Below are 72089 nucleotides of genomic sequence, written 5' to 3'. Positions count from 1 at the left end.
CATAATATATCTAATCTATAAATAACTTAATAATAATCTTGATGAACTCGACGACTCGAATGCAACATCTTTTGAAATATGTCATAAATGACTCCAAGTAATATCTCTAAAATGAGCAAATGCACAGCGGAAGATTTCTTTCATACCTGAGAATAAACATGCTTTAAAGTGTCAACCAAAAGGTTGGTGAGTTCATTAGTTTAACATAAATAATCATTTCATAATTTTAATAGACCACAAGATTTCATATTTCCATTTCTCATAAACATACGTCCCATGCATAGAGACAAAAATATCAATTATAAGGATTGAACACCTGGTAACCGACATTCACAATATGCATATAAGAATATCCCCATCATTCCGGGATCCTCCATCGGACATGATATAAATTTCGAAGTACTAAAGCATCCGGTACTTTGGATGGGGCTTGTTGGGCCCGATAGATCTATCTTTAGAGTTCGCGTCAATTAGGGTGTCTGTTCCCTAATTCTTAGATTACCAGACTATATAAAAAGGGGCATATTCGGTTTAATAATCTAACCATAGAATGTAGTTTCGATCACTTGTGTCTATTTCGTAAAGTATTTATAAAAACAGCGCATGTATTCTCAGTCCCAAAAATATATATTGCAAAAGCATTTAAAAAGGGAGCAAATGAAACTCACACATATAAATATTTTAAAACAGTTAATAAAGCATTTGCATGTATTCTCAGCCCAAAAACGTAAAGAGTAAAAAGGGCAAAATGAAACTCACTATACTGTATTTTGTAGTAAAAATACATATGACGGCATTGATCAAGTGTAGGGTTGGCCTCGGATTCACGAATCTATATCATTTGTATATATATTAAAACATATAATGAACATGTAATGGAATTCAGACTAGGTTATATTTATTAATTGATTAAAATAGTAATGTATTTATTATTTCCAATGTTACATATATCTACATATGTTATTTTTATATTAAAATAGTAAATTAGATATACTTATGATATATGTAATAAATATATTTCTATATAAATATCTTTTGTTTCTTAAAAATAATAATTTTAATGATACTAAAATAATTTGTAATAATAATAATAATAATAATAATAATCATAATAATAATAATAATAATAATAATAATAATAATAATAATAATAATAATAATAATAATAATAATAATAATAATAATAATAATAAGAAAAATGGACTACCTTTAAAGAGTGAGTTTTCTAAAAAAAAATATGCCTCAATCCGGGCTCGAACACTTGACCTCTCGCTAACACGGAACTCAACCCAACCATTCCACCATTTCAGTTTTTCTGAAATAATACTAACTTATTATTAATTTAACCAATGTTCCGGTTTCATCACCCCTTCATATTTCTATAATTTGGCCCAACTTTTCTTTTGGCCCAACAGTAATTGTTATGGGATCTCGGCCCAAGAACTAAGCCCGATCCAACATCATTTATGGGTTGTTTGGTACTTTCAAACACACAATAACATAAATAAAGTATGATCTACTTAAGCATCATCCTTTCAACTTGCTATCTCTTTTTTTTTCTTTTTTTTTTCCCTTCGTTCATCATTATCCTGATTCAACTAATTATTATCATCATCATTTATCATTATCAACTTAAACTCGCCAATATCATCTCATCTTAATGCATCATTATTATCATAATCGTCTTCCAAAATCACAACCATAATCATGATCGTTATACTCTATCATCAACCACAATTTCGTCCACTGTTTCGTTATCAATACTAATACTAATCGATATCATCATTTATATCATAGTCATTCGGTTATCATCATAATACATCACTACCATAAACATCACCCTATAAACTTATGATCCTCATTATCTTTATTGATATCTAATCTATATCATCATAACCACTTATCCATGATTATAATCATAAATCATCTTTATCGTCATATTACTATCATCACCATCACGATCATACCTCATTATCCTACTCATCATCATCTACATCTATTATTCTCTTGCCATTGTATTTTAAAAGAAATGAAATATCACGAAAAAGGAAATGAATTCGTGACTTAGTTAAAAGGACCCGGTTCACTTTACCTTTTGCCTTTATTTCATATCATGCTCTATTATTGTATTAAAATTCCTTCTTGTACCCACTAACGAATAATTTATCGAGTGGGGTAATCTTGTGTTGTAAATGGTCGGTCCTATAGAAAGAATATCATGCAAAAGTATTTTAATCCATAACTTTCTTGTAGGTTGCATATTTAAAATTTATGTAGGGTTAGTGGTTTAAACCTTAAGTAGGGAATACCAAGTAGTAATGATCGAGCTGTAAAGCATCAATAACCAATAATAAAATGATTGTGCTTGTGTGTGTTAAGAAATTGGATAGTAGTGTCAAAAACCGTGAGCAATTCTGCAGCAATACTCGGGGATTTTAAGTGTTGTAGTAGTGACGTTTTGGGTTGAAATTTGGGTCTCGGTTATCAACTAGAATAAGAAACAGGTAGTTGTAACATATACAACTAGAATAAGAAACAGGTAGTTGTAACATATAGGGGTGATTTGCATATCGTTGGTGGTTATTGTGGTTGTGAGTTGATGAGGGTTTGAACTAGTGATGGTTAAATGGGTTGGTGATTCAAGAGGAGAGTGGTTGTCGATCAAAGGAGGTGATGACTTATTCAAACTAAGACATCGAGTTGTAGTAGCAAACAATAAACATTCATACAAGAATGAGGTGATGCGTTTAGTGGCGGTTTACCTTGGTGTTTGTGGTTAAGTAGAAACGGAAAAAGAGAAGGCTGCAGCGGATTTGATTTGGCTTTGTTTCTTGGCTTCTTCATTTGATTGTTTAGAACGAGCAACCCATTGTAGCATTTTAATTTACTCGTTCATAAGCAAATGAGTATAGAGATTGATTGATGTATGGATTGAAAGAAGATTTGAGGGTTTGATAGAGAAAGAGAACTTGAATATAAATAACATAAGTGTGTGTTTATGTGTTTGGTTAGTTAATTGGGTTTGATCACCAATAAGTGAGTTTGAAGAAATAGAATATATCACAGTATCAATATGATACTTTACAGAAAGTGTGAGGGATGTGTTTGTGGGGTTGATGATCGACAGAGAATCAATCAGATACGAAAGATGAAGAAAAAGAATTAAAGGTAGATGAGACTGCTAACAACATTTGTCTGTATTGATTTTAATATCAATAATCAAAGATAGTGAATGCAAATCACCCACAGTTTAATAATGTTATAAAACTGAATTTTTGATTCTTATGAATCCATATAGATTAATAATAATATTGATAATTTTAATAATAATAATACAAATACTACTAGTAATAATAGTATTAATAATAATGATAATAATATCAATAATTCTAATAATAATAATAATTATATTAATAATAATAATAAATACTCATGATACTAATCGTCATAAGATGACAATTTTAATAAGTTTAACAATAATCATAATAAAAATGATAATAATAATATTATTAATAATTCTAGTAATAACACTACTTTTAAAAATATTAATACCATTAATTATAATAATAATATTAATGATAATATTATAACAATTTTTACATATTTATTTCTAGCAGCTAAATCATAATTTATTTCAAATTATATTATATATATTTAAATATATATGTATTTATTTACAAATAGTTGTTCGTGAATCCTTGGGAATGGTCAAAGGTCAAATGATCTTATTAAAGTAGTTCAAAAATTTGGAGACTCAACATTACAGACTTTGTTTATCGTGTCAGAATCATATAAAGATTAAGTTTAAATTTGGTCGGAAATTTCTGGGTCGTCACATATATGATGTTCCCCTAATACGAGCCGTCATTTTCCACATTAGTTTAGAAAAACCTGGTGGTTTAGAGGTTCCGGGGTTATTGTCACAAATTAAGAAATACGGGTGTTGACGATACATATAAAGTTCATCGGGTTTGGAATCAAATTTCTCTATTTTTATGCCCTTTCTCTTATTGTTCTCTTTTGCCTTATTAAATTGTGTTGGGGTAATTTCTATAACATCATCGGAATCCTTGTCGGGATCCGATTCATCGGAGAATTGGTAATCCTCCCAATACTTTGCTTCCTTGGCGGAAACACCATTGACCATAATTAACTTTGGTCGGTTGGTTGAGGATTTTCTTCTACTTAACCGCTTTATTATTTCCCCCACTGGTTCTATTTCTTCTTCCAGTTCCGATTCTTCTTCCTGTTCCGACTCTTCTTCCGGTTCCTCTTCGGGAACTTGTGAATCAGTCCACGAATCATTCCAATTTACATTTGACTCTTCATTATTATTAGGTGAGTCAATGGGACTTGTTCTAGAGGTAGACATCTATCACATAATATCAAACACGTTAAGAGATTAATATATCACATAATATTCACATGTTAAAAATATATAGTTTCCAACAAAATTTGTTAAGCAATCATTTTTCAAGTAAACACGGTCGAAGTCCAGACTTACTAATGCATCCTAACAAACTCGATAAGACACACTAATGCAAAATTCTGGTTCTCTAAGACCAACACTCGGATACCAACTGAAATGTCCCATTCTTATTGATTAAAAACATTCCATATTAATTGATTTCGTTGCGAGGTTTTGACCTCTATATGAGACGTTTTTCAAAGACTGCATTCATTTTAAAACAAACCATAACCTTTATTTCATCAATAAAGGTTTAAAAAGCTTTACGTAGATTATCAAATCATGATAATCTAACATATCCTATTTACACGCGACCATTACATAATGGTTTACAATACAAATATGTTACAACGAAATAAGTTTCTTGAATGTAGTTTTTACACAATATCATACAAGCATGGACTCCAAATCTCGTCCTTATTTAAGTATGCGACAGCGGAAGCTCTTAATAATCACCTGAGAATAAACATTCTTAAAACGTCAACAAAAATGTTGGTGAGTTATAGGTTTAACCTATATATTATCAAATCATAATAATAGACCACAAGATTTCATATTTCAATACACATCCCATACATAGAGATAAAAATCATTCCTATGGTGAACACCTGGTAACCGGCATTAACAAGATGCATATTTAAGAATATCTCCATCATTCCAGGACACCCTTCGGATATGATATAAATTTCGAAGTACTAAAGCATCCGGTACTTTGGATGGGGTTTGTTAGGCCCAATAGATCTATCTTTAGGATTCGCGTCAATTAGGGTGTCTGTTCCCTAATTCTTAGATTACCAGACTTAATAAAAAGGGGCATATTCGATTTCGATAATTCAACCATAGAATGTAGTTTCACGTACTTGTGTCTATTTTGTAAATCATTTATAAAACCTGCATGTATTCTCATCCCAAAAATATTAGATTTTAAAAGTGGGACTATAACTCACTTTCACAGATTTTTTACTTCGTCGGGAAGTAAGACTTGGCCACTGGTCAATTCACAAACCTATAACAAATATGTACATATATATCAAAGTATGTTTAAAATATATTTACAACACTTTTAATACATTTTGATGTTTTAAGTTTATTAAGTCAGCTGTCCTCGTTAGTAACCTACAACTAGTTGTCCACAGTTAGATGTACAGAAATAAATCGATATATATATTATCTTGAATCATTCCACGACCCAGTGTATACATATCTCAGTATTGATCACAACTCAAACTATATATATTTTGGAATCAACCTCAACCCTGTATAGCTAACTCCAACATTCACATATAGAGTGTCTATGGTTGTTCCAAAATATATATAGATGTGTCGACATGATAGGTCGAAACATTGTATACGTGTCTATGGTATCTCAAGATTACATAATATACAATACAAGTTGATTAAGTTATGGTTGGAATAGATTTGTTACCAATTTTCACGTAGCTAAAATGAGTAGTTTTTACCAATTTTGTTTTGCTCGCCATTTCTTCGTTTCTAATCCGTTTTGAGTGATTTAAGCTGCCACGGTTTCGTATTGAACTTGACTTTATGAAAATAAATAGAAAAGGTATAGGTTTATAGTCGGAAATACAAGTTACAAGTCGTTTTTGAAAAAGGTAGTCATTTCGGTCGAAAGAACGACATCTTGATGACTGTTTTGAAAAACATACTTTCACTGTGAGTTTAACCATGATTTTTAGATATGGTTTCATGTTCATAAGAAAAATCATTTTTCCAGAAGTATAGCTTTTAAATCAAAGTTTTTCATAGTTTTTAATTATCTAAACCAAAACAGCCCCCGGTTGTAACTACGACGGCGTAAATCCGGTTTTATGGTGTTTATCGTGTTTCCAGGTTTTAAATCATTAAGTTAGCATATAATATAGATATAGATCATGTGTATAGTTGATTTTAAAAGTGTAGTTAGAAGGATTAACTTTATTTGCGAACAAGTTTAGAATTAACAAAACTATGTTCTAGTGATTACTAGTTTACCACTTCAAATATGATAGCTTTTTATGTATGAATCGAATGATGTTATGAACATCATTAATACCTTAAGTTCCTTGGATAAAACTACTGGAAAAGAGAAAAATGGATCTAGCTTCAACGGATCCTTGGATGGCTCGAAGTTCTTGAAGCAGAATCATGACACGAAAACAAGTTCAAGTAAGATCATCACTTGAAATAAGATTGTTATAGTTATAGAAATTGAACCAAAGTTTGAATATGATTATTACCTTGTATTAGAATGATAACCTACTATAAGAAACAAAGATTTCTTGAGGTTGGATGATCACGTTACAAGATTGGAAGTGAGCTTGCAAACTTGAAAGTATTCTTGATTTTATGAAACTAGAACTTGTAGAATTTATGAAGAACACTTAGAACTTGAAGATAGAACTTGAGAGAGATCAATTAGATGAATAAAATTGAAGAATGAAAGTGTTTGTAGGTGTTTTTGGTCGTTGGTGTATGGATTAGATATAAAGGATATGTAATTTTGTTTTCATGTAAATAAGTCATGAATGATTACTCATATTTTTGTAATTTTATGAGATATTTCATGCTAGTTGCCAAATGATGGTTCCCACATGTGTTAGGTGACTCACATGGGCTGCTAAGAGCTGATCATTGGAGTGTATATACTAATAGTACATACATCTAAAAGCTGTGTATTGTACGAGTACGAATACGGGAGCATACGAGTAGAATTGTTGATGAAACTGAACGAGGATGTAATTGTAAGAATTTTTGTTAAGTAGAAGTATTTTGATAAGTGTCTTGAAGTCTTTCAAAAGTGTATGAATACATATTAAAACACTACATGTATATACATTTTAACTGAGTCGTTAAGTCATCGTTAGTCGTTACATGTAAGTGTTGTTTTGAGACCTTTAGGTTAACGATCTTGTTAAATGTTGTTAACCCAAAGTTTATAATATCAAATGAGATTTTAAATTATTATATTATCATGATATTATGATATATTAATATATCTTAATATGATATATACATTTAAATGTCGTTACAACGATAATCGTTACATATATGTCTCGTTTCGAAATCCTTAAGTTAGTAGTCTTGTTTTTACTTATGTAGTTCATTGTTAATACACTTAATGATATATTTAATTATCATATTATCATGTTATATATAATATAACAATGTATTAATATGCTTCATATATATTTAGTAAGACGTGGTTATAACGATAATCGTTATATGTATCGTTTCGAGTTTCATACGTCAATAGTCTCCTTTTTAAGTATATAACTTATTGTTACTATTTTTAATGATATACTTGATGATAATTATATCATGTTAAACATATATATTTATTCATTTATGTATCATCATGTCATATACAACTTATAGCGTTCGTGAATCATTGGTCAAACTGGGTAATCAGACGTTTACAAAATTTTCGTTTCAATTAACCAAGTCTTAACGAGTTTGATTGCTTAACATGTTGGAAACATTTAATCATGTAAATATAGTTTTCATTAAACATATAATCATAGAAAGGTTCGGAAAAGTTCGGGTCACTACAGCTTCTTCATGGATACCCCTATGAATGCTTTGATGAGAACTTCTTCACTTTCAGAGAGTGAGAATGCATTTTTCAGTAAATGCAAGAATAAATGTTCTACTTTAGTTGATTTTTATTCAAGGTTTGAGGCGGCAATGGAAAGGCAAAGACATACTAATCGTCTTCTTGAATATGAAATGGAGAACAAATTGGTTAAACTTGCAACAACTCAGCGCATTGAGAAACATGCTAGGGATACATATACCCCTAGTGTTTTTTTACTTGTTCAAGATGAAATCTGCAGATCTTCCTCTTCATGCTATCAAACAAATTCTAGAGTTGAAGGAGATAAGCTAATTTGTGTAATTCAAGAAAAGTTTCCTGAACCACGTCCTAAGTGGGATTACCATGTAAGTATACAATATTTTCAACTTTTTATGTTTGTTTTAATATAATTATCTGTGATGCATGTTTTGCTGTTTAAATTATTTTTAAATGTTTGCATTCCAATTTTTGTTTTCCAGGTTGAATTTAATGAGAAGACATTTGAATGTGATTGCTCGTGTTTGTTATTTGTACGTGAAGGACGTTTGTGTCGTCATGTTTTCGTTGTTTATTATATAAATGAAGTTCATGCTATTCCTGATCAATATATTCTGAAGAGATGGTCAAAGGGAGCGTCTGAAGTATTCAATTCCATAGCTTCTGAGTTAAATCCGTTTGTTTCATCTTATAGGGTTAAGAAAGAGTTGCTCAATAAATTTAGAAAAGCACTCTTTTTCTTGAAGGATGATACTGAAAAACTTGAGCTATTAAGAGACAAGTTTGATGTGTTTATTAGTGAATTTTTTAATCAGGATGATGATACAGCGCCTTCTAGATTTGCTGCAATTGAGCAGTTGTATGGTTTCCCTATGCCTGCTCTTGCTAATGTTCATGGTCCAAAGGGCGTGCGTAACAAAGGTGAGAGAAGTAACAAAGGTGAGAGTAGTAACAAGAGATACTTACATGCTGTTGAGAGAAATGGTAAGAAGAGAAGGGCATGCAAAAAATGTGGTATTCTTGGTCATAATAGGAGAGGTTGTGACAAAAGAAACGCTGGTAAACAAAAGATGAAGCTTGTTGATGAAGATGATGAATATGATGAAGACTATGACTCGATGTATGAACAACATGAAGAAGTTGGTGAATCTCAAGATTGATTTTTTATTTTTTTTTTATCCTTAATTTTTACATGTTTTAGACTGCGTGTTATTAAAGATCATACTATTACTTACATTGAATGTTTTAAGTTTTTCAGACTCAAATGTGTTTATGTTTTAGATCGAGTATTATTGCATCTCATATGTTTACTTATACCTACAGTTATTATGTCATCATGCTTAATACTTAATGTTCAATTCATGCTTAAAACATAATATTCAATGTATGTAATGTTAGTATGTATTAAGTGTTTACTTAATACATAATATTCAATGTATGTAATGTTATTATGTATTAAGTTTACTTAGTACATAATATTCAATGCATGTAATGTTACTTAGCCTTGGACTCTTTAATCAATATGGTAGTTAGCTTCATTTTATTTAACATCAAATGTGTATACTGTATGCATCAATTAGTGTAATTCAGTCAACGATTACAAAATCGCTAAGTAGAAAACGATTAATGTTTATAATAACCAACTGCTGCAATTTACTTTACATATAACAAAGCGTGTAACTAGTAAAATATTAATGTGAACCATATTAACTAAGTAACATCAACATAATATCTTATAATACGCAGGTTAAACGATTTACAAAATACCGTTAAATCATCATGCTAAATGATTCACACAATACGGTTAACACATAATTCAAAATATAAATTGTTTTACATACTAATGATGAAATAGAATACATTCTATTTTCTCTTATGCCATTTATCAATCTTGTTCAGTGCTTGTGCCTTCGCCTTATCCAAAGTCTCCTTCTTGATTTTATCACTTGTTGTTTCTTCATATCTCTTCATTTTCTGCAAAAACTCTGATTTTAGTTCATTCAAATCATGTGTCAAAATCTTAAGTGCATAATGCGATCTCAGGCTCGTAAGCTGCTTTTTCTGAAAATTTGATTCATCCACTAATCCACAATACCAATTCTCTTCTCCTCTGTAGCATTCCATGTGTCTCATAGCAAAAATACCATAGTCAATTTGATTATCTTTAGTCATTCATTTCATTTCCTTTAACACAACCTCTTTACCGAAAAATCTTTTGTAGTACATACTTCCAACCTTTTTTAAATAACTCGTGAAGTAAAGCACCTATAAGTTGTACAAATCAATATATTAAATTGTTGTAATAATAAAAATTGATTAAAATTTTTGTTATAATAAGAAACTTTATTTACTTTTAATATCATTCAGCATATGTAATATTATTTAAAAATTCTACATACCACATTTTCTGGAACATTTCCATACTGGTCCTTGAATTGAAGGTCAGCTTTTACATTATCGATAAGTTCAATCTTTCCATTCTTCATGTTGAATACTATAATATAGTAATGATCTTCAACACATATCGGAAAGAAGACCTGCAATATCATACATGATTTTATAAAATATTACTGTATATTTAATTTAGCTAGTTAGCAAGATATTAGTTATTTCATACCAGATCATAATTTTCAAATTTCGCTGCCTTGGGCCAATATTTCAGAATATCATCAACACTTGAATTGAATTTATTTTGGTTTTCCTCTGACTGATTCTCAAGCATTCCCTCTACCTATACGTTAACATAAAATTTAATCACAATTTTTACTCAATGCATTTTTATTGTTGTTATAAATTATATAAATGAATATTATTTTTATAAACTTACAAATATTGAAGTTTTCAAATAAAATCTTTGTGGCTTGGTCAGATCAGCTGTCTTTTCTTCCTCATTCAATATTGATGACCAAACATCGACAATGGAGGTAAACAACTTAGCTTGATATGTCAGACTAGCCATACACATGCTGAAGCAATGCTCGTTCACCTTCTTACTTCCAAATACTTGATCCCTGAAACAACATCAGTAGAAGTAAATATTTATATATATTTAAGGTATCTAAAATTCAAATTATTAAAATTTCCCAAGTATTTTTACCATACACTTAGCTTGAAAGACTTGATATATCTTAGAATTTTATACTCTGCCCTAGTAAAACTTGCCCCAACGTCTACTTGTCTTTTTATGTATGGTGATCGGTATACAGCAGCCAAATTTATTTCTCTCTGTCTCTTTGTTAATTTTTCTTCAGTTTTTTTCTGCTCTCGTGTATCTTCCTCACCTGATTCTTCATTATTGCCCATTTTTTCTGTTTCATTCACTACGTTCATTATTACTTCTTCAATTGTTCGTTCCCCTTCATCATTTTCTTCCCTCCCCTTTTCATTGACATCCACAACTTGTTTTTCATTTTCAACTACAATTTGTTTACCTCCTGTTAATTCTACATTTTCTTCCACAGCTTCTTCATTCGCTTCAACGCCTTCAATCGCTTCAACTTCCTTTTCAGCTTTCTTTCCACTTTTATTACTTTCTTTCCTCTGCTTATCAGTTTCACTCACATCTTGCTCCTCATTTTCAATTGCAGCTTTTTTTCCTCCTGTTGATTTCACAATATTTTCCACACTTTCTCCATTCACTTTATTCACATGTTCATTCTCTAAATCCCTCTCTTCATTCGTTTGAGAAACTTCACCATGTAAATGAAATGGAATATGTTGTGTTGAATTAAATTCTTTTCCATCATTATTATGAGAAACACTAGGTGAAAAATCATCATCTGAGATGTCCATCCCTTTAAAATAATCTTTAAGAACTTTTGAAATTTCTTCAATGGTTTTGTTTTCTGGATAAAGTCTCAAACCTTCACTTAGGATTTGACCATAATCCTTTACATCATTTAGATTTTTTACAAGGTAGTTCACATACTCCTGCATATATAAGATATTTAATTGTTAATATCATCATCACCCCATGTATTATTGTTGTTTAAATCCACCATTTTGGCAATAATAATAAATATTCAACACATGTAATAATAATAAATTGCAAATTTCATAAGATGTAAAACACCCATCCATCCATCATAAGTATTATAATAAACATTTTTCTTACCTTCTCAGTTCCAAACTCGAGGTTCTTTGTTTTTTTCACCTCCTTTTCTCATTGAATTACAATAACATCACCAAACACACCTTTTCTAATTTCTGCAGTTTCTCTATCCTTCAATTTTATTGATGGCCATTCGTAAATTGTTGATCTTTCAGGTGGTACATATGTTCCATCAAGAATTGTTGATTGGACATAATGAAGCTGCATTAATTTTATTAATTTCATGTTAATAATTAAGATATAAATTTTTACACACTCATTATGTATAACACATATTACATGTAATAGATAATATATATAATAGTTATTAGACTTACAACAATTGTGGAGATTGATCCATTGAACGCTCCATCGGGATTGTTTATTTCTTTCCATTCTCGAACAGTTTCATTCAAATTTGTAAGCAGGTAATCACACCAATCAAGCTTTGGTATATCACTTTCATTGTTTAAAATGCCCAGGAACTTTGTGTTCACTATACCACACTTTGTCTGCTCGATCATCGATGATGCAAAAAGTACCATGAAATCCAAAACAAACATTAGATCACTTTCAGAGCTGCTCTTTAACTTTTCTAGTATCAATTTTTGATTTACACCCCCTTTGTCGTATCTGCTTCTCCACTTGACATTCATCTCTCCCCCTATTTGTGCCCTTACACGAGCTTCAACTTTCTCTCCTCCTATTGGAATACCATACTTTTTCTTGTTATTTGTATGTTTCTAGCAGGTAGTTCTATGCAGCTTGTCTCACGGTTGTACATAGTAAGACAGAAAAATGCAAGCTTCCTCGGAATTTCATCAAATTACATCTCTAACAATTTACCAAAGACAATTTTTTTATAGCATTGATTCGTTCTCTCGACAGCAACCTTGTTGCTTGGTATAAGTTTTTTGGCGTGTTTATGTGATATAATTTGGTGAACCCATCTGCAACATCTGTTTTATTCCGTTGCTTTTGAACCTTTTTGCCTTTTTTCAATTTTCTTTTCATTGTAACAGGTTCTTCTTCATTGTTTCTTTTCCTTTTCTTACTAGTTGTTTCACCTTCTTCAGGGGATTCATTTGATTCCACAGGTTGTTCTTTCTTGTTACTCTTCTGTTTCTTTATTTCTTTTTTGCTTTGTTTACGTTTTACCTTTGACCCCTGCTTTGCTTTGACTGTTTTCCTTCTAGGAATTAATTTCTTTCGTTTACCCAGTATTTTCTCTTCATATAATCTTCTGCTAAACCTTGTTTTTGTCTTTGCATCAGTTTGAAGATTTTCCCCAATGAAGATCACATCTATAATATATATATTATAACATTGTTAGAAATCAGTTATCATTATAATCAACATAAAGTTTTCATGAATTTTGTATCATATATGTAATGCGAAATGTTTATATACATTTATAAGTACTACCTTCATTTGATTCATGTTCATTATTTTCACATATTGTCACTGTTCTATCACTGTTTACTCCCTCTTCAGTATGAGCATTTGTATTTTCTGCAACTTCATAATATTTAACAAACTTAATGACATTCAACATATATATTTGTGTCGACCCATAACAATAAAATTTATATATATAAATGAATCATGATATTTTTATTAATTATAAACAATAGAAAAATGTACCTGGTTCTTCTTCTTGATTCTCTTGTTGTTCAACTTGTAGAGGTTCTATATTAATATCTTCTACTTGCATCAAGTAATAAACTATGAATGCTCAATATACATGTTATTTTCTACTTTTAACAAACTATAAGTTCATAATAATACTTAATCAAATTAGTTTGAGACATCTATAATGTAAACATTCATGGTTGTTTATCATATCATTCACTATTTTTTGCTTTCAAACTGTTTCGATTCATCTAATAAAAATAAATTTAGACATTTTCCTCTTTTTTGTAAAAGATTACATATAATGAATGTTTTTGCATAAATTTTGTTTGCACCAAACTTTCTTTTGAATCTTTTTTGATTTTCATCATTTCATTATGGTATTTGACTTTTAAAATAAATTATCTTACAAAATAATATAATATTACTTTCAGTGAATGATATAATAACTGATAATGCTAAAAACGAACATATATTTCATAGCATTATCCTTCCAGAAAGACAAGCTTTTAGTTGCAATTGTTCTATTTTCAAGTAATATTCGTTTAAATAATAAAAGGTGAAGACAAAAGACAGATTCGACGATTTGAAGACGCAAACGACCAAAAAGCTAAAAAGTACAAAGTACAATCTAAGTGGTTCAATTTATTGATGAGAAACGTCTCAAAATTACAAAAATACAAGCCGCAAAAAGCAAAGTACAAGATATTAAATTGCACGAAAAGGCGTTCGAAAATTCGGAACCAAGACATGAACCAACTATCAACGTGCGACTCAATGGAGCTGAAATTACAAGTCAACTATGGACAAGAATATAATATAATATATAATTAATTATATATTATATTATATATTATAAATAATCAGCAGCCCACGTTTAATTCATTTGGTGAGCTGGAATCCAAAGCTCCGCGACTGCGGAGCTGTGAAGAAGAAAAATACCGCACTCTCGGAGCTGTACAGTTCAAAGTGGGCCTATAAAAGGTCGCGCATTCTGATCGATTCAACACACCTTTTTCTACTTCAATCTCTCAATCTATATTTATATTTATAATTTTAATTTTAATATTTAAGTTAATAATAATAATAAGGTTATTTTAACGAATGTTTTAAGGTTTGTAAGTCGAAATTCTGTTCGTGTAACACTACGCGATTAATACTCATTGTAAGTTATGTTCAACCTTTTTAAATTAATGTCTCGTAGCTAAATTATTATTATTCTTATTTAAGCCGAAGTAATCGTGATGTTTGACTAAATATTAAGATGGGGTTATTGGGCTTTGGACCATAATTGAGGTTTGGACTAAAGACCGACACTTGTGGAAATTGGACTATGGGCTACTAATGGGCTTTATATTAATTAAATGATATCTCGTTGATTTAATATAGAGATTTATAATTTGACGTGTTTATATATAACCACATACGCTTGACTGGGTACGGTGGGCGGGATATTTATAAATACTAATAATTATTCATTTGACCGGACACGGGAATGGATTAATAGTCACTGGACTCATTAAAACAGGGGTGGATTACATTCAAGGGTAATTGGTGTAATTGTTAACAAAGTATTAAAACCTTGGATTACACGCAGTCGATAACCTGGTGTATTCATTAAACAAAGTATTAAGACTTTGTTACAGTTTAAGTCCCCAATTAGTTGGAATATTTGACTTCGGGTATAAGGTTAATTTGGCGAAGACTCTCGCACTTTATAATTATGACTGATGGACTATTATGGACAAAACCAGATGGACATATCGAATAATCCAAGACAAAGGACAATTAACCCATGGTAATTAATTAAAATTAACACATCAAACATCATGATTACGGAAGTTTAAATAAGACAAAGGACAATACTTTTATTTACCGTCATTTTATTTATCGTCATTTTATTTATCGTACTTTAAATTATTGCACTTTTAATTATCGCATTTTTATTTTATCGCATTTTTATTCATCGTCATTTACTTTACGATTTAAATTAAGTTAATATTTTGCATTAGGACTTAAAATCGACAAACCGGTCATTAAACGGTAAAAACCCTTTTTATAATAATAATAATACTACTTATATATATATATATATATATATATATATATATATATATATATATATATATATATATATATATATATATATATATATATATATATATATATATATATATATATATATATATATATATATATATATATATACAAATATAGTTTAAAATATATAGCGTTAAACTCAGCTAGCTCCATGTGGAACGAACCGGACTTACTAAAAACTACACTACTCTACGATTAGGTACACTGCCTATAAGTGTTGCAGTAAGGTTTAGGTATATCTATTCTATAAATAAATAAATAACTTGTGTAAAATTGTATCGTATTTAATATTATTTCATAATAAAATTAATAGTATTACATACTACACCTCGCACACATCAAGTATTTTTGGCGCCGCTGCCGGGGAAAAATCACGCTGAAGCGAAACGCTATAAAAAATTAGTTTTTAAGTCATTTTTGTAAGAATATAATTTTATTTAAGTTTTAAAACATAAAAAAAAAGTATATATTTCTATATTTATAAGTGTTTAAATTAAAAAGTTTTTATTTTTTTTAGTTAAAAAACACTAATAAGTAATTTATTTATTTTAGTTAAGTAATATTTTTTTTTTAAATTAAAAACAGAAATACAAATCAAAATAAAAAAATAATAATAATAATAAACTGAATCTGCCGAACCAGTTTGAGCCTGCACAGCTTCTGAGTCTACATTAATCCGTACTCGCAGAGCTTTTTGGGCAGAAACCATCCGCACTCGCGGAGCCGCCTGATAGGCTGAACCTCAGACTGCATTAATTACGGGATTAGGGTTAATTTATTTTATTATTATTATTAATTAGGGTTTAATTAAATTAATAATTAGTTTTAGTTTTAATTTAATTATGTATTTCAAGTTTTAAGTAGTTTTATTAATTAATACTTTTATAAAAAAAATATTTTTATAAAAATAAGTAATTTTATCATTTTTTGTTTATTTTTATAAATTTTATATTTTTTTTCTTTATTCGTAATTTGTATATTTTTCGTTCGTAATTAGTTTTAAACTTAGTTCTTACCGTAGTTATTTTATTTCTAGATTTTTAGGCTTTGCCGTAAATTCCCTTAAGTGCTTTTTCTTTAGATTAAGATTTAGGCGCTTTAGAATCTTACGACGTCGCTTATCGCCTTAATTTTAAATAAATTTTAGTACCTTTTTAAGTTATTGCCATTTTGGATATAGAATTCCTTTTAAGCTTTAATTTCTTTAGACGCAACTTTTAATATTTAGTTTTTAGACTTTTAAGTTCCGACGTTCTACTTTCTTATTTTTATTTTTCGGCGTTTGTTTTTCGACTCTTATTTTTTGACTCGCTTTTTTTCTTTCTCATTTCTATGCTCTAGTTTTTAGGACATAGATTTTTAACTTCTTCAAAATTTCGACGAAAAATTATTTTAAGCGGTTAAATTGATAGACATCCAAAATTTTCTAGTTCGTAGTAATAGTTGGATTTGTTAGTGGCGAGTTGTGGGCTTCCGATTTAAAGGGTCCTGGCTACCTGCTGCATCTATTGGCTATTCGAAATGTGGGCAAAATCAGAAAAGTCTATTAATTTGATAACTTATATAATTTTTTTATTTTTATAACTAATAGGATATTCAGTGAATACACCGAGCAAAACGTTCACCACCTTTCATACGTTCACCACCTGTAACTCGATCAAGACATCTAGCCAATATTATTGCCGTTGATTTTTCTTTAGAATTGTCATCTAGTCGACCAAGTACTCCAATTCAAATTTCCGATAATCCATTTTTTGAACCCGACCTCACAATTGAGAACCCAGAGGATACTCAAGGACAATTCAGAGATCCTGAACCACTAATAATTCCTCCTGAACCACAAATCATTCAATCAGAGATTGTTGAGGAAGAAACCATTACATCAGAATCCTCTAGTGATTTAGATTCAACAATTTCAATCATGGAAAATCAGGAACCTCTAAGTATGGAAGACCGAATGAGGGCTACACGCATTGGCCAAGGTCATGCCATTACTCAACCAGACATTAATGCGCCAGATTATGAAATCAAGGGACAAATCCTACACATGGTAACTAATCAATGCCAATTTAGTGGTACGCTGAAGGAAGATCCAAACGAACATCTTCGTACCTTTAATAGGATCTGTACTCTATTCAAAATCAGAGAAGTTGAGGATGAACAGATCTATCTCATATTATTTTCTTGGACTTTAAAGGGAGAAGCCAAAGATTGGTTAGAATCGTTACCTGAAGGGGCGATTGACACATGGGATGTTTTAGTTGAGAAATTTCTTAAAAGATTCTTTCCGGCATCTAAAGCCGTGAGACTTCAAGGAGAAATTGTTACGTTCACACAAAAGCTGAATGAAACTCTATATGAAGCGTGGACAAGATTTGGAAAGTTGTTGAGAGGATGTCCTCAACATGGTTTAGACACATATCAAAGAGTACAAATATTCTACCAAGGATGCGACATTACTACACGAAAAAATATCGACATAGCAGCTGGTGGTTCCATTATGAAGAAAACCGCAACTGAAGCTTACAAAATTATTGATAACATTGCTTCCCACTCACATGAGTGGCATCAAGAAAAAGACATCGTTAGATCATCTAAAGCGGCTAGAGCCGATTCTAGCCATGACTTTGATTCTATTTCCGCAAAGTTAGATGCTTTCGAGAGACGAATGGAAAAGATAACTAAAGATATTCATGCAATACGAATTAATTGTGAGCAGTGTGGAGGACCACATTTGACAAAAGATTGTCTCAGTATTGAACAAACAATAGAACAAAGAGAGAATGTTTCATACATGAATCAAAGGCCTGGAAATAATTATCAAAATAATTATCAACCGCCAAGACCAAACTACAATCAAAATCAGAATTATAACCGAAATGTTCCATACAACAATCGACAAGGTCCTAGCAATCAACAAGTATCTAATAATACTTACAACCAGCAAAGACCTATTTTTCCAAATAAACCACCACAAACCGATGATAAAGCTAAATTTAGAAGATATGATGTCGAAGCTATTTGAATCTCAAACGCAGTTTTTCACATCTCAGAAACAAACTAATGAACAAAATGCTCAAGCATTTAGAAATCAACAAGCTTCAATTCAAAATCTGAAACAAGAAGTGAGCAACCTAGCAAGGTTAATTGGAGAAAGAAAATCGGGGAGTCTACCTAGCGATACAAATGCTAACGCATGAAATGAAACAGCTAAAGCCATTACCACAAGAAGTGGTATTACACTTAAACCGCCTGAAATACCTGTAATTTCTGATGACTCTATTCCTACTACACAGGCACCACAGCCTGAGCAAGAGACGGAAACAGAACCGGTAGTTGAAAAGGTTAATGAAGATAACACAGTTAAGGCGAAACCTTATGTTAAACCATACCAACCACCGCTTCCTTACCCGAGTAAAATGAGAAAAGAAAGACTTGAAGCCGAGCCATCCAAATTCTTGGATATATTTAAACAAATAAATGTCAACCTTCCTTTCATTGATGTGATTTCAGGAATGCCAAGATATGCTAAATTCTTGAAAGATCTAATCACAAATAGAAAGAAAATGGAAGAACTCTCGGCTGTTACTATGAATGCTAATTGTTCTGCAGTGCTGTTGAATAAACTACCAGAAAAATTATCAGATCCAGGAAGTTTCACAATTTCATGTTTTCTGGGTAGGCTTAGTTCAATAGAAGCATTGGCAGACTTAGGTGCTAGTATAAATTTAATGCCGTATTCACTATACGCTAAACTAGACCTTGGAGAATTGAAACCAACAAGAATAAGCAAACAACTAGTTGATAGATCAGTAAAATATCCTAGAGGGATAATGGAGAACATGTTAGTTAAAGTTGGTACTTTAGTATTTCCAGTAGATTTTGTTATTCTGGACATGGAAGAAGATTCTCGAGTTCCTCTCATATTAGGAAGACCATTCTTAAACACGGCTAAAGCAATAATAGACGTGTTTGGTAAGAAACTGACCCTAAGTATAGAGGACGAGAGTGTTACCTTTTCTGTTGATAGAGCCATGCAACAACCGCAATCTGCAGATGATACATGTTATTATATTCAAACTATAGATTCACATGCAGAATTGTTAGAAGAATTTCCAGAATTACAAGGAACAGGAGAATGTTCTTTAGGAGAAGGAACTGAACCAATTAATGAAGTTGAAATGTTAGCTACACTCATGGCTAATGAATACGAACCAACAACAGAAGAACTTCAAATGTTAAAAGAAGAAGACAGATATCGATACAAATCATCGATAGAAGAACCACCAATATTAGAGTTAAAACCACTTCCAAACCATTTGGAATACGCTTATTTACATGGTGAATCTGAATTACCTGTAATAATATCGTCTTCTCTTACTGAAAATAAAAAATCTCAACTCATTTCTGTGCTAAAAGCTCATAAACCAGCTATTGCATGGAAGATTCATGACATTAAAGGAATAAGTCCTTCGTATTGCACACATAAAATCCTTATGGAAGAAGGTCATAAAACATATGTGCAACGTCAATGAAGACTAAATCCTAATATGCAAGATGTTGTTAAGAAAGAAATTATTAAACTGCTCGATGCAGGTTTAATTTATCCAATCTCTGATAGTCCATGGGTAAGCTCAGTTCAATGTGTACCTAAGAAGGGTGGCATGACTGTCATCACAAATGAAAAAGATGAGCTTATTCCTACTAGGACTGTAACAGAATGGCGTGTTTGTATTGATTATAGAAAACTAAATGACGCCACCAGAAAAGATCACTTTCCCTTACCTTTCATTGATCAAATGTTGGAAAGGTTAGCTGGGAACAGTTACTATTGTTTTCTTGACGGTTTCTCTGGATACTTTCAAATTCCAATCGCACCTGAGGACCAAGAGAAAACCACATTCACGTGCCCTTATGGTATTTTTGCTTACAAACGCATGCCATTTGGACTTTGCAACGCCCCTGCAACCTTTCAAAGGTGCATGATGGCGATTTTTCACGATATGATAGAAGAATGCATGGAAGTTTTCATGGATGACTTTTTAGTCTTCGGTGATACTTTTGAAACATGTCTAGTTAATCTTGAACGAATGCTTATTAGATGCGAACAATCAAATCTAGTTCTTAATTGGGAGAAATGCCATTTCATGGTTAAAGAAGGCATCGTTCTTGGTCATAAAATTTCAAAAGAAGGAATTGAAGTGGATAGAGCTAAATTAAATGTAATTGCTAAACTTCCACATCCCACCAATGTTAGAGGAGTTAGGAGTTTTCTAGGGCATGCCGATTTTTCATAAAAGATTTTTCTAAAATTGCCACTCCTATGAATAAACTCCTTGAAAAAGATGCTCCATTCATCTTTTCGGATGAATGCATCAAATCTTTTAATATTCTTAAAGAAAAACTCACTAATGCGCCGATCATGATAACTGTAAATTGGAATATACCATTTGAACTCATGTGCGATGCAAGTGATTTTGCAATGGGAGCTGTTTTAGGACAAAGGATTGAAAAACGATTTCAACCTATTTATTACGCTAGTAAGACGTTACAAGGAGCACAAAGAAATTACACAACTACTAAAAAAGAAGTCCTTGCTATTGTCTTTGCTTTTGAAAAATTTCGTTCATATCTCGTTCTAGCAAAAACGGTGGTCTATACCGACCATTCTGCTCTTAGATACCTATTTTCAAAACAAGATGCCACACCACGATTAATCCGTTGGATCTTACTCTTACAAGAGTTCGATACTAAAATCCGAGACAAAAAGGGGGCAGAAAATCTCACCGCTGATCATCTTTTTCGCCTTGAAAATCCTGAATTAGAAGTTCTAAATGAATCAGCTATACAAGATAACTTTCCTGATGAATATCTATTGAAGATCGATTATAATGAAATTCCATAGTTTGCAGACTATGCAAACTACTTAGTATGTGGATTCCTTGAAAAAGGGTTGTCGTACCAAAAACGAAAGAAATTCTTTAGTGATATAAAACACTATTTTTGGGAAGATCCACATTTATTCAAAAGTTGTCCCGATGGAATAATACGCAGATGTGTATTCGGAGATGAAGCTAGTCAAATCTTAAACCATTGTCACACAGGACCAACAGGAGGGCATTATGGGCCTCAACTCACAGCAAGAAAAGTCTACGACGCTGGATTCTATTGGCCTACAATTTTCAAAGACGCACACCTTCTTTGTAAATCCTGTGATGCATGTCAAAGGACCGAAAAAATAAGTCAACGTGATGAAATGCCACAAAATGTCATTCAAGTATGTGAAGTATTTGACATTTGGGGTATTGACTTTATGGGTCCATTTCCAAAATCTCATAATAATCTCTACATTCTCGTTGCCATTGATTATGTATCTAAATGGGCGGAAGCACAAGCTCTCCCAACCAACGATGCACGAGTTGTAGTCAACTTCTTAAAACGTCTTTTTGCTAGGTTCGGAACACCGAAAGCTTTAATAAGTGATCGGGGTACTCATTTTTGTAATAATCAACTTGAGAAAGTTCTCAAAAGATATGGAGTAACTCATAAAATCTCAACTGCTTATCATCCACAAACAAGTGGACAAGTTGAAAATACCAACCGAGCTTTAAAACGTATTTTAGAGAAAATAGTAGGATCAAATCCGAAGGAATGATCCAAAATTGGAGGATGCACTCTGGGCTTTTAGAACAGCCTATAAAACTCCAATTGGAACCACACCTTTTAAACTTGTTTACGAAAAAGCATGTCACCTTCCAGTAGAAATTGAGCACAAAGCATTTTGGGCTTTGAAGACATGTAGTCTTGATTTACATGAAGCCGGACGTCTACGGTTAAGTCAACTAAACGAATTAGAAGAATTAAGACATGATGCATATGAAAATTCATTAATCTATAAGGAAAGAACGAAGAAATGGCATGATAAAAGAATCAGAAGTTCAAAAGAATTTAAGGAAGGAGACCGAGTTCTTCTTTTCAATTCACGATTCAAGCTATTTCCTGGAAAATTGAAATCAAGATGGTCTGGACCATTTATAGTCAAAAGAGTTTTCCCATACGGAATAATAGAGTTAATAAATTCAAATGGGATTGAATTTAAAGTTAATGGTCACGGAGTTAAACACTATATTCATGGTCCGAGGGAAGTTGACAATAAAGTTAATCATAATTTCACCACCCAAGAAAATCCTCAGAATGAAAACTTAAATATGTTTTCAACGACATATGAAAAACCAAAAGTGGAAGATGGTTAGGCTTCAAATTGGAGTGATGATGAAGAATTTCTATATAAACCTCCCATTTCAAGAAACGAAGAAAAATGTGAACAAGAAGTTCAAGTAGAAGTGAAAGAACCAAGAAAAGATCACCCGAAAAAGGTTAACAAACCAACTCTACTTACTAAAATAGGAGACCCAGGTGAATTTATCATTTCTTGCTTGCTTAATGATGGTGCTATGTATAATGGGCTCGTAGATTTAGGAGCAAGTGCAAACGTTATGCCTCTTTCCTTATACAAAAGATTAGGTGTAGGTAAATTAAGACCAACCAAAATAAGTGTTTAATTACTTAACCAAACCATTAAACACCCAGTTGGAATAGCCAATAATTTACTTGTTAAAGTGGGAAGTTTGACATTTGTTGCAAATTTCATAGTTATTAATATGGAGGAAGACCTTGATATTCCTCTAATTTTAGGTCGCCCATTTTTAGCAACCATTGAAGCATTCTTTGATGTAAGAGAAGGTAGAATGACACTTAGGGATAGTGATAAATCGGTCACCTTTGTGAATCGAAAGTTTAGATCTCCACCAACCAAAACTGTTGAACCAATAAAAACACCTAAGTGTGGGGAAGATGAAGAAACACCTAATGATGACCCGATAACAAAGAACCCCGTTGTTGATATAAAATTAGATGAACCCGTTTTAACAGTTCAACAAAGAAACTTTATAAACGGATTCAAGATGCTAGGATTAAGGGGAACTTTAAGTTATGTAACAGATTAGTATCCAATTTATCGCCTAAAGAAAAAGCGATGTTAATTAAATTTGTGAATGTTACAGAGGAAATCAACAAATGGCTTGAAGCAAAAGTCAGAGATATGCAAGATGTTGATGTTCCAATTGAAGTTAATAATGAAGTTAATCACAATTTTGATACCACAGCTAACTAAGTGTAGGGAGATTCAAATGTTTTAAAGGATAATATAATGCTGTCTAGAGTTAGATTTTCTGTTTTCGTGTAGTTCTCGAAAATGGAATCCGAATGGTCTTTCCCTAGCAGACCCTAAAGAACTAGTCTTCTCCCCCCATTCTGAATTTTAATTTCTTTTAGGTTTTACGAGATGAAGAATTCCTTTGATTTGAACCATGGTCTACTACTACACGATATGATTACTAAACGTAATAATAACATCTTCCCGAGTGAACTGGTATCATTCATAAGAGGCAAAATGGACGAAGTAAGGAGAGAACTCAGGAACAATCATAATAAGATACATTTTGGTAAAGGAAAATCAAAATCCGCAACAAAAAGAAGAGCACGACACCTTGAAAGATGTCATAAATGCGGAAAATGGTCACACGAAGGGAAATGTTCGAACAATCAAACACATTCCAATACCGAGTTCGTTACTCTATGCAGAGAAGGACCATTCATATGTTTAGAAGAAAAGTTATTGAAAATTCGTTGTTACGCTTATGTTGCAATGGAAAATCAAATCGAACGACTCTCCTATGAGTCGACTAAAGCAAGTCTCTGAGAATTTTATCTCACAGGTAAGTATATACAGTTTTTATTTTTATTTATTGCTTTTAACCTTTTGATAATAAACGCTGAATCATTCGCTATAAAGTATTAAATTGATATTCAATAAAATTAGGTATGCGAAACCGAAATTATTGATATCATACCAAAATTTAATGCATCACTGCGAAATTTACCGTTTATTCATAAGGTATAAATATCTTTAATCAATCAATCCAAAATATTTCAAAAATTCGTCAGGAGTAAAACTAGGTAATTTAGCCGAAATTACTTTACCCAAAAGAGGGACGTATAATTTTGATAATATTTGATTGATTAAAGTGGGATAAAAGACCAAAAAGATTTTAATTTAATTTTTACCTTGTTTTTAAAATTAATAAATATTAATTTAATACTATTGTAAATTTTTAAAAACTAATATATAATTATAATATTTTAAATGTAAGTTTGTAAACTAATGTATATAAATAATATTTATATGAAATTTTAAAATTTTAAATTTAAGTTTGGTGTGAATTTAAAAACAAAATTTACTTTATTTCATTAAGTTAAAAAAATTGATTTCTAAAATTTGTCGTGAAGTGAAGACTAGGTCGTTGAACAGAAATTGCTTTACCCGAGGGCGGGGCGAGAAATTTTATTATCATTATTTTTAATTTTATTGATCTAAAGTATGCCAAAATTATTTAAAAAAACCCAAAAATCTTTGCTTTTAAAATAATCGCTTTAAAATGACAAATTTTAAAATTTTATCGAGGGATGGACTAGGTAAACGTACCGAAAAGGCCTCAATCTAAGGAAACAAAATTTTAAAAAATTAATTAATTAATTGTTTTAACAGTTAAAGGATTTATAAAAAAAAGAGCCGCACTCATGGAGATTTGTGTGACCCCACATCCGCAGTCGCAGAGCAATGAAAATCCAGACCAGGATAACTGGTCGACAGACCAGTCTCTACACACACATACCCACAATTTTCTGCGAAAATACCCACAAAAACCCTCTCAAAATCACGATTTTTCACCGTTAATCATCAAATTTTTTGCTAAAATCATGTTGAGAAGAATCCTACCAAGAAGTTTTTCAAGGAGATCGGTAATTTCTGCATCTAAACACTCTTTAATCCGAAATTTTAGTGTTCTTGAGCATAATTTTACCTAATTTGATTTTGATGATTTCTAGTTTAATTGTGCTTAAATAGTTTGTATATTATGCTTGTATAATCTAGATTGATGCTATTTAATATGATTAGAAGCCTTAAACTTCAAATTTTTAACAATCTAGGGTTTGTGTTCTTGAGAAAAATTGGGGCTTTTTGATATAAACGTGTTATGGCCTAATTTTATTGTTAGTTCATGCTTAATTAAGTAATGTAACATATTTAGGTTGCTAAATGATCAAAACTTTGATCCTAAACATGATTTTTTAGCATTAAAGTGGACTTTTTAAGTCAAAAATGCATAAACGAGGTTATTTTGATATGAATGCCATTTAAAATTTATTTAATTGCTAGTAATGGTTATTTTGACATGTTATTTGAGTTGAATGCTTAGAAACATTGTATACATTTTCATATATATTTATTTGTAAAAGTGTAGAATTGTTAATTTTATAAAATTGTGTATAAGTTTAATATTGTTTAAACATGTCATTATGATTGTTTTGATTTATGATTTTGCTAACACTAATGCATATTTGGATGCACAAAAATTGTGTTTAATGTGTTTTGTAGACTGAAAGGGGTGAATCTTCATCCGCATCTCAGGCTCACAATGCTCCTCCTGAGAATGCAGACGAACAGGAGATTAACGATCAATACAGACAAAATCTACCGCATCAATTCATTTCATATTCAAATATACAATTGGCAGATTTACACCCTAATTTAAGATTTGACAGACATTGAATAGATTATCCAAAATATCAGAGGAACTTACACACCCTTCAGTCAAATAATGTTAAAGTACCCAGGGTAATAGATTGGGAAACGTTAGAAGCAGTGGGATTGGCCGAGCCAATCAGAGAATTACTTACACAAAGGTATGGTAATTTTACTTTTAATGATTGGGAACGATTATTCAATATACGTAGGCCTGTATATAGAGAATGGTGTGTGAAATTATTATGCAGTGTTGAAATAAATGATCGGGTAGCTACCTTAACCGATCGGAGCTTTATTAGATTTTTATTAGGAGGAGTGATGCGCCATATGTCTCTATTAGATATGGCTCAGGCTTTGTGTATATATACGCATGAGAAACTAGCATCTACTGATTGTCAAAGGTTGATAATTAATGGTAGGAGGGTTGACGAAAATTTTGATATGAATGGAATATGGAGTAGAATGACTAGCCATAACTGATTTCGTGGGGGATATTACTCTTATACTGATATTAATAGAGCTGAGCTAAGAGTGATCCATAGGTTTTTAGCAAACTCGATTACACAGCGAGATAGGAACAAAGAGAAGGTAAATGAAAATGATTTATTTTACCTCATGTGTATTCGAGACCCACAGAGCGTTGTAAGTATACCTTATTGTGTGGGTTATTATTTATCGGTAATGGTTAGGGGTATGCGGCCTAATAGTATAATAGGAGGTGGTATCTTTATTACTTTAATTGTTGAGTATCTCGGTGTGGATAGAAGTCAGGGGGGATTATTAGTTGCAGTATTAGAACCCCGTGATAGAATTGGTTTGCAAGTATATCATGGTGCAAAGGTTTTAAAGAAACGACATAACGTTACAGTACCATATGATGGCGCGCATTCACAGGTAGAACGAGATCAGGAGCAAGATAATGCGGGTGGAGGAAATCAGATGACAAAAATGCAAATTTTATTGGCCCAACATGAGTATGAAATGGCTAGACAACGAGCATTTGCAGATTGGTAATATCATCAAAGCCAAATCATAAGCCATTGTACCTACATAAACACAAACTATATTCCTACTCAACCGGCCATATTTCCTCCCTGGACTATACAGACCCGACCACCGTTCGCTACATATAACTGATAATGCTAAAAACGAACATATATTTCATAGCATTATTCCCCAAGAAAGACAAGCTTTTAGTTGCAATTGTTCTATTTACAAGTGATATTCGTTTAAATATTAAAAGGTGAAGACAAAAGACAGATTCGACGAATTGAAGACGCAAACGACCAAAAAGCTCAAAAGTACAAAATACAATCAAAGAGGTTCCAATTATTGATAAGAAACGTCTCGAAATTACAAGAGTACAAGATTCAAAACGCAAAGTACAAGATATTAAATTGTACGCAAGGACGTTCGAAAATCCGGAACCGGGACCAGAGTCAACTCTCAACGCTCGACGCAACGGACTAAAAATTACAAGTCAACTATGCACATAAATATAATATAATATTTAAATAATTCTTATAATTATTTATATATTATATAAATAATAAAAATCCGTCGGCAAGAAAGACTCCAAAGTTGGTGAGCTGGAATTTCAAACTCCGCGACTCGCGAAGTTTGAAGGCAGAAAAGGCCGCGAGTCGCGGAGACCCCCTGAACTCAATTCCCTATAAAAGCAAACGAATTCTGATCATTTTCATATCCATAATTCAATCTCTCTCTATATATGTATACGTAAATATATTTATATTTATATTTTAATTTTAATTTTGATTATAATTCTAATAATAAGGGTATGTTAGCGAATGTTGTAAGGGTGTAAGTCGAAATTCTGTCCGTGTAACGCTACGCTATTTTTAATCATTGTAAGTTATGTTCAACCTTTTTACATTAATGTCTCGTAGCTAAGTTATTATTATGCTTATTTAATCCGAAGTAATCATGATGTTGGGCTAAATTAAAATTGGGTAATTGGGCTTTGTACCATAATTGGGGTTTGGACAAAAGAACGACACTTGTGGAAATTAGACTATGGGCTATTAATGGGGATTTATATTTGTTTAACTAAATGATAGTTTGTTAATGTTAATATAAAGATTTATAATTGGACGCACTCATAAATTACCATATACACTCGATCGGACACGATGGGCGGGGTATTTATATGTACGAATAATCGTTCATTTAACCGGACACGGGAATGGATTAATAACCACTAGAATAATTAAAACAGGGGTGAAATTATGTACAAGGACACTTGGCATAATTGATAACAAGTATTAAAACCTTGGGTTACACTCAGTCGACATCCTGGTGTAATTATTAAACAAAGTATTAAAATCTTGTTACAGTTTAAGTTCCCAATTAGTTGGAATATTTAACTTCGGGTATAAGAATAATTTGACGAAGACACTCGCACTTTATATTTATGACTGATGGACTGTTATGGACAAAAACCAGACGGACATATTAAATAATCCAGGACAAAGGACAATTAACCCATGGGCATAAAACTAAAATCAACACGTCAAACATCATGATTACGGAAGTTTAAATAAGCATAATTATTTTATTTCATATTTAATTTCCTTTATTTTCTATTTAATTGCACTTCTAATTATCGCATTTTATTTTATTGTTATTGTATTTAATTGCACTTTTAATTATCGTACTTTTAATTATCGCAAGTTTATTTTATCGCACTTTTATTTATCGCAATTTCATTATCGTTATTTACTTTACGCTTTAAATTTAGTCTTTTATTTATTTAATATTTTACATTTGGTTTTAACTGCGACTAAAGTTTTAAAATCGACAAACCGGTCATTAAACGGTAAAAACCCCACTTTATAATAATAATATTACTTATATATATATTTGTATTTTTATAAAAGTAAACTAATATAGCGTTAAGCTTTGTTTAAAGATTTTCCCTGTGGAACGAACCGGACTTATTAAAAACTACACTACTGTACGATTAGGTACACTGCCTATAAGTATTGTAGCAAGGTTTAAGTATATCCATTCTATAAATAAATAAATATCTTGTGTAAAATTGTATAATATTTAATAGTATTTCCTTGTAAAATATAAGCTATTTTATATACACCTCTGCTTTGACATTAAGTTATTTTTGGCGCCGCTGCCGGGGAACAATCTAGCTTAAAAGCCGGAAGCGCAAAGCTAAATATAAAAAAAAAATTATTTTTAGTTTACTTTTATTAAAATACGCTTTTGTAAAAATACGTTTTTAATTATTCGAAAACATAAAAAGAAAACAAAAATATAAATATTTTTAAGGGTTTGTTAAATATTTAAGTTTTATAAAGTTTCTTTATTTTTATTTTATAAAAATATAAGTTTTATTTAAAAATTTTGTGTTTATTTAAAATATAAATTAAAAAACCGAAAAAAAAACATTTATAAATCTAGTTTTAAGAGTTTTATTATAAGATATTTCTATTTTTATTTTAGTTTTTAAAATTTAAAGTTTTTATTATATAAATATTTTTATATAAAACAGAAAATAAAAAAATAAAAAAAAAAGTAAAACGCGTCGAATTTTAATCAACCTGTCATCTGAAAATTGGAACCCCGCGACTCGCGGAGTTTGCAGCTTCGAATACCGCGACTTGCGGAGCCACTCTGACACGCCGACAGAAACCCTAATCAGGCATTAAATACGGGGTAATTATTAATTATTATTATTATTAACCCTAATTACTTATTATTATTATAATTAGTTTTAAGTTTCTTTTTTTTAATTTATATTTTAGTTAAATTAGTTTAATTAATTTGTAAAATTAATATTTTTATAAAATAAATATTATAAAAATAATATTTTTATAAAAATTGTACTTTTTACAACTTTTTGTATTTTTTTATATTTTATCCCTTTTTAATTGTTTTAGCGTAATATTTGTATTTTTCGCTAGTTTTTAGTGTTAAACTTAGTTTTTGCCATAGTTATATTTTTATTTCTAGATTTTTAGGCTTTGTCGTAAAATCCCTTAAGTGCTTTTTCTTTAGACTAAGATTTAGGTGCTTTAGAATTTTGCGACGCCTTTTTAAGTTTTAGTTTTTTTTTTAAGTTATTGCCATTTGGGATATAGTTTTACTTGTAAGCTTTAATATTTTTAGACGCCTTTTTCCTATGTATCAATTATCATTCCAATTAGTAATCTCAATTTGCGATTATAATTTTAAGTTAGTGATAGTAATAAGGTTGGGTTAGTCGAGTGTTTTTAAGTTCTATAAGTCACTCTTTTTCTTTCTTATTTTTATTTTTTCGATCTTTTTCCGACACGCTCTTTTTCTTTCTTATTTTTCGCTATTATAGTTTTAGGACATAGATTTTTATTCTACTTCTTATCTAAATTTCTTAAAATTACGAAAATTTATTTTAAGTAGCTAAATTGATAGACATCAAAATTTTCTGGTTCGTAGTAATAGTTGGATTTGTATGTGGACCGGGTTATTGGAGCCAAACAGTCCTCAATTATATTGAGACCAAACGAATCCTGCCCCTCTGCTGCATCTTTTGGCTATTCGAAACGTGGGCAAAATCAGAAAAGTCTATTAATTGGATAACTTAAATAATTTTTCTTTCCTTTTAAAAAACTAATAGGATATTCAGTGAATGCACCGAGCAAGACGTTCACCACCTTTTGTACGTTCACCACCTGTAACTAGATCAAGACATCTAGCTAATATTGTCGCCGTTGATAATCCATTTTTTGAACCCGACCTCACAATTGAGAATCCGGAGAATATTCAGGGACAATTCGTAGATCCTGAACCACTAAACTTTCCTCCGGAACCACCAATCATTCAAACAGAGATTGTTGAGGAACGAACTATTAAATCAGAATCCTCTAGTGATTCCTATTCTACAAATTCAATTATGGAAGTAACAGAACCTTTAAGTATGGAAGACCGAATGAGAGCTAAACGCACTGGCCAAGGTCACGCAATTACTCATCCAGACATTAATGCGCCAGATTATGAAATCAAAGGACAAATTCTACACATGGTGACTAATCAATGCCAATTTAGTGGTGCGCCGAAGGAAGATCCAAATGAACATCTTCGTACCTTTAATAGGATCTGCACACTATTTAAAATAAGAGAAGTGGAGGATGAACAGATATATCTCATGTTATTTCCCTGGACTTTAAAGGGAGAAGCCAAAGATTAGTTGGAATCGTTACCTGAAGGGGCGATCGATACATGGGACGTTTTAGTTGAAAAATTTCTTAAACAATTCTTTCCTGCATCTAAAGCCGTAAGACTTCAAGCAGAAATTGTTACGTTCACACAGAAACCGAATGAAACTCTATATGAGGCATGGACCAGATTTGGAAAATTATTAAGAGGATGTCCGCAACATGGTTTAGACACCTGTCAAATAGTACAAATATTCTACCAAGGATGCGACATCACTACAAGGAAGGACATAGATATAGCAGCTGGTGGTTCTATTATGAAGAAAACAGAAACTGATACTTACAAAATTATTGATAACACTGCTTCCCACTCACATGAGTGGCACCAAGAAAAAGATATCGTTAGATCATCTAAAGCAGCTAGAGCCGATTCTAGCCATAACTTAGATTTCATTTCAGCAAAGATAGATGCTGTTGAGAGACGAATGGAAAAGATGACTAAAGATATACACTCAATACGAATTAGTTGTGAGCAGTGTGGAGGACCACATTTGACAAAAGATTGTCTCAGTATTGAATTAACAATGGAACAAAGAGAGAATGTTTCATACATAAACCAAAGGCCTGAAAATAATTATCAGAATAATTATCAACCGCCAAGACCGATTTACAATCAAAACCAGAACTATAACCGAAATATTCCATACAACAACCAACAAGGTCCTAGCAATCAACAAGTATCCAACAATACTTACAATCAGCAAAGACCTAATTTTCAAAACAAACCACCACAACAAACCGATGATAAAAAGCCAAATTTAGAAGATATGATGACGAAGCTAGTTGAAACTCAAACGCAGTTTTTCACATCTCAGAAACAAACTAATGAACAAAATGCTCAAGCATTTAGAAATCAACAAGCTTCTATTCAAAACTTGGAACAAGAAGTAAGTAACCTAGAAAGTTTAATAGGTGAAAGAAAATCGGGAAGTCTACCTAGTGATACAAATGCTAACCCCCGGAATGAAACAGCTAAAGCCATTACCACAAGAAGTGGTACAACAATTAAACCACCTGAAATACCTGTAACTTCTGATGAAACTATTCCTACTCCACAAGAACCACAACCTGAACAAGATAAGGAAAAAGAACCGGTAGTTGAGAAGGTTATTGAAGATAACACAGTTAAGACTAAACCTTATGTTAAACCATACCAACCACCACTTCCTTACTCGAGTAAAATGAAAAAAGAGAAACTTGAAGCCGAGCAATCCAAATTCTTGGATATGTTTAAACAGATAAATGTAAATCTTCCTTTCATTGATGTGATTTCAGGAATGCCTATATATGCTAAATTTCTGAAAGATCTAATCTCGAATAAAAAGAAAATGGAAGAACTCTCGGCCGTTACTATGAATGCTAATTGTTCAGCAGTGCTGTTGAATAAGATAATAGAAAAACTATCTGATCCAGGAAGTTTCACAATTCCATGTTTTCTGGGTAGTCTTAGTTCAATAGAAGCATTGGCAGACTTAGGTGCTAGTATAAATTTAATGCCGTATTCACTATACGCTAAACTAGACCTTGGAGAATTGAAACCAACAAGAATAAGCATACAACTAGCCGATAGATCAATAAAATATTCTAGAGGGATAATGGAGAATATGCTAGTTAAAGTTGGTACTTTAGTATTTCCAGTAGATTTTGTTGTTCAGGATATGGAAGAAGATTCTCAAGTTCCTCTCATATTAGGAAGACCATTCTTAAACACGGCTAAAGCAACGATAGACGTGTTTGGTAAGAAACTGACCCTAAGTATAGAGGATGAGAGTGTTACCTTTTCAGTTGATAGAGCAATGCAACAACCGCAATCAGCAGATGATACATGTTATTATATTCAAACTATAGACTCACATGCAGAATTGTTAGAAGAATTTCCAGAATTACAAGGAACAGGAGAATGTTCTTTAGGAGAAGGTAATGAACCAATTGATGAAGTTGAAATGTTAGCTACACTTATAGCTAATGGATATAAACCAATAATAGAAGAAATTCAAATGCTAAAAGAAGAAGACAGATATCGATATAAATCATCGATAGAAGAACCACCGAAATTAGAGTTAAAGCCACTTCCAAACCATTTGGAATACGTTTATTTACATGGTGAATCTGAATTACCTGTAATAATATCGTCTTCTCTTACTGAAAATGAGAAATCACAACTCATTTCTGTGTTGAAAGCTCATAAACCAGCCATTGCATGGAAGATTCATAGTATTAAAGGAATAAGTCCTTCGTATTGCACACATAAAATTCTTATGGAAGAAGGTCATAAAACGTATGTGCAACGCCAACGTAGACTAAATCCTAATATGCAAGATGTAGTTAAAAAAGAAATTATTAAACTGCTAGATGCAGGTTTAATTTATCTAATTTCTGATAGCCCATGGGTAAGCCCAGTTCAATGCGTGCCTAAGAAGGGTGGCATGACTGTCATTACAAATGAAAAAAATGAGCTTATTCCTACTAGGACTGTAACAGGATGACGTGTATGTATTGATTATAGAAAATTAAATGACGCCACCAGAAAAGATCACTTTCCCTTTCCTTTCATTGATCAAATGTTGGAAAGGCTAGCCGGAAATAGTTACTATTGTTTTCTTGATGGATTTTCCGGATATTTTCAAATTCCAATAGCACCCGAAGATCAAGAGAAAACCACATTCACGTGCCCTTATGGTACTTTTGCTTACAAATGCATGCCATTTGGACTTTGCAACGCCCCTGCAACCTTTCAAAGGTGTATGATGGCGATTTTTCACGACATGATAGAAGAATGCATGGAAGTTTTCATGGATGACTTTTCAGTCTTCGGTGATACATTTGAATCATGTCTAGTTAATCTAGAACGAATGCTTATTAGATGCGAACAATCAAATCTAGTACTTAATTGGGAGAAATGTCATTTCATGGTTAAAGAAGGCATCGTTCTTGGTCATAAAATTTCAAAGGAAGGAATTGAAGTGGATAGAGCTAAAGTAGATGTAATTGCTAAACTTCCACATTCCACCAATGTTAGAGGAGTTAGGAGTTTTCTAGGACATGCCGGTTTTTACCGACGTTTCATAAAAGATTTTTCTAAAATTGCCACTCCTATGAATAAACTCCTAGAAAAGGATGCTCCATTCATCTTTTCAGATGAATGTATCAAATCTTTTAATATTCTTAAAGAAAAACTCACTAATGCGCCGATCATGATAACACCAAATTGGAATCTACCGTTTGAACTAATGTGCGATGCAAGTGATTTTGCAATGGGAGCCGTTTTAGGACAAAGGATTGAAAAACGATTTCAACCTATATATTATGCTAGTAAGACGTTACAAGGAGCACAAACAAATTATACAACTACTGAAAAAGAACTTGTTATTGTCTTTGCTTTTGACAAATTTTGATCATATCTCGTTCTAGCTAAAACGGTGGTCTATACCGACCATTCTGCTCTTAGATACCTATTTTCGAAACAAGATGCTAAACCAAGATTAATCCGTTGGATCTTACTCTTACAAGAGTTCGATATTGAAATTCGAGATAAAAAAGGAGCAGAAAATCTCGCCGCTGATCATCTTTCTCGTCTTGAAAATCCCGAATTAGAAGTTCTAAATGAATCGGCCATACAAGACAACTTTCCTGATGAATATCTATTGAAGATATATTATAATTAAATCTCATGGTTTGCAGACTATGCAAACTACTTAGTTTGTGGATACCTTGAAAAAGGATTATCATACCAAAAACGAAAGAAATTCTTCAGTGATATAAAGCACTATTTCTGGGAAGATCCACATTTGTTTAAAAGTTGTCCCGATGGAATAATACGCTGATGTGTATTTGGAAATGAAGCTAGTAAAATCTTAAACCATTGTCACACAGGACCAACAGGAGGGCATTATGGGCCTTAATTAACGGCAAGAAAAGTTTATGAAACTGGATTCTATTGGCCTACAATTTACAAAGACGCACACCTTCTTTGCAAATCCTGTGATGCTTGTCAAAGGGCCGGAAAAATAAGTCAACGTGATGAAATGCCACAAAATGTCATTCAAGTATGTGAAGTATTTGACATTTGGGGTATTGACTTTATGGGTCCATTTCCAAAATCTCATAATAATCTCTACATTCTCGTTGCCATTGATTATGTATCTAAATGGGCGGAAGCACAAGCTCTCCCAACTAATGATGCACGAGTTGTAGTCAACTTTTTAAAACGTCTTTTTGCAAGGTTTAGAACACCGAAAGCTTTAATAAGTGATCGGGGTACTCATTTCTGTAATAATCAACTTGAGAAAGTTCTTAAAAGATATGGAGTAACTCATAAAATCTCCACTGCTTATCATCCACAAACAAGTGGACAAGTTGAAAATACCAACCGAGCTTTAAAACGTATTCTAGAGAAAATCGTAGGATCAAATCCGAAGGAACGGTCCATTAAATTGGAAGATGCACTCTGGGCTTTTAGAACAGTCTACAAAACTCCAATTGGAACCACACCTTTTAGGCTCGTTTACGGAAAAGCATGTCATCTTCCAGTAGAAATTGAACACAAAGCATTTTGGGCTTTGAAGACATGTAATCTTGATTTACATGAAGCTGGACGTCTACGATTAAGTCAACTAAACGAATTAGAAGAATTAAGACATGAAGCATACGAAAATTCGTTAATCTATAAAGAAAGAACGAAGAAATGGCATGATAAAAGAATCAGAAGTTCAAAAGAATTTAAAGAAGGAGACAAAGTTCTTCTTTTCAATTCACGATTCAAGCTATTTCCTGGAAAATTGAAATCAAGATGGTCTGGACCATTCATAGTCAAAAGAGTTTTCCCATACGGAACGATAGAATTAATAAATTCAAATGGGATTGAATTTAAAGTTAATGGTCACAGAGTTAAACATTACATAGATAGTCCAATGGAAGTCGACAACGAAATTAATCACAATTTCAACACTACAGCTAACTAAGTGTGGGGAGAATCATGTCTTTAAAGGATAATATGTATTTCTGTTAGAATTAGATTGTCTGTTTTCGTGTAGTTCTCGAAAATGGAACCCGAATGGTCTTTCCCTAGCAGACCCTAAAGAACTAGTCTTCTCCCCCCATTCTGAATTTTTATTTTTTTAGGAAATGAAGACTGCCTGTGAACTAAACCATGGTCTAATGCTACACGCTTTGATCACTAAACGTAATAATGACACACTTTCGAGTGAAATAGTATCAGTAATCAGAGAAAGATTTGACGGAGTAAGAAAAGAATCCAGATGCGAAGATAATAAGTTACAATTTGGTAAAGGAAAATCAAAATCCGCAGCGAAAAGAAGAGCACGACACCTAGAAAGATGTCACAAATGCGGAAAATGGTCACATGGAGGTAAATGTTCAAATAATCAAACCTATTCAAATACTGAATTTGTTACTTTATGCAGAGACGGACCGTTCATATGTTTAGAAGAAAAAACACTGAATGCTCGAGGTTACGCCTATGTAGCCATGGAAAATCAATTAAACCGACTATCTTATGAATGGGATAGATCATATCACTAAGAATACTATCTCACAGGTAAGTCTGTACAGTTTTTTGTTTTTATTTTTTTAATTTTTTTTTTTTAACCTTTTGATAATAAACGCTAATTTTTTCGCTATAAAGTATTAAATTGATATTAAATAAAATTAGGTTTGGTGACCGAAATTATTGATACCATTCAAAAATTTATTACATCACTGCGAAATTTAACGTTTATTCTTAAGGTATAAATATCTTTAATCAATCAACTTAAAATATTTCAAAAATTCGTCATGAGTTAAATTAGGTCATGGAACCGAAATTACTTTACCGAAAAGAGGGGCGCATATTTTTGATAATATTTGATTGATTAAAGTGGGATAAAAGCCAAAAAGATTTTTAATTTTATTTTTACTTTGTTTTTAAAATTAATATATAAATCTTAAATTAATATTGTGAACTTTGTAAAATCAATATATTTAAGTTTGTCAATATTTGAAAAATTAATATTTTTAATATAAGTTTGTATGTTTAAAAACAAAAATATAATATAAGTTTGGTGTGAATTTTTAATTTTTATTATATGAATTTTGAATTTTATGCATTTTAAATTTAAGTTTGGTGTGAATTTAAAAACAAAAATTTACTTTATTTCGCTAAGTTAAAAATATAATTTTTAAAATTCGTCGTAAGTTGAAGACTAGGTCTTTGAACCGAAATTGCTTTACCCGAGGAAGGGACGAGAACTTTTATTACCATTATTTTTAATCTTATTGAATTAAAGTATGCCAAAAACATTAAAAAAACCCAAAAATCTAAGCTTTTAAAACAATCGCTTGAGATAGACAAATTTTAAAATTTTGTCGAAGGACGGACTAGGACATCGATCCGAAACGACCTCGTCCTAAATAACAAAGGAAAACAAAATTTTAAATTTATTTTATATTTGTTTTATAAGTTAAGATTTTATTTAAAAAAAAATTATCAAACCCCGCGACTCGTGGAGTTTGAAGGGTCAAACACCGTGACTCGCGGAGGGACCAAAACCCAGAAAAAATAAAAACGTAAACTGATCAGTCCACACACCACATCACAAAAATACTGCGAAATAACACCCGAAAAAACCCGAGAAAACACTCCCAAATTCACAATTTTTCACCGTTAATCATCAAATCTTTTACTAAAATCATGTTAAGAAGGATGCTATCAAGGAATTACTCAAGAAAAACGGTAAATTTCTACACCTAAACACCATTTAATCCGAAAATTGGTGTTCTTGAGCAATTTTATACCCAATTCGATTTTGATGCTTTTTAGTAAAATTATGCTTAAATTGCTTATGTATTATGCTTGTATAACCTAGATTGATGCTATTTAACATGATTAGAAGCCTTAAACTTCAAATTTTGAGTAATCTAGGGTTTGTGTTCTTGAGCAATTTGGGGCTTTTTGATATAAACAGGTTATGGCCGATTTTTGTCATGAATTGTTGTTAAATTAAGTAGTGTAACATGTTTAGGTAGTTAAATGATCCAAACTTTGAGCCTAAACATGATTTTGAGAATTAAAGTGGACTTTTTCAAGTCTAAAATTCATGAACTTGATTTTTGAGAGATAATGCCAATTGAGACTTGTTTAATTGCTAGTAATGATTATTTTGACATATTATTTGAGTTGAATGCTTATGAACTTGGCAAACATTTTTGTATATGCTTATTTGAAAAAGTGTAGATTTGATAAAAATATGAAAATGAGCTTAAGTTTGATATAAATTGGACATGTTATTGTAATTATTTTGATTGATGATTTTGCTGACATTAATGCATATTTGGATGCACAAAAATTGTGTTTGATGTGTTTTGCAGACTGAAAGGGGTGAATCTTCATCCCAAGCTCGCAATGCTCCTTCTGAAAATGCGGACCAACAGGAGGTGGATAACTACTACAAGCAAGATATACCTCATCCAGTAATGACATTTTCTGATATGCACTTAGAAGATTTGCACCCGAACTTGAGATTTGACAGACGTTGGATAGATTATCCAAAATACCAAAGAGGATTGCATACTCTTCATACTAAAGCTGTTGAGGTACCTAGGGTCATAGAATGGGGACCATTAGAAGCTGTAGAATTGGCCGGGCCAATTAGGGAATTACTTGCACAGAGGTATGGTAATTCTACTTTCAAAGATTGGCTACGGTTATTCAACATGCGTAGACCTGTATATAAAGTATGGTGTGAAGAATTGTTGTGTAGTATAGAGTTAAATGATCGGGTAGCTAGTTTAACCGATCGATCTTTTATTAGATTTTTGTTAGGAGGTTCGATGCGACACATGTCTTTACTAGACATGGCTCAGGCCTTACGTATATATACGCCTGAGGAGTTAGCATCTGCCGATTGTAGAGCGTTGATACTAAATGGTAGAAAGATAGACAAAAATTTTGATACGCATGGTGTATGGAGTCAAATGACTAGCCATCACCGATTTAAAGGGAGAAATTACTCTTATTTGGATATAGATAGAGCTGAATTAAGAGTAATTTATAGGTTTTTAGCTAATTCGATTACACAAAGAGGTAAGAATAAGGAAAAGGTAAATGAACAGGATTTGTTTTACCACATGTGTATTCGAGACCCACAAAGCGCTGTAAGTATACCATATTGTGTGGGTTATTATTTATCAGCTATGGTTAGGGGGATGAGACCGCATAGCATAATAGGAGGTGGTATATTTATTACTTTGATTGCTGAATATCTCAATGTGGATATAAGTCGGGGGGGATTATTAATCGAAGAATCAGAACCCCAAGATACAATAGGTTTAAATCTATACCATGGTGCTAAAGTTTTGAAGAGGCGAAATAACGCCGCAGTACGATATGATGGTAGACATCCACAGGTTGAGAGAAACCAACAGCAAGGTAATGTAGGAGGGGGAAATGAAATGGCAGAAATGCAAAGGTTTATAGCTTCACAAGAGTATGAAAATGCGAGACATAGAGCATTTGAAGATTGGCAAGTTCATCAAAACCAAATCATAGCTTATTGCCAACATATAGGTAGAAACTATATTCCTACCCCAACGCCCATATTCCCTCCCTGGTCTATAGAGATGCAACCACCGTATCCTACGTATAACCCAGGAGAAGCATTTTATAGCACATATGGTTATGCATGGAACCCCTTCTGGTATCAGTATCATCCCTAGTCTACTTAGTTTTTTTTTTATTTTATTATTTGTAATGTTGATACATTTAATACTTATGTTGGATTTGTATTAGTTTTTATAATTTTCTAAATTTTATTATTAGATTTTAATAATTTTTGAATGTGGGGTAATATACCAAACTTCAAAAATATGTATATATGTTTGCAGTTTATCTTATGTACACAACAGGGTAAAACAACGCATTTTCAAAGACTGGCATTAAGTTCAGCAAAAGCAACTAATTTTGACGACAAGATGCAAAATATATGTGAAATAACAACAAGACGGAATTAACAAATGATATGCACCATTTATCATTCAGCAAGCAAACACAAATATGTTTGGAAACTTTGGTAAAAATTTAATCATTTCTACGCTAATCACCCTCAATAATTTAAATTGTTACCGATTTCTTGCAAATGAGAGCATTGCAAGATATTAAGTGTGGGAAGGGGTTAAATTCTTTCGGATTTTTAATATTTTTTACTTCATACACTTGGTTACCATTAAAAATACTAGTAAAGCAGTAGTTGTATTAGAATCTAGTGCTCTCTGATAATAAAGAACAGCCCTAGTCTTATATACTGACTACCCACTTCTAGTAAAAAATTTCAAAATTTTCAACTAAATGAACTCAAAATCATGTTTATACATATTTATGAATGATAAAACTAGGTGTTAACACCGAAATTATTGTTACCTCGGAAAGGACATAAATTGAGAAACAAACCAAAATGTTAAAATTCATTTAAAATGGAATAAAGGACAATAAAAAGGAAAATAAAAGCCAAGTGTGGGAAATTTTCACCGAGTTATTCAAAATACATATCACATATTTTTGTACAAATAATTGAAAATACTTTTGTTTTGGACGATAATTAACTGTTTTACCCGATGAAAGAAAAGAAGAGATGGATCTACGCGATGAATCAATTCCATCGTTAAAAGGAAGTAAAGTCTTTCGAAAAAGAAACGCGTTTCTTGATTTAGGTCATGAAGTTGTCATCCAGACCAGCTGTAGGTTGACGAAAAATCTAGAAAAGTCATCTCTAAAATCAGCAGGAAATCCACGGACCTCAGCATAAAACAGGGTCGCCAAGTGGTCAGATTTATCCTAACCATGAGAAGGATTTATCTCGTACAATGGAGGGGCACCGTGCAAATTAGCTGGATAAGACTAATGAATCAGATCCCCAGAAAGGATAATCTCCTTAAAGATTAAAAATCAGCTTTTAAGACTGATATTACTCAATCCTAGAGATTGACCTTAAAGATTGAGAATTACAAACTCATGGAATTCAATGATATCTAAACTCGAGCTTGAGCGAGAAAATATTTTGATCAAAATTACAAACCGATTTGTTTTCTGAAAACTCATTTTCAATGCGTTCATTACCATTGAACGTAAAATCCTAGGAATTCACCTGGAATTCATTAGGTCGCCTGAACCAAATCGGGTGTCAACCGTAAGAACGGTGGTTGCATAGCATGGTCGAAGACAGGACCTTGTGCCAGACCAGAAAAATTATAAGGGTGAGCTTTACTATTGCTCCTACAAAGGATAGTAATTGCGTCCGACACGTTAAAAGACCATAATTAAAAGCATGTCAGAGGACATTGCCTTAACAGTTGCTTGTTCAACGCTTTCCTTTACAACCGGACGGTAGTTTATCGAAAGGTAATATACGGAGCAAGTAAACTGGACGTGTTGCTTTCCTAATACAAGGTTAGCAAGTGGGTGACACAAAACCGCAAGTTTTGAGCTAAAATTTTCAAATCTGAAACCCACCAAACCCACAAAAAGAACTTGCAAACACCGGTGAAGGGTTATTCCTGAAAACTTATCTAGGGTAAAAGCTATATTTAATTTTCAAAAGATCAAATGTTTTCATAAAGATCCAATTTCCTTAAAGGATCTAAATTTTTATAGTCATATGGGACTGTAAACCACAACGTTACTACCATTGTTTATACCGCCGTAAAGAATTCACTGATGTACAAAGTGTGAAGAATAAAGAAGTGATTCTAGTATTTCAAGACTATATTGCTTGAGGACAAGCAACGGTCAAGTGTGGGAATATTTGATAATGCTAAAAACGAACATATATTTCATAGCATTATTCCCCAAGAAAGAAAAGCTTTTAGTTGCAATTGTTCTATTTACAAGTGATATTCGTTTAAATATTAAAAGGTGAAGACAAAAGACAGATTCGACGAATTGAAGACGCAAACGACCAAAAAGCTCAAAAGTACAAAATACAATCAAAGAGGTTCCAATTATTGATAAGAAACGTCTCGAAATTACAAGAGTACAAGATTCAAAACGCAAAGTACTAGATATTAAATTGTACGCAAGGACGTTCGAAAATCCGGAACCGGGACCAGAGTCAACTCTCAACGCTCGACGCAACGGACTAAAAATTACAAGTCAACTATGCACATAAATATAATATAATATTTAAATAATTCTTATAATTATTTATATATTATATAAATAATAAAAATCCGTCGGCAAGAAAGACTCCAAAGTTGGTGAGCTGGAATTTCAAACTCCGCGACTCGCGGAGTTTGAAGGCAGAAAAGATCGCGAGTCGCGGAGACCCCCTGAACTCAATTCCCTATAAAAGCAAACGAATTCTGATCATTTTCATATCCATAATTCAATCTCTCTCTATATATGTATACGTAAATATATTTATATTTATATTTTAATTTTAATTTTGATTATAATTCTAATAATAAGGGTATGTTAGCGAATGTTGTAAGGGTGTAAGTCAAAATTCTGTCCGTGTAACGCTACGCTATTTTTAATCATTGTAAGTTATGTTCAACCTTTTTACATTAATGTCTCGTAGCTAAGTTATTATTATGCTTATTTAATCCGAAGTAATCATGATGTTGGGCTAAATTAAAATTGGGTAATTGGGCTTTGTACCATAATTGGGGTTTGGACAAAAGAACGACACTTGTGGAAATTAGACTATGGGCTATTAATGGGGATTTATATTTGTTTAACTAAATGATAGTTTGTTAATGTTAATATAAAGATTTATAATTGGACGTACCCATAAATTACCATATACACTCGATCGGAAACGATGGGCGGGGTATTTATATGTACGAATAATCGTTCATTTAACCAAACACGGGAATGGATTAATAACCACTAGAATAATTAAAACAGGGGTGAAATTATGTACAAGGACACTTGGCATAATTGATAACAATGTATTAAAACCTTGGGTTACACTCAGTCGACATCCTGGTGTAATTATTAAACAAAATATTAAAATCTTGTTACAGTTTAAGTCCCCAATTAGTTGGAATATTTAACTTCGGGTATAAGAATAATTTGACGAAGACACTCGCACTTTATATTTATGACTGATGGACTGTTATGGACAAAAACCAGACAGACATATTAAATAATCCAGGACAAAGGACAATTAACCTATGGGCATAAAACTAAAATCAACACGTCAAACATCATGATTACGGAAGTTTAAATAACCATAATTATTTTATTTCATATTTAATTTCCTTTATTTTATATTTAATTGCACTTCTAATTATCGCATTTTATTTTATTGTTATTGTATTTAATTGCACTTTTAATTCTCGTACTTTTAATTATCGCAAGTTTATTTTATCGCACTTTTATTTATCGCAATTTCATTATCGTTATTTACTTTACGCTTTAAATTTAGTCTTTTATTTATTTAATATTTTACATTTGGTTTTAACTGCGACTAAAGTTTTAAAATCGACAAACCGATCATTAAACGGTAAAAACCCCCCTTTATAATAATAATATTACTTATATATATATATTTGTATTTTTATAAAAGTAAACTAATATAGCGTTAAGCTTTGTTTAAAGATTTTCCCTGTGGAACGAATCGGGCTTATTAAAAACTACACTACTGTACGATTAGGTACACTGCCTATAAGTGTTGTAGCAAGGTTTAAGTATATCCATTCTATAAATAAATAAATATCTTGTGTAGAATTGTATAATATTTAATAGTATTTCCTTGTAAAATATAAGCTATTTTATATACACCTCTGCTTTGACATCAATAACCCAGCTCAAGCATTCTACAGCACTTACGGCTATTAATGGAATCCCTACTGGAACCATCCTCATCAACCGTAATTTTCTTTTATTCCTATTTTAATTTATTTTGTAACTTGTAATTTTATACTTTTAATACTTCTTTTGATATTGTAATAGTTTTTATAATTTTCTAACTTTTATTATTAGATTTTAATAATTTTTGAATGTGGGGTGATATACTAAACTTCAAAAATATGTATATATATATATATGTTTGTAGTTTATCTCATGCACAAAACAGAGTAAAACAACACACTTTCAAAGACTGACATTAAGTTCAGCAAAAGCAACTAATTTTGACGACAAGATGCAAAATAAATGTGATATAACAACTGCAGGAATGAACAAATGATGTGCACCATTTATCATTCAAACAAACAACAATATGATTGGAAACTTTGGTAACATTTAATCATTTTTATACGCTAATCACCCTCAATAATTTAAATTGTTACTGATTTCTTGCAAATGAGGGCATTGCAAGATCTCAAGTGTGGGAAGGGATTAAATTCTTTCGAATTTTAAAGGTTTGACTTATACACTTGGTTTAATAGCCACCGTTAAAATAATAGTAAAGCAGTAGTTGTATTAGAATCTAGTGCTCTCTGATAATAAAGAACAGCCCTAGTCTTATATACTGACTACCCACTTCTAGTAAAATTTTTAAATTTTTCAACTAAATGAACTCAAAATCATGTTTATACATATTTATGAACGATAAAACTAGGTGTTAACACCGAAATTATTGTTACCTCGGAAAGGACATAAATTGAGAAACAACCCAAAATGCTTGAATTCATTTAAAATGGAATAGAAGAGAATAAAAAGGCAAAGAAAGAAAAATAAAAGCCAAGTGTGGGAAAAATTTACCAAGTTATTTAGAACATATATCACATATTTTTGTACAAATAATTGAAGATACTTTTGTTTTAGACGATATTAATCAGTTTTACCCAGTTTATTGTAATATAAATGGAATGAAAAAGGAAGTACAGTCTTTCGAGAAAAAGACACGCGCTTCTTGATTTAGGTCAGAAAGTTGTCGTCCAGACCAGTTGTAGAGTCTACGAAAAACCTTGAAAAGTTTTCTCAAAAATCATCTGGAAATCCACGGACCTCAGCATCAAACAGGGTCGCCAAGTGGTCAGACATATCCTAACCATGAGAGGATCTGTTTCGTACAATGGGGGGTACCGTGCAAATTAGCTTATAAGACTAATGAATCAGATCCCCAGAAAGGATAATCTCCTTAAAGATCAAAAATCAGCTTTTAAGACTGATATTACTCAATCCTTGAGATTGACCTTAAAGATTGAGAATTCAAACTCATAGAATTCAATGATATCTAAACTCAAGCTTGAACGAGAAAATATTGATCAAAATTACAAACCGATTTGTTTTTTGAAAACCCATTTTCAATGCGTTCATTACCATTGAACGTAAAATCCTAGGAATTCACCTGGAATTCATAGGTCACCTGAATCAAATCGGGTGTCAACCGTAAGAACGGTGGTTGCATAGCATGGTCGAAGACAGGACCTTGTGCCAGACCGAAAAATTATAGGGTGGTCTTTACTATTGCTCCTACAAAGGATAGTAATTGCATCCAACACGATATGGACCATAATCAAAAGCATGTCATTAGACATTGCCTTAACAGTTGCTTGTTCAATGCTTTCCTTTACAACCGGACGGTAGTTTACCGAAAGGTAATATACGGAGCAAGTATACTGGATGTGTTGATTTCCTAATACAAGGTTAGCAAGTGGGTGACACAAAACCATAAGTTTTGAGCTAAAATTTTAAAATCTGAAACCCACAAAACCCACAAAAACAATTTGCAAACACCGGTGAAGGGTTATTTCGGAAAACTTATCTAGGGTAAAAGCTAGATTGAATTTTCAAAAGATTAAATGTTTTCATAAAGATCTAATTTCCTTAAGGATCTAAAATTTTTATAGTCATGTGGGACTGTAAACCACAACGTTACTACCATTGTTCATACCGTCGTATCAAAATCACTGATGTACAAAGTGTGAAGAATAAAGAAGTGATTCTAGTAAAGTTTATTTCAACTTCTATATTGCTTGAGGACAAGCAACGCTCAAGTGTGGGAATATTTGATAATGCTAAAAACGAACATATATTTCATAGCATTATCCTTCCAGAAAGACAAGCTTTTAGTTGCAATTGTTCTATTTCCAAGTAATATTCGTTTAAGTAATAAAAGGTGAAGACAAAAGACAGATTCGACGATTTGAAGACGCAAACGACCAAAAAGCTAAAAATTACAAAGTACAATCCAAGTGGTTCAATTTATTGATGAGAAACGTCTCAAAATTACAAAAGTACAAGCCGCAAAAAGCAAAGTACAAGATATTAAATTGTACGAAAAGGCGTTCAAAAATTCGGAACCGAGACATGAACCAACTATCAACGTGCGACTCAATGGAGCTGAAATTACAAGTCAACTATGGACAAGAATATAATATAATATATAATTAATTATATATAATATTATATATTATAAATAATTAGCATCCCACGTTTAATTCATTTGGTGAGATGGAATCCAAAGCTCCGCGACTGCAGAGCTGTGAAGAAGAAAAATACCACACTCGCGGAGCTGTACAGTTCAAGTGGGCCTATAAAAGGCCACGCATTCTGCTCAATTCAACACACCTTTTTCTACTTCAATCTCTCAATCTATATTTATATTTATAATTTTAATTTTAATATTTAAGTTAATAATAATAATAAGGTTATTTTAGCGAATATTTTAAGGTTTGTAAGTCGAAATTCTGTCCGTGTAACACTACGTGATTAATACTCAGTGTAAGTTATGTTCAACCTTTTTAAATTAATGTCTCGTAGCTAAATTATTATTATGCTTATTTAAGCCGAAGTAATCGTGATGTTGGACTAAATATTAAGACCGGGTTATTGGGCTTTGGACCATAATTGGGGTTTGGACAAAAGACCGACACTTGTGAAAATTGGAATATGGGCTATTAATGGGCTTTACATTAATTAAATGATATCTCGTTGATTTAATATAGAGATTTATAATTTGACGTGTTTATATATAACCACATACGCTTGACTGGGTATGGTGGGCGGGATATTTATAAATACTAATAATTATTCATTTGACCGGACACGGGAATGGATTAATAGTCACTGGACTCATTAAAATAGGGGTGGATTACATTCAAGGGTAATTGGTGTAATTGTTAATAAAGTATTAAAACCTTGGATTACACGCAGTCGATAACCCGGTGTATTCATTAAACAAAGTATTAAGACCTTGTTACAGTTTAAGTCCCCAATTAGTTGGAATATTTGACTTCGGGTATAAGGTTAATTTGGCGAAGACTCTCGCACTTTATAATTATGACCGATGGACTATTATGGACAAAACTAGATGGATATATCGAATAATCCAGGACAAAGGACAATTAACCCATGGTAATAAATTAAAATCAACACGTCAAACATCATGATTACGGAAGTTTAAATAAGCATAATTCATTTAATTTATATCTCATCGTACTTTTATTTACCGTCATTTTATTTATCATCATTTTATTTATCGTACTTTAAATTATTGCACTTTTAATTATCGCACTTTTATTTTATCGCATTTTTATTCATCGTCATTTACTTTACTCTTTAAATTAAGTTAATATTTTGCATTAGGACTTAAAATTGACAAACCGGTCATTAAACGGTAAAACCCCTTTTTATAATAATAATACTACTTATATATATATATATATATATATATATATATATATATATATATATATATATATATATATACAAATATAGTTTAAAATATATATAGCGTTAAACTCAGCTAGCTCCATGTGGAACGAACCGGACTTACTAAAAACTACACTACTCTACGATTAGGTACACTGCATATAAGTGTTGTAGCAAGGTTTAGGTATATCCATTCTATAAATAAATAAATAACTTGTGTAAAATTGTATCGTATTTAATATTATTTCATAATAAAATTAATAGTATTACGTACTACACCTCGCACACATCAATAACATAGAATATAAACCTTACCTCTGTTTAAATGCATTTGTGCCTTAATTTCCTTCATAATTTTTTTTGAATATTTAACACGAGATGATGAATCTCCAGTTTGTTTTTTATGTGCTTTTTGAGAAAGATCGTCTGTACCTATATTACTCGACATACATGCGATTCATAATATTTTTAAACTATTTTGAGTATAATGCATAAGATATATTCAATTTATAATATTCAACATATGTAATTGTTTTAAACCTGTATGCTGATCCATTGGATTTGTATCTTCAACCATTTCAATAGTGTCTACATGCACCAAATATTAAATTACTTTCCTTAAAACTCTAGTTTAACATTTTTTTGAAAAACTTTTCATGTACAACATATATTTAAAAAAAATAATAAAAAAATAAATAACTGAAACAAGTTGTTTTGTCACTATTAATCTCAGGACCAGATAAAACATTACATTTACTGAATGTTATGCAACAACAATAACAAAAAATAAGATGATTCATGATATTTTTAAATATTTTCAAGTATAATGCATTAAATAAACTGTATATATAAACTTACTTTTCCTCGTGTTGGATTTGAGCTTTAAGTTTGCCTTCTTTCTTGCTGCTAGATAATAAGAACTCGTTATATTTTAGGGTTTTATACTTCGATAAAAAATAATGTAAAATACATGATTCAGTGATAGATTACTTACTGTATACTTTAAAATCGATGGTTCTATTATCTTCAGCCATTGTACTTTCTTCGATTTTGGGTTTATCGTGGAAGCTAGGGTTTCGTTTTTCTAATCGCTAAAAGGAAAAATTTCGAGTGTCAGATGAAATAATGAAAATGAGAAATGTGTTAATGTGATAAATTGGAGGGGATTAATATTCAAAATTTTACCTTTTAGTTTTATTTTGTTACAGTTTTTACCCTTTTACAATCTTTTTTACTTAAATATTCATTTTTTACCTTTTTAGTTTTATTCGTTACTTGAATATTCAAAAATTTAATTTAATTTAATTTTTTAGATTTTTAGGTTATTACAAAATGATCAATTATTATAAACATTGATAACATTCACCTTATGTAATGATATTATATATTTAATATACTTCATTATTTCAACAGTTATTTCCATAAAATTACATTAAAAAAAACTGAAATATCATTTCAAACAAAAAATATTATAGCAAAATGAATTTTTGCAATAAGACTATCCAAACATAGGTTGCAATAATACTAAAATATGTTCACATGATATATAATGGATTTAATATTATAAGATTTTGGCACAACTTTTAATATCATAAACTTTAATAACATCCATTATTATTCATTATATCATAGCTAGATGCTGTTCATAACGATCTAATACATAGTTTTAACATATATCAAATATTGTCTTAATTTGTAAAAATGAAAATAAGAAACTACAACGTTTTAAAGATTATTCTTTTGCATCGAATTTTGTTTGAAGTACACTTTTTTCTTTTATCAATCTTGCAATGAAGCTTCTCTGCTGATTTGAATCTCACCAGTTTCCTATTTCCATCAAAATAAATCATGTTATTAGACAAATAGTATAAAACATTCGCTGTATGTAATAATATTAAAAGTTGTTCATAACATACATATTCCTCTGTTGTTTTTGAAATATTCAAGGAATCTCTTCCTTGCTTCTTCTTTGAGGATCCTGCTGTAGCTTTCATTGTAGTTTCCATTGAAATATTTCATATCATCAATCACATCATCTCTTGTTTTATTAAGATCACTCAAAATAATTTTGTTTGCATATTTCTTTATCAGCAATACAAATTTAATATACATATTTGTTTTTCAATTTACCAAAATGGTGATTTACTTACAATGCTAGTTGGTAAACTGCCATAGTTCAAACTGTAGTGACCCAAACTTTTCCATGTTTATATATATTAATTGAGATTGATATTTACATGATTAAATGTTTCCAACATGTTAAGCAATCAAACTTGTTAAGACTTGATTAATTGAAATATGTTTCATATAGACAATTGACCACCCAAGTTGACCGGTGATTCACGAACGTTAAAACTTGTAAAAACTATATGATGACATATATATGGATATATATATATTTAACATGATACTATGATAAGTAAACATATCATTAAGTATATTAACAATGAACTACATATGTAAAAACAAGACTACTAACTTAATGATTTTTAAACGAGACATATATGTAACGATTATCCTTGTAAAGACATTTAATGTATATATATCATATTAAGAGATATTCATACATGATAATATCATGATAATATAATAATTTAAAATCTCATTTGATATTATAAACATTGGGTTAACAACATTTAACAAGATCGTTAACCTAAAGGTTTCAAAACAACACTTACATGTAACGACTAACGATGACTTAACGACTCAGTTAAAATGTATATACATGTAGTGTTTTAATATGTATTTATACACTTTTGAAAGACTTCAATACACTTATCAAAATACTTCTACTTAACAAAAATGCTTACAATTACATCCTCGTTCAGTTTCATCAACAATTCTACTCGTATGCACTCGTATTCGTACTCGTACAACACACAGCTTTTAGATGTATGTACTATTGGTATATACACTCCAATGATCAGCTCTTAGCAGCCCATGTGAGTCACCTAACTCATGTGGGAACCATCATTTGGCAACTAGCATGAAATATCTCATAAAATTACAAAAATATGAGTAATCATTCATGACTTATTTACATGAAAACAAAATTACATATCCTTTATATCTAATCCATACACCAACGACCAAAAACACCTACAAACACTTTCATTCTTCAATTTTCTTCATCTAATTGATCTCTCTCAAGTTCTATCTTCAAGTTCTAAGTGTTCTTCATAAATTCTACAAGTTCTAGTTACATAAAATCAAGAATACTTTCAAGTTTGCTAGCTCACTTCCAATCTTGTAAGGTGATCATCCAACCTCAAGAAATCTTTGTTTCTTACAGTAGGTTATCATTCTAATACAAGGTAATAATCATATTCAAACTTTGGTTCAATTTCTATAACTATAACAATCTTATTTCAAGTGATGATCTTACTTGAACTTGTTTTCGTGTCATGATTCTGCTTCAAGAACTTCGAGCCATCCAAGGATCCGTTGAAGCTAGATCCATTTTTCTCTTTTCCAGTAGGTTTATCTAAGGAACTTAAGGTAGTAATGATGTTCATAACATCATTCGATTCATACATATAAAGCTATCTTATTCGAAGGTTTAAACTTGTAATCACTAGAACATAGTTTAGTTAATTCTAAACTTGTTCGCAAACAAAAGTTAATCCTTCTAACTTGACTTTTAAAATCAACTAAACACATGTTCTATATCTATATGATATGCTAACTTAATGATTTAAAACCTGGAAACACTAAAAACACCGTAAAACCGGATTTAAGCCGTCGTAGTAACACCGCGGGCTGTTTTGGGTTAGTTAATTAAAAACTATGATAAACTTTGATTTAAAAGTTGTTATTCTGAGAAAATGATTTTTATTATGAACATGAAACTATATCCAAAAATTATGGTTAAACTCAAAGTGGAAGTATGTTTTCTAAAATGGTCATCTAGACGTCGTTCTTTCGACTGAAATGACTACCTTTACAAAAACGACTTGTAACTTATTTTCCCGACTATAAAACTATACCTTTTCTGTTTAGATTCATAAAATAGAGTTCAATATGAAACCATAGCAATTTGATTCACTCAAAACGGATTTAAAATGAAGAAGTTATGGGTAAAACAAGATTGGATAATTTTTCTCATTTTAGCTACGTGAAAATTGGTAACAAATCTATTCCAACCATAACTTAATCAACTTGTATTGTATATTATGTAATCTTGAGATACCATAGACACGTATACAATGTTTCGACCTATCATGTCGACACATCTATATATATTTCGGAACAACCATAGACACTCTATATGTGAATGTTGGAGTTAGCTATACAGGGTTGAGGTTGATTCCAAAATATATATAGTTTGAGTTGTGATCAATACTGAGATACGTATACACTGGGTCGTGGATTGATTCAAGATAATATTTATCGATTTATTTTTGTACATCTAACTGTGGACAACTAGTTGTAGGTTACTAACGAGGACAGCTGACTTAATAAACTTAAAACATCAAAATATACTAAAAGTGTTGTAAATATATTTTGAACATACTTTGATATATATGTATATATTGTTATAGGTTCGTGAATCAACCAGTGGCCAAGTCTTACTTCCTGACGAAGTAAAAATCTGTGAAAGTGAGTTATAGTCCCACTTTTAAAATCTAATATTTTTGGGATGAGAATACATGCAGGTTTTATAAATGATTTACAAAATAGACACAAGTACGTGAAACTACATTCTATGGTTGAATTATCGAAATCGAATATGCCCCTTTTTATTAAGTCTGGTAATCTAAGAATTAGGGAACAGACACCCTAATTGACGCGAATCCTAAAGATAGATCTATTGGGCCTAACAAACCCCATCCAAAGTACCGGATGCTTTAGTACTTCGAAATTTATATCATATCCGAAGGGTGTCCCGGAATGATGGGGATATTCTTATATATGCATCTTGTTAATGTCGGTTACCAGGTGTTCACCATATGAATGATTTTTATCTCTATGTATGGGATGTGTATTGAAATATGAAGTCTTGTGGTCTATTATTATGATTTGATATATATAGGTTAAACCTATAACTCACCAACATTTTTGTTGACGTTTTAAGCATGTTTATTCTCAGGTGATTATTAAGAGCTTCCGCTGTCGCATACTTAAATAAGGACGAGATTTGGAGTCCATGCTTGTATGATATTGTGTAAAAACTGCATTCAAGAAACTTATTTTGTTGTAATATATTTGTATTGTAAACCATTATGTAATGGTCGTGTGTAAACAGGATATTTTAGATTATCATTATTTGATAATCTACGTAAAGCTTTTTAAACCTTTATTGATGAAATAAAGGTTATGGTTTGTTTTAAAATGAATGCAATCTTTGAAAAACGTCTCATATAGAGGTCAAAACCTCGCAACGAAATCAATTAATATGGAACGTTTTTAATCAATAAGAACGGGACATTTCACAAACGAGTATGAATATAAGCTTTTCTGTGATCAATTATTTCAACCTCTGAAGTTTTAAGATTGAAAACTATCAGGTAATTCAGCTCTTTTGACATTACAGGAAAGAACACCTACATTTTCAAATAAAACTAATTAGTTAAATTAAAACTATTTCTTATACCTATACATATATGCTTTTTATTTATGATATAGAGTCTCATACCAGATCTGTCTTTGCGAATCTGAAATCTATGTTTTCTGATGTTGCTTGTACTATCAAGTTCATTCTGAATCTTATATAAACTTCTTCTTTGTAAGCACCTTCGTTCAGCATTTCTTCAGACTATATTTATCACAAAAATATATTTATTTTTATTAGAAATTAATGATTCATTACAACTTATTTTTATTGTGTTCTATCATCAGAATTATAAAAACTATATGCTAAACAATTACATTTTTTCATCAACAATTGTACAAGACTTACTATGATTGTGGTTCCAAAAAAGTATCTTGAACAGTCATTACTCTCAAGTAATTTTTCTTCATAATTCAAGATGTTTGACCAGCAATCTATAACAGAGGTTGATATTTTGTATGATGAAGTAAACTTCCAACTTGTATTCTGTTTAGTGTATTTCCAACTATACTCCTGAATACAATCTTCCTGAAATTGTGAAAATCAACACCAAACTCTAAACCCTAAACCCTAAACTCTAAACCGTTCGTGTTAAAAGCTCAATCTAAATCCTAAATCTAAACCCTAAATCTAAACCCTAAACCCTAAATTTCTAAACCCTAATATCTAAACCCTATAAACCCTAATATCTAAACCCTAATATCTAAACCCCAATAGCTAAAACCTCAAAATACGCTCGAAAAACACGATAATTGTTATATATTACTTCTTCGAGCGTTTTCCCGCCAAAATAAAAACATTTATCACAAAGTGTCTCTACTAAATGTTCATATTTTCATCTCATCTATAATGTTCGTGAACAAAGTTTTTTCACAAAACAAAAAAAAAAGTTTTTGCTTCCCCCCGCTTCCCCCCGAATGGTTACTTCCCTCTTGATCCTATTAAGCTTAAAATTGTTAACGATTAAAATCATCCTATTAAGCTTGGTACAACATTTTTCAACATGTTAACGATGGCCCAATAAAGACGATAATTACGTTTGAGTATTTGTAAACATTGATATTGATATTGATATTGATATTGATAGGTGTTTGTTAGTTTCGTGGAGTTTTAATGAATTAATGATTTTTGGATTTTAAATATTTGGTTAATTTGATTTGGTTGTTACATTAGTTTATTTTGATTCGTATTTGTGTTTTTTGATTTTGAAGAAGATTACACATGTTTCGTATCGTTTTTGATTTTGGCAAAGAGCAATTTAGGCAAGGGAGAGACACATCAAAATGAAAAATATACTCCATGTGCATAGCATGAAATGAGAGTTAACGAAAAATTTTAGACACATAGACTATCCACGCAAGATTTATAAACCACGAGGACTACCATTTAAAAGAAAAGTTTAAGGAGCACATCGACAAATTGGTGTAAACCACATGGACTATTCCCGTAATTATTTTTTTTACAGAATCTACGATAAATTTTATGACAGCTCTTAGAGTTGTCGTTAACGTGTATAAAATGATCATACAATTTAACAATTTAATAACCATAACCACCATGCACAATTCTTTTATGTACATTAATGACATATATAAAGGTTGTTGTGCGCAAAATCATTTTAGCAGTAGTTAGTCAACGAGTGAAATTAAGCTCGCGCGATTATGTGAAAAGTAATTACAATATGTTTGTAATGTTATAGTGTGTAACATAAGCTAATTAAAAACACGATCTTTAAGATTAGTATTGCAATTTTTTATTTTCTATGAAGTATCTCAAAAACCATATCCCCCCTTTAAATTGCCATATTAAATGTTAATTAGAAATAATTAATTATTTTCTTTATCTTAATCCGAAAGATTTTTAATATCATACATATCATTATACTCATTTTAATTAAATAAATATTTGATTAGTCATATAACTTTTTATAAAATAATTGTGGTATTATACTGAAATCTAAATTAACTTATGTACACTTTAGTGTATCTAAAATTTGTATTCGTAATGTGAATCATTAAAAGTTTGATAAAAGGACAAGAAAAATCAAAAGAAAAAAATGCTACTCCGTATAATTCAAAAAAGAATTTATTGGTCATATTTATAATTAAATAAATATTTGTAATTTGATTAGACATATAACTTTTAATAAAATAATCGACATATTATATTAAAAATATAAATTAATTATGTACTCTTCAGTGTATCAAGAAGTTTTGTATTTTAAACACAATTTGATAAGAATCTGTTATACACGGATCAACGTTCAAATTACAAAATGCAGTTTGACAATCCCACTATGCTAACTACGTTTTGGACTAATAGTAAATATAGTAAATAGTAATTTAATGCACATTTGCTTTTGAAAGCTACCATTTGGAAGCCTGCTGTTACTTATTGACATTTTTTTATTTTCATATTTACTTACTAATTTCTATAAATAATATTTACATAATAGTACATCTTCTCAAGTACTATTATTTTACCAACTTTAACTTAAATCATATTTATTTGTGTTATGTATGAAGTATTATTTAATAAAATTTATATGATTGTATCGGGCTTAAAGTGTTTTCATTTATTTATATAAATTTTATTCAATATCATATACTATCATATATCATAAATAAAAATATTTTAAGTTAAAATTGTTAAACAAAGAGTTCGAAAATGAAACACCGAGTATTACTGTACTTTTTCTATTCTTCAAACTCAACCACACGATTTGGATCTGGGGTGGAATAACAATTAAATAACCGAAAAAGGGTATATAATTGTAGGTCATTTTATTTCAGGGGGGTTCTTCAAAAACTCGCATTTTGATGTATTGTCCAAAATATAAAAGATCCCAACTTTCCAATTTCAGGTCAAAATCGAAACTGAAATCAGCTAACCCTTAAACACGGCCTACAAGATTATGAAATTTTCATTTTTCTTTATTCAATTTGGACAGTCAAATACGTTCCCCACTTAATTTTTGTTTTTTCCACACGGGCAAACTTCAATAAAGATTGAACCTTTCTCAAAACTAGGGTTTAGTATCATCTGGGTGTTTGTTTATCTGAAAAACCCAATTGAATCCAAGTGACTTTTTTAGGTTTTAGAAAGAAACTTTTATTCTGATTTATTGATTTTCGTTGAAGTATGACGGTTGGGGAGCCACGGAACGGTATGGATATCGCATACGATGCCGTTTCTGGTGCTTCTGCAGGTATGTTTGTGTATCTATATTTCAATTTGGGATTTATTAAATAGTTTTTAATATTTATTTAGATGTAGATGTATGTATGTCTGAAGAATAAAAATTAGGGTTTATGCAATCAGGGGTAGTAATAAAATGTAGAACTTGCAATTCAGCATTGGTGGAATTATATTAAGGGGAGCTATATATTTAAATTATATGTATATGTATGGTGATTAAAGTATATGTGCAAATGCTTCATGAGGATTGTGTGAAAAACAAGCCCACAATTTATAAACAATTTCACATATTTCAACTATATTGGTTATGGAAATTAGTGGTTAGTCTAATGTCAATTATGATGACCATGTGATTGTATTGTCAAATTATTAAAATGGGGTTGGTATATTACTAATTGGGAATAAAATTCAATCAAGAAATAATTGTTTATCACTTTTGTGTTTTGAATATTGTGATTGCTAGGTATAAAGGTTGGTGCTTTTTTGTATAGGTGCGATTGCTGCCACTATTATGAGCCCGTTAGACGTCATCAAGACGCGATTGCAAGTTTATGGACTGCCTGACGTGACTAAGAATAAAGGTATTTCTAACCCTTATATGTTATTCTTAGTGTATTGTTCGTTTGTGTACATATTGACTTTGGTTGGAATTATAATATCGTATAAGTTACTATAAAATGAAGTTTTGTTTATCAAAGCTTTCACATTATCCTTGTTACTCAAGGGTGTATGTCTAGAATTTAGATGAATGCCGATTGCTGACTATATAGGTAGATACTAAGATTAGCATTATGTGTTAATCTATCGTATATTTGTATGAATGTATAGGCTTGAAGTTTTGTTAACGTGGTGTAACATTAGTTTGTTTATCACTCATATGTTCTTCTCTGTATGTAACATAATCATTACAAATTAGTATTCGTAGGAGCATCAGAAGCTAACGGTATATTTTAGTTCGATGGGTGCTATGAATTGTCAAACACTGTGTAATGTATAGAGGCGAATAAGTTTTCATGCTCGTCTTTTAAGCTGAAAATTATAAGATTTTTTTTTGACCATTAAAAATGTTTTAGCCGTTAAACTTCTGTACTATTGGGCCCCATTTTTATGGTCTTTGAAGAGATGAAATGTGTCTTTGGCTCGTAAAATGACAGTGAGATATTGTAAGTGAAGAAAATGTCTTAGTTTAAAATGCTATCTCTAACCCTTTAGGCGAGAGTTAGCTCATATATAATACCCAAACCTTGAAGCTATAACCACAATGGGTCAATATGGGTTAAAATCTGTTGATAGTGGGTTACATGGATAAAATGGAAAGAAAAAAAAAAGAAAGAAAAAACTAGCTATGCAAATGACTCAAATTGGTTGAAAATAATATGAAGTGTAATCAAATGTGAACTTTCAAAATTATATTGTCGAAGAAAAAGATAATACGTGTCGACTGGATTAGACTACCTGACCTGGACTATTTTGACCCAAATCCCATTTGACCAGTACCCCACCCATTTGCCCTGCCCATTTCACTACTGGTAATAGATAAGAGTGAGATTCTTCTTCATTCTTCTCTCTTTCTGCTTAGACAGAAATCTGTTACTGTTTCTTTTATGATTCATTTCTCATTGCTAATCTATATTCTTTATTCTTTATGCTGTTTATATAATCATATTTTGTGTTGACATTAATCAGGTAGTGTTATTATTACAAGCCTAAAAACCATATTAGCCAAGGAGGGACCAAGGGGATTATATCGGGGCCTTGCGCCAACAGTGGCTGCACTACTTCCAAACTGGGCTGTGAGTATTACATATAAATTCTATTTTCCTGTTCTTTATTTTTGCATTTAATTTGTTTCTTCTCATTATATTTTTATGTAAACAACCCATAGGTCTATTTCGCCGTTTATGGACAACTCAAAGAGCTTCTTGATTCACATGGTTAGTTAGTTAGTTAGTTAGTTAGTTACCTCTCGTATACGTAATACGGTAACACAACGTTTAAAAGTAACTCAAATATTGGTTTTGTTTTGAACATCTGCAGTTGACAGTAGTGGGCATCTTACGTTCGGTGCGAATATGGTAGCCGCTTCTGGTGCTGGAGTTGCTACCGCGATCACCACAAATCCTTTGTGGGTTGTCAAAACAAGGCTCCAAGTAATATTCTTTTTTATTGTCATTTTTCCTTTTTTTTTTAAATTATTAAATTACTTTTTAGTAATTTAGGGGTGCATAACAGTAGGTATCCAGATCTTTGGGGTTCTATCTGCTTGAAAATATGAACTCGTACAGTATCTATTCGGTCATAAATCGTATCATGATCTGGAATCAAGCTTTGAGTTAGTGATTTTAGAGTATTTTTTCACTAAAAGTTGATATCTTGACTCATTTGGCTCTTATGATCTGTTTCATATTTGGCTAATTTCCATCTATGTGATGTGAATCAAAACAAATGATTTTGTTCGTGTCCAGTATACGAAGTCAAACTACGGTACTAGTATTATTAAATAGGATTTTGCTAATGACAGCCATTAGAGGTAATGCTGTTGTTACGCTCTTTAAACAGTTGTACATAGCGGTTACTTATTAATTTAGTGGTGGCGGTTACATGAATGTACATCTGCTTAAAGTGTGCTAACGAAAGCCCTAAGGGTTGTCGTTAGCAAAATACTATCAAATATTAGCTCATAGCCAGTAGAGTATGAACTTTAAGTTGTGATATAATTATCTTTCTTTTAATAAGAAATAACTTGTGTAAGTTAACGATAAACTTTAAGTTGTGATATAATTTATCTTTCTTTTAGACACAAGGGATGAGAGAGGGTGTGATACCGTATACAAGCATATCTTCAGCCTTGAGGCGAATTGTTCATGAGGAAGGCTTTAAAGGGTTGTACAGGTATGCTTGTCAGGTTGTACCCATTAATAATCTTCTTTCCGATATTTTGATATATGACCAACTTTTAATTTTTGTTACAGTGGACTCTTACCCTCTCTTGCTGGAATCAGTCATGTTGCTATACAGTTTCCAGCCTATGAGAGGATCAAATATTTCTTGGCTGAAAGGGGTAATGCTTGTTGTACTTTGTGCATTGTTGTTTGTACCTGTTGTATGCGGTTGGTTATCTTGAGTTTTTTCAAATAATGCTGATCGTGTCTATTTCAAGTGGTCAGATCACATAGATACTAAGGATCTAAGTCCCGGGAAACTTGCAATCGCCTCTTCAATGTCCAAAGTACTCGCTTCGTTGTCGACTTACCCGCACGAGGTGACTTCACTTTTTCTGTTTGCCTAAACTATTCTAATTTTAAGGTTTAGATTTAGGGGGTGTTTGGCTTAGCGATTAAAAGATGATTATTTGATTCTTCCGTTTTCGAATCGTATATAATTAATTAATAGTGTTTGGCAAACTCAACTTTAAAATCGGTTAATTGTGCATGAAAATGAAGAAGCAGGTCACCATCAAAACATGATTATTAGATTAGCTGATTCTTTCCTTTTCCGACTATTTTCCATCCTATTTGTTTGTTTATTTATCAAATAATATGATTTACCAATAACTTACAAAACTGATTATTAGATTATTGTGTTATCAAAACTCAAACACCATTAATGTATATCACGTTTTGCTACAACTAATTATTTCATTTTAATTATCTAAACACACATAATTATTTTTCAAAAAGCAAAACATGTGTAGCACATTTTTACAACTGATTATTTGATTATAACTAGCAAACAATTAAAATTAATGATTTTTTTTTGTTTTTTTTAAATCTAAGGTGACTTCACACTTATTTTATATCGGATTTTTTTTAATGGTAATTGGAATTTATTAACCGCCCAAACAACTGATTTATCTATTATTTGTCTGTTAGGTGATTCGCTCGAGACTTCAAGAACAAGGGCACAATAGAAACCCTGAAACACATTATAATGGTGTTGTTGATTGCGTAAAAAAGGTATTCCGAAAAGAAGGTTTGGCTGGTTTTTATCGAGGGTGCGGGACTAATCTTTTGAGAACAACTCCGTCAGCGGTTATTACGTTTACGAGTTACGAGATGATTAATAGATTCTTGCAGCATATTTTACCTCCTCACCCTTCAACAAGTGACATCAAATGATGTTAACAATAATAGTGATTTACCGACGTCTAAAATGGCATCTAATCATAGTACAAGAACTATTTGAGACTGGTGAATTGAATTTTCAATGGAAGCAATTTGATGATGATGACAATGATGATGATGATGATGATGAATAATTATAGGTGACAGCATTTACTTGTCTTGTTATTTTTCGGTTTATAATAAAATTACATTGAGTATAATATGTCTAGAGTTTAGTTCAGGTTAGGGCTTATTTTTCGGAGAAATGGCTGATCAACGAATGTTAAACAAACATTATATCATGCTGTAGAAGCTAATATAAATGTTTTTTCTTAACCATTTTTTTGGATCTGTTCTTATGTTGTTGTATCAACATTATAGTGTGTGAAAAAAAAAAAATCAAATGATGTTCGCACTTTCTTGACCAAACACAGTTTAAGCAGATTAAAGGTTTGTTCCCTTGACTATTTATTCGGGGCATGTTATTGTGATGGATTGTTTTCTAAACTTTTTTTTTTATTATTATTTTAACTTAGATTTACGTTCAACGAAAATATTTATGAAACATGTACTACAAACAATATCTACTCTAATCACATTTTTTTTTTTTTTTTTTTTTTTGAAAGGCAGATAGATTATTATTATTATTATTATTATTAAAACTCAAGAATTATACATCAGTGCAGCCATTTGCAGTCCTACTCGAAATGCTAACAACATACATGCAATTCGCAAATGCTAAACTAACAAGAGGTTAAGTTAACAATGAAGATAAACATGCGGGTTGTGTAGCCATTCTTGCCAATCTAATGTCATCGATTTGCATCTTTTAGCGATCCACTCGAAGGACTTGACTTGGATTTCGCATAACGCAACGGGCGGATTCCAGCACTTGTTCTTGAAGACCTTTTGGTTTCTATTACTCCATATGAGAACCACACGATCAAGTAACCGCTTGCCAAATTTTGGAACCCATAGTCGACATTGGAGTACTCAAGTTCCCGACAAATAACTCATTGATACTAAGGGATGCGAACATATTAAGACCCCACCAATCAAAAACTTTATTCCAAACCTCGAAAGCATGCTTGCAAAAAATAAGCGCGTGATCTACCGACTCCACATCATCGTCGCAAAGAGGGCAGCGGACGGAATGCAAGTCGATGCCCCGTTTGTCTAACTCCGTGAGAGATGGTAATCACTTCTTCCTTGCTCTCCAAGTAAAAATTCCTATTTTCTTGGTAGCAAACTGTTACTCAATGTCTCAATTTTATTAGGCCCTACCGACAGTATCTTTGAGTCGATTAAGGAAGTTAATGATTCAGCAGGCTTCAATATGACCGAAGATAGCAGCAAGTTTAACTCGTTCAGTTCGCCTAAACCTCGTCCCGAAGGGTACCTCGACCAGCACCAATTCCCACAGCTTTTCGAACCGTCCCAGCACACTCTATCGCTAACCGTTGCATCCGTGTTTGTCTCTAACCGCACCAACCTTTTGAATCTGATTTTTAAAGGTTCAGAACCTGTCCATGTCTCGTTCCAGAACGACGTCGCAGCTCCATTGCCTGATGTCCTCGAAAAAGAGTTTCTGAAATCAAAATGAATGCACAGAAAAATGATACTTAGCTAAGTTATTTTAAATGATAAAATTACACTTGACGCAAATTATCACTTATCACATTATCTGATGTAGTTATATTTTTCATACTTTTTCAAATCCTCTAAAGAAAATTCACCAAATACTCGAATCTGGTTGATATGACTTGTGATTTATTTTAGCTACGTTTATTTGAAGTACGGTATTGATAGACTGACAACAAATTTATTAATTTATTATATATTCTATGTTATATGTTATACTAGCTTTTAAAAGCCCGTGCGTTGCACGGCTACTCTTAATCAAACATCTTTTTAACTTGACCATTCATATCTAAACTTGATCAACGGATTATTATTGAAATAATTGAAAATCATCGGTAGTCTATACAATCAGGAAGACTAATATCTCTATCATCAGTAGCTTCATTCATTCGTTGAACCTCGGGCTTTTCCACATCCACTTTTCCATAAATAATAGATTTAGGCTTTCGAGCCTTTCTTCCTAGGACAAAAGCCTTTACTTGAATTTGAGCGATGGTCTGGGGGACGAACCACCGAATTGACATCTGAAATCTAATGTCTATCCAAGGTAAATTTAAAGATAACTCCACCCAAATATACATTCACCTGAACAAAATTTATATTAGCGGTTCAGTTTAAGAAGTGTAACATAAGATTTAAGCCCATATACGAAGAGTAACAAAATTTTATATTACCAAAATATTAGTCTTCAAAACTCGATCCATGTTACAAACCTATATTGAAGTGTGAAACAAACCTATAATATACAGTATTGAAGTGTGAAACAAACCTATAATATACAGTATTGGAGTATGAAACAAACCTATAATGTTACCAAAACATTATTCAAAACAATATTGAAGTGTGAAACAAACCTATAATATACAGTAATAGTTATAGTCTTAACTTAATCCAAGTTACTTATCTAGTTATGATGGAATAAAAGTGGGTACTTAGCAATACCAACTACTCTCAAATTACAAATGCTACATGGCTTTCTAATGAGCCAGTTAAGTTATGTAGTGTGTCCCGTAATAAGTGTATGTAAAGCATGGCTTAAAGTGTAGTAATTACCTAATTTGTAAGACAATTGCAATCATTCAGAACGTACAATTAGAATGTAACTACAACAGGCTGTTTGTGAAATTATGAGTAGTCCAAAATCTCTCAAATCTTTCTCAAGAACATCAATGGCGTTTGCTCGGTCATTCATGATATTAGAAACTCAAATGTCAATAAAAACAAATGAATTAACAAAAGTAAATGATATCTCAGCATTGAACGAACAAAAGTAAATGATATTTCAGCATTGAACGAACAAAAGCAAATGATATTTCAGGGTTGAACGAACAAAAGCAAATGATATTTCACAACAGTTCATAAAGAGACCAAAAGTCAAAACTACCAATTTCAGTCAAGAACTAAATCAAGTTCCTAATACAGACAATGAGTAGATGAACACAAAACACTCATATTTTAGCTTCTTATATACACGCAAAACCTATATGTATATATTATCGAATTTAGCACCAATTATAGTCATCTAAGCTAAAACCCCAAAAGGAAAAAAATTAAAACTTTTTTCAAATTCATACACACACTAACCAACCAATTGAACATTACAAGAATTAATTTTGGTTAATACCCACAATAAATTAAAGGATTGGTAATCAGTAAACATTAAAATAAAAAATTGAAAGGGCTTAGTAATACCTGGTTCGAACGATAGTTCCTTGTATTATAAATCTTCAAATAAAAAAAGATCTTTAGAAAGGACTTTAAAGATCTGAAAAAACATCTTTTTCAAAAAACTTGTAAGAAGTGGTTCTACCTCTTTATGAACATATTAGTGTGTAGGTAATGAAACTTTGTTGTTTAAACTATGATGATTAAACAAACCCAGCATTATCTCATAAATATGCTTTATTTAACACAAGCATGCCAGTCAATTTCACATCCTAGATTTTAATAAGTCATCCATGAATCGCATTTGAATAAAAATTTAAAATTGATCATTCTCGCAAAATACATCCCAGAATTGCTTGCTTAAAACTTTCAGACCAAAGCACTATAGTAGTATATACAATAGAACCAAGAGCCACTTTGACCCGTTACCGACCAACCCGCCCATCTTCCCACCTTAACATGTCATGATATGTATGTGGTTTATCATGTACAAACACCATATCTTATACAAATGAAAAATAACTATATATTACTTTTTCAACCCATTTGATATTCTAAACACATAATTTATTATTACCTGTTAAGTAAAAAGTGCATAAAGTCTAAACCTGGTGACTACTGATTACATTATTATTTAAAAACTTGCTTCAACCGCGAATAACATACCTGGATGGTTGTCGAGTATTAACCTTTTCAAAGAAGATGTCGGATCATCTTGCTTTACATACACCGCTACCCCAATTTTTTTATTTATTATTATTTTTTCAACTGCAAAGATAACAACCATTTATTGTCATGTCAACTCATCTTATATAACTGCAAAACGATGTAACAAATTTACAAATTCAATTAATTACCAAGGTCATTGAACTTTGTTTTCTTGCTCGAGTTTGACCCTCAAGCTGAGGTCTGCAGTTTTTAATATCTGTCAAATGTTCCCTGAAAATAAACTTTTTTGTTTTTGTTTTCTCAGCTGATATTGACAATATCACTATGTTTGATCGATTTGATTCTCACCAGGCTAATGCAGTTCCCTTTAATCAGTTTGAGAGGTACTTTACTGAGTTGTGCTAGTAACGTGAATTCCTGGTTTATGAACAAACTATAACTCCTGATCAGATGAAGATAAGGTAATCATTTAGTCATCAGGATGGTCGAGTCGTTTCACCTAGTCATGGAAATAACCCAATAAGCACGATTTTCATTATTTCAAAAAACAAAAGCTCGTCCAAAAAATACTACTACAATATGCAAATAAGATTTAGTAATGTTAGATGTGGCAATTTCAATCCATTCATTTAAAGATGAGTCATTTTTGATTGAGTTTTATTTAAATAGGTCAGCTGGGTCGAATGGGGTAGATCAACAATATTGGCTATTAATAACAGACAGAAATTTTACAATTAACAGAAGAATTTTCTAGTTGATTTATCATTAAATTTCTAGTTTAATACCCGAAACCCCAAGGGATTAAACCCGAAACTAACTAATGGCTAGATAAGTGACTGATTTTACAGTCTACTACATAAACATTACAACAATTATTAAAGTTATGATTCAAATACACATAATTAAGTGAATAAAATTAAATTAAATTAAATTTATAAAAATCATAAACAAAACTGAACTATGGTCAAATTCGTACATGAAAATCGAAGATTTCAAACCTGTAAACATATGGTATTGATTCAGAGAGTCAGCAGATATGTTTCTTTAGATTGCTTCAGGCGGATGATAATAAACCTTTATGCATATCAGAAACCCTAATTTTGAGCCCACATTTTTAGTTGATTGCATAAAATTGAAAAAACCAAACCCTAATTTTGGGCCAGAAGTTTAGTCGATTGAATGAATGGATGAAAGAATCGATTGTGCTCGTCGTGAAAAAAGATGTGGGGTTTTTTCAGTTTTGTACCAGAGGGTTTCAGTTTTGAGGAGATTTACATGGGAGAGAGAGGAAGCCGAAGAACACATAATCAAACAAATCAGATCGTAATTTTGTAGGCAATAAATCAGATTGAATTGTGGATGGTGAAGACGACGGTAGTTTTTAGTCCCTGGAGGAATTCGTGGTATGTGGTTGTGTTGTAAGAGGGATGAATTGATTGGGATGGAAGAGATGAGAGTTGTGTCCGGTGTTGATAGAGATTGGGACACGTGTTCTGTTTTCGTTTTTGAATGGAATGGACACTTGTAAGATGGATGTTAGGGTAAATGTGGTAGTGACATGTAGGATGAGACCCTCATGCTTTATGTGAGGAATAGATGTGATTGAATTGAATCCATTGCTTCAATATCACTTGATTTGGGTATGTTGGTACGATTTTCCGTATAGCGGCTGTAAGGTACCAGTATAAGACAATAGCTGCTCAGCGTGTGGCGTATACTGTTGATTGTTGTTTGCCCTCGAGAAATAATCTCTGCAAACCCGGAACACAGATGTAAGATCTGTGGGGTGACCTCAATCAATCTGTGGACCAATCTGTAATGATCCGTCTAGCGTATTGCTGCTAAGCGGCTAATGTGCTTTTAGAGTGAGAAAGAACTGTGTGAGAGAGAAAGTGTACTTCTCTCTGACTGAAGTTCAGATCGAAAAAATGATATGAAATGTGGTGATCCATGAAATGTCCCGTTCTTATTGATTAAAAACGTTCCATATTAATTGATTTCGTTGCGAGGTTTTGACCTCTATATGAGACGTTTTTCAAAGACTGCATTCATTTTTAAAACAAACCATAACCTTTATTTCATAAATAAAGGTTTAAAAAGCTTTACGTAGATTATCAAATAATGATAATCTAAAATATCCTGTTTACACACGACCATTACATAATGGTTTACAATACAAATATGTTACATCGAAATCAGTTTCTTGAATGCAGTTTTTACACAATATCATACAAACATTGACTCCAAATCTTGTCCTTATTTTAGTATGCAACAGCGAAAGCTCTTAGTATTCTCCTGAGAATAAACATGCTTTAAACGTCAACAAAAATGTTGGTGAGTTATAGGTTTAACCTATATATATCAAATCGTAACAATAGACCACAAGATTTCATATTTCAATACACATCTCATACATAGAGATAAAAATCATTCATATGGTGAACACCTGGTAACCGACATTAACAAGATGCATATATAAGAATATCCCCATCATTCCGGGACACCCTTCGGATATGATATAAATTTCGAAGTACTAAAGCATCTGGTACTTTGGATGGGGCTTGTTGGGCCCGATAGATATATATCTTTAGGATTCGCGTCAATTAGGGTGTCTGTTCCCTAATTCTTAGATTACCAGACTTAATAAAAAGGGGCATATTTGATTTCGATAATTCAACCATAGAATGTAGTTTCACGTACTTGTGTCTATTTTGTAAAACATTTATAAAACCTGCATGTATTCTCATCCCAAAAATATTAGATTTTAAAAGTGGGACTATAACTCACTTTCACAGATTTTTACTTCGTCGGGAAGTAAGACTTGGCCACTGGTTGATTCACGAACCTATAACAATATATACATATATATAAAAGTATGTTCAAAATATATTTACAACACTTTTAATATATTTTGATGTTTTAAGTTTATTAAGTCAGCTGTCCTCGTTAGTAACCTACAACTAGTTGTCCACAGTTAGATGTACAGAAATAAATCGATAAATATTATCTTGAATCAATCCACGACCCAGTGTATACGTATCTCAGTATTGATCACAACTCAAACTATATATATTTTGGAATCAACCTCAACCCTGTATAGCTAACTCCAACATTCACATATAGAGTGTCTATGGTTGTTCCGAAATATATATAGATGTGTCGACATGATAGGTCGAAACATTGTATACGTGTCTATGGTATCTCAAGATTACATAATATACAATACAAGTTGATTAAGTTATGGTTGGAATAGATTTGTTACCAATTTTCACGTAGCTAAAATGAGAAAAATTATCCAATCTTGTTTTACCCATAACTTCTTCATTTTAAATCCGTTTTGAGTGAATCAAATTGCTATGGTTTCATATTGAACTCTATTTTATGAATCTAAACAGAAAAAGTATAGGTTTATAGTCGGGAAAAAAAAGTTACAAATCGTTTTTGTAAAGGTAGTCATTTCAGTCGAAAGAACGACGTCTAGATGACCATTTTAGAAAACATACTTCCACTTTGAGTTTAACCATAATTTTTGGATATAGTTTCATGTTCATAATAAAAATCATTTTCTCAGAATAACAACTTTTAAATCAAAGTTTATCATAGTTTTTAATTAACTAACCCAAAACAGCCCGCGGTGTTACTACGACGGCGTAAATCCGGTTTTACGGTGTTTTTCGTGTTTCCAGGTTTTAAATCATTAAGTTAGCATATCATACAGATATAGAAAATGTGTTTAGTTGATTTTAAAAGTCAAGTTAGAAGGATTAACTTTTATTTGCGAACAAGTTTAGAATTAACTAAACTATGTTCTAGTGATTACAAGTTTAAACCTTCGAATAAGATAGCTTTATATGTATGAATCGAATGATGTTATGAACATCATTACTACCTCAAGTTCCTTGGATAAACCTACCGGAAATGAGAAAAATAGATCTAGCTTCAAAGGATCCTTGGATGGCTTGAAAGTTCTTGAAGAAGAATCATGACACGAAAACAATTTCAAGTAAGATTTCCACTCGAAATAAGATTGTTATAGTTATAGAAATTGAATTAAAGTTTGAATATGATTATTACCTTGTATTAGAAAGATAACCTACTGTAAGTAACAAAGGTTTCTTGATCTTGGATGATTACTTGGAATGTATTTAGAAAACTTGGAAGTAAACTTGCAATCTTGGAAGTATTCTTGATTTTATGAAACTAGAACTTTTGGAATTTATGAAGAACACTTATAACTTGAAGATAGAACTTGAGAGAGATCAATTAGATGAAGAAAATTAAAGAATGAAAATGTTTGTAGGTGTTTTTGGTCGTTGGTGTATGGATTAGATATAAAGGATATGTTATTTTGTTTTCATGTAAATAAGTCATGAATGATTACTCATATTTTTGTAATTTTATGAGATATTTCATGCTAGTTGCCAAATGATGGTTCCCACATGTGTTAGGTGACTCACATGGGCTGTTAAGAGCTGATCATTGGAGTGTATATACCAATAGTACATACATCTAAAAGCTGTGTATTGTACGAGTACGAATACGGGTGCATACGAGTAGAATTGTTGATGAAACTGAACGAGGATGTAATTGTAAGCATTTTTGTTAAGTAGAAGTATTTTGATAAGTGTCTTGAAGTCTTTTAAAAGTGTATGAATACATATTAAAACACTACATGTATATACATTTTAACTGAGTCGTTAAGTCATCGTTAGTCGTTACATGTAAATGCTGTTTTGAAACCTTTAGGTTAACGATCTTGTTGAATGTTGTTAACCCATTGTTTATTATAACAAATGAGATGTTAAATTGTTATATTATCATGATATTATGATATATAATATATCTTAGTATGATGTATATACAGTTAAATGTCGTTACAACGATAATCGTTACATATATGTCTCGTTTCGAAATCATTAAGTTAGTAGTCTTATTTTTACATATGTATTTCATTGTTAATACACTTAATAATATATTTACTTATCATTTAACATAATTAACCAAGTGTATCAATATCTTAATATGATTCATATGTACCTAGTAAGACGTTGTTATAACGATAATCGTTATATATATCGTTTTCGAGTTTCTTAAATTAATAGTCTCATTTTTATGTATATAACTCATTGTTAAAATACCTAATGAGATACATACTTATAATAAAATCATGTTAACTATATATATAACCATATATATGTCATCGTATAGTTTTTACAAGTTTTAACGTTCGTGAATCACCGGTCAACTTGGGTGGTCAATTGTCTATATGAAACCTATTTTAATTAATCAAGTCTTAACAAGTTTGATTGCTTAACATGTTGGAAACACTTAATCATGTAAATAACAATTTCATTTAATATATATATAAACATGGAAAAGTTCGGGTCACTACAGTACCTACCAGTTAAATAAATTTCGTCCCGAAATTTTAAGCAGTTGGAGGTGTTGACGTATCTTCTGGAAATAAATTCGGGTATTTCTTCTTCATCTGATCTTCACGCTCCCAGGTGAACTCGGGTCCTCTACGAGCATTCCATCGAACCTTAACATTCGGTATCTTATTTTGTTTAAGTCTCTTAACCTCACGATCCATTATTTCGACGGGTTCTTCAATGAATTGAAGTTTTTCGTTGATTTGAATTTCATCTAACGGAATAGTGAGATCTTCTTTAGCAAAACATTTCTTCAAATTCGAGACGTAGAAAGTGTTATGTACAGCCGCGAGTTGTTGAGGTAACTCAAGTCGGTAAGCTACTGGTCCGACACGATCAATAATCTTGAATGGTCCAATATACCTTGGATTTAATTTCCCTCGTTTACCAAATCGAACAACGCCTTTCCAAGGTGCAACTTTAAGCATGACCATCTCTCCAATTTCAAATTCTATATCTTTTCTTTTAATGTCAGCGTAGCTCTTTTGTCGACTTTGGGCGGTTTTCAACCGTTGTTGAATTTGGATGATCTTCTCGGTAGTTTCTTGTATAATCTCTGGACCCGTAATCTGTCTATCCCCCACTTCACTCCAACAAATCGGAGACCTACACTTTCTACCATAAAGTGCTTCAAACGGCGCCATCTCAATGCTTGAATGGTAGCTGTTGTTGTAGAAAAATTCTGCTAACGGTAGATGTCGATCCCAACTGTTTTCGAAATCAATAACACATGCTCGTAGCATGTCTTCAAGAGTTTGTATCGTCCTTTCACTCTGCCCATCAGTTTGTGGATGATAGGCAGTACTCATGTCTAGACGAGTTCCTAATGCTTGCTATAATGTCTGCCAGAATCTTGAAATAAATCTGCCATCCCTATCAGAAATAATAGAGATTGGTATTCCATGTCTGGAGACGACTTCCTTCAAATACAGTCGTACTAACTTCTCCATCTTGTCATCTTCTCTTATTGGCAGGAAGTGTGCTGATTTGGTGAGACGATCAACTATTACCCAAATAGTATCAAAACCACTTGCAGTCCTTGGCAATTTAGTGATGAAATCCATGGTAATGTTTTCCCATTTCCATTCCGGGATTTCGGGTTGTTGAAGTAGACCTGATGGTTTCTGATGCTCAGCTTTGACCTTAGAACACGTCAAACATTCTCCTACATATTTAGCAACATTGGCTTTCATACCCGGCCACCAAAAATATTTCTTGAGATCCTTGTACATCTTTCCCGTTCCAGGATGTATTGAGTATCTGGTTTTATGAGCTTCTCTAAGTACCATTTCTCTCATATCTCCAAATTTTAGTACCCAAATCCTTTCAGCCCTATACCGGGTTCCGTCTTCCCGAATATTAAGATGCTTCTCCGATCCTTTGGGTATTTCATCCTTTAAATTTCCCTCTTTTAAAACTCCTTGTTGCGCCTCCTTTATTTGAGTAGTAAGGTTAGTGTGAATCATTATATTCATAGATTTTACTCGAATGGGTTCTCT

The 72089-nt window shown here is 31.6% G+C and overlaps 2 protein-coding genes and 1 long non-coding RNA gene across 4 annotated transcripts; 2 read left to right on the top strand and 1 right to left on the bottom strand.

The window, feature by feature from the left end:
• Positions 1-8038: 8038 nt before the first annotated feature.
• On the top strand, positions 8039-9199 carry LOC139840898 (uncharacterized). The gene is made up of 2 exons (XM_071831139.1): positions 8039-8407; positions 8522-9199. Exons 1-2 carry the CDS (start codon positions 8039-8041, stop codon positions 9197-9199), a joined length of 1047 nt encoding a protein of 348 aa, XP_071687240.1.
• A 47488-nt stretch (positions 9200-56687) lies between these two features.
• On the top strand, positions 56688-61519 carry LOC139840036 (nicotinamide adenine dinucleotide transporter 2, mitochondrial-like). Of its 2 annotated transcripts, none has more exons than XM_071830258.1 (9): positions 56688-57090; positions 57572-57661; positions 58767-58873; positions 58966-59014; positions 59118-59230; positions 59878-59972; positions 60053-60141; positions 60248-60342; positions 60953-61519. In XM_071830258.1, exons 1-9 carry the CDS (start codon positions 57024-57026, stop codon positions 61196-61198), a joined length of 951 nt encoding a protein of 316 aa, XP_071686359.1. In that variant the 5' UTR covers positions 56688-57023; the 3' UTR covers positions 61199-61519. The 2 variants fall into 2 exon arrangements, with proteins under 2 accessions (XP_071686359.1, XP_071686360.1); XM_071830259.1 differs by having other exon boundaries at positions 57016-57090; positions 57544-57661.
• A 3827-nt stretch (positions 61520-65346) lies between these two features.
• LOC139844506 (uncharacterized) lies at positions 65347-66648 on the bottom strand. Its single transcript, XR_011757988.1, has 3 exons — positions 66157-66648; positions 65507-65657; positions 65347-65428 (listed from the first exon to the last, which is right to left on the bottom strand). It is a non-coding gene; the product is annotated as an uncharacterized lncRNA (long non-coding RNA).
• Between the last annotated feature and the right edge of the window lie 5441 nt (positions 66649-72089).

The sequence above is a fragment of the Rutidosis leptorrhynchoides genome, chromosome 4 (assembly GCF_046630445.1).
Source record: "Rutidosis leptorrhynchoides isolate AG116_Rl617_1_P2 chromosome 4, CSIRO_AGI_Rlap_v1, whole genome shotgun sequence".
NCBI classification, from domain to species: Eukaryota; Viridiplantae; Streptophyta; class Magnoliopsida; order Asterales; family Asteraceae; genus Rutidosis; species Rutidosis leptorrhynchoides.
The sequence above is the reverse complement of the archived record's forward strand: the minus strand, read 5'-3'. Positions and strand labels throughout refer to the sequence as shown.

Bases quoted from the DNA above. Each gene is read 5' to 3' on its own strand.
- LOC139840036 (XM_071830258.1), top strand. From the start codon at position 57,024: ATGACGGTTGGGGAGCCACGGAACGGTATGGATATCGCATACGATGCC. The intron at 57,662-58,766 runs GTATTTCTAACC...GACATTAATCAG, and splicing joins TGACGTGACTAAGAATAAAG to GTAGTGTTATTATTACAAGC. The intron at 59,015-59,117 runs GTTAGTTAGTTA...GAACATCTGCAG, and splicing joins AGAGCTTCTTGATTCACATG to TTGACAGTAGTGGGCATCTT.
- LOC139840898 (XM_071831139.1), top strand. From the start codon at position 8,039: ATGAATGCTTTGATGAGAACTTCTTCACTTTCAGAGAGTGAGAATGCA. The intron at 8,408-8,521 runs GTAAGTATACAA...TTTGTTTTCCAG, and splicing joins GTCCTAAGTGGGATTACCAT to GTTGAATTTAATGAGAAGAC.